A 61530-nucleotide genomic window follows, 5' to 3' on the forward strand; every position below is an offset into this window, starting at 1 on the left:
TTCATTTTCTCTTGTTAAGTTTAAAAAAACAACTAAATTCATTTTTTTAAAAAAATTATGAAAATATCTGACAAAACGCTACAGCAAATGCAGGATGAATTTTTGTCAAAAATCCTCCCTGATGTGGTCTTTTATCTACAAAATGCTGCAAAAGAATACATGTTGTACTCTATTTTTTCCCTATTTTTCTCTCTTTTTCTAACCCACAACTCCTGCACTCCTGCGTTATACCCCATAGCTCTAGCTTACTCTCTCTGTCTTTTTCTAAACCCATAGCTCCACCTCACTTTAACCCACAGCTCTTTGTCCTTCAGCTTTATGATGTCATTTTTAGCTCTTTTTTTACTCACAGCTGCTTGTCGTACTCCTTTCCCCATGTGTCCCCACCAATACATGTTTCCCTTTTCCTTCTTTGTTGACACCTCCTCCTTTTGTCTCCACCACAGTCCCCACCCCTACCCCTTTCCTATCCCAACTCCCACCCATAGTCCCTACCCACACCCACGGTTCCCACCTCCTTCCCATCCAAAATCTTTATTGTATTTTCCCCACTCCTTTTCCATACCCACTTTTTCAATCCATCCCCATTCTCATTCCCTTTGCCCTTACCCCTCTTCCCCCTCCCCATTTTCATTTAACATTTTTTTACAGAACTCTCAATATAATTCAAGTCAGTCTACAATACACTGTAAGTATTTTTTCAGCTAAATTATTTAAAAGCTTACAAATTTAAGTTTGTTAGTGATAAATATGTGAATTTGCTTAATATCTTTTATTTTTGTTGGCTAAATTTTGTAAAATTGTTCCTTGGTAAATTTTTTAAGATAAAAAACATTACTTAAACAACTATTTACATAGTTTTGTATGTGATTTGGTATTATGAGATATGGAAGTTAGAATGGTCTAAATATTTAATCTTTTAGCTTTTAATGCTGTTTATTTTAGATTTGATATATGTTAACAAATATGATATTTTCTTATTGTTGTTGTTGTTGTTGTTTATAGTTGTGAAAAATCATTGAGTTGTGTTGGATTAATTGGCTGATTATAGTTAAAAGAGATGGGTTAAACCCAGAAAACTTGCATTTTTAAGCCATTATGCTGTTGATTTTATTTTGAGATAAATTAAAAAAATTAAAAGTATTAATAGGTATAATAATAATTATGTACTTAACTATTTATTTATAATAGGTTGAAGACATGGATCGAAAATAGATGTCATCTAATTGGTGTTCAATGGAATATATAAACGGGGTGAAAGAGTTTACTAGTTTTGCAATGAAGCACGCAAAAGATCTTGAAAAAATTATTTATCTATGCTTAATTTGTTGGTATGGAAAGCGAATTAGTCCATTTGATTTGTTAGATCATTTGGTGCGTCATGAAATTGATCAATCTTATACACGATGGACAAGGCATAGTAAGACTTATGATACATGTAGTGATCAAGTTCATAGCGCAAGTGGTGCTTCAAATGAGTTTGGCACAAGCATATGTGATGAAGATGATGGTCTTGAAAAAATGCTAAATGCAGTTGAAGAGGATCCTCGTGATTATCCTAATTTATTTGAGAGGTTGAAAAGTGATGTAGAAAAACCATTATATGCTGGATCCACAAAATACACAAGATTGCTAGTAGTATTAAAATTGTATAACTTGAAAGCGCGTCATGGATGGAGTGATTTGAGTTTTACTGCATTGCTTACATTTTTACAAGATATGCTTCCAGAGATAAATGAACTTCCTGCCAAAATATATGAGGCTAAGCAAATTCTTTGCTCTACTTGGATGGGTTATGAAAAGATTCACACATGTCCTAATGACTGCATTTTATTTTGAAATCAGTATGCATCGTTGGAGAAGTGCCATATATGCAATGCATTACTATATGGGAAGAAAGGAAAAAATCTTTTGAAGGTCCTTTGGTATTTTCCCATTATTCCAAGATTTAGGCGCATGTACAAAAATACAAAAATTGCTAAGCAGTTGACATGGCATGCAAATAAGAGGATTGAAGACATAAAGCTTAGGCACCTTGCAGATTCTCTACAATAAAAAAAAATTGATTATAGGTATCCTAACTTTAGGAAAGAAGAAAGGAACCTACAACTTGTATTGGCAAGTAATGGAATTAATCCTCACGATGTTCAAAGTAGTACTCATAGCACATGGCCTATTTTATTGATGATATATAACCTTCCACCACACTTAATCATGAAACGTAAGTTTATGATGCTGTCCATGTTAATCTCTGGGCAGAGACAGCTGAGAATGATATAAATGTATACTTAGCTCCTTTGATTGATGACCTAAATTTGATGTAAGAGACTGGGGTGAATGTATATGATAGGTATAGGGAGGAAAGTTTTAATTTAAAAATCATGCTGTTTGGCACAATTAATGATTTTCCTGCTTATGGTAATCTATCCGGATTCAGTATTAAAGGATACTATGCATGCCCTATATGTGTAGATAACACTCATCCAATGCAATTAGATCATTGTAAGAAAAACGTCAATATGGGACATCGTAGATTCTTACCTGCAAAACATCATTAGAGAAAGTGGTAAAATCCTTTTCAACAGGGACTAAGAAGAAGGTAGTCTACCAAAGATGTTAACTGGTGAGTAGGTTTTTGAGAAGGTGAAAGACTTGGATAGCAATTTTGGCAAGTATTTTGCAAAACATGTTACCACAACTGGTTGGAAGAAAAAGTCAATTTTCTTTAGACTTTCATATTGGAAGTTTTTGCATGTAAGACATTTTCTTGATATGATGCACAAAGAAAAAAAATATTTGTGATAGTTTAATTGGCACATTGCTCCATATGCAAGAAAAAAGTAAGGATAGTGTCAATACAAGATTGGATTTGGTTACCTTGGGAATATGAGAAGAGTTAGCATCAGTTGAGAGCGGATATCGTACTTATTTACCTCCTACAACTTACACACTTTCAAGAAAAGGAAGAAAAAAGCCTTTTGTGAGTTTCTATATGAAACTAAAGTTCTAGAAGGCTACTCCTCAAATGTAAAGAATTTTATATCAATGAAGAGTTATAGTTAAAGAACCTTAAGTTGCATGATTGTCACAAGCTCATGCAGAATTTCTTACCAGTTGATATACAGTCTATTTTACCCAAAAAAGTGTGAAACACTATCACTAAACTCTGCATGTTCTTGAAGTTGATTTGTAGTAAAGTAATTGATTCAACAAAGTTACGAGATTTACAAAGGCAAATTATTTGTACTTTATGTGAATTGAAATGTATTTTCCACCTTTATTTTTTGACATTATGGTTCATCTAACCGTGCACTTGGTTAAAGAGGTTCAAATGTGTGGCATAGTTTATTTGAGATGGATGTATCCAATTGAGCGTTTTATGAAAATTTTAAAAGGGTATGTCAAAAATAGATATCAACCAAAGGGTTGTATTACATAACAGTATATGGTTGAGGAAGCAAGTGAGTTATGTGCTCATTATCTTTCCAATATTGAACCTGTAAGGATCTCGAAGTCTTGTCATGATGGGCAGAGATCAAGGAAAGGAATAAGTAGGAGTCATGTGATAATAAGTATATCAATGATTGAATGGAAGCAAGCTCACTTATATATATTACATAACATTGATGAGGTTGAACTATTTGTTGAAGAACACAAGAATATTTTTTGAAATATGTTTGATGATAGAAATGAAAATTTGATAACAAAAGAACACAATCAACATTTTGCCAATTGGTTGAAAAGATGCATCATTGTTGAGTTGAACAGAAATCCTAATTCAGTTTCTAAAAAATTGATATGGTTATCAAAAGGATCAAGCTTTCATGTATTATCTTACACTGGTTATGTAATTAATGGATACACATTCTATACACAAGACCAGGATGAACATAACACAACACAAAATAGTGGTGTAATACTTGTTGCTGGGTCATGGCATATATCCAGTGCTAAAGATATAAACCCTGTCTATGCACAAATGTCATATTTTGGTGTCATTGAACGCATATGGGAGTTAGATTACTCAATGTTTAGGATCCCTATTTTCATATGCAAGTGGGTTAATAACAACAATGGATTACAAATAGATGAGTTAGGGTTTATTCAGGTGGACTTTTCCAGAGTTGGGTATACAAATGATCCATTCATTTTAGCCTCTCAAGCAAAACAAGAGTTTTTCATTCCAGATCTTGCTAGGAAGAATTAGTTCATTGTACTTCTGTCAAATAAAAATCATAAAAAAGAAGATGGAACTGAGGGTAATGAATACATGAATATAGATGAGGATGAATCAAAAGATGAGGATGATTCTATGTTTGAGACATTAGGATCAGAAGATTTTGATGTTGATGAAGATGAAGATGAGAGTGAACCCTTATATATTATATATGATCATAAAAAGAAAAATTGGGTCAATATATCAATTCAAGGTACTAGAAGATTCAAGAGAAACATAGTTTTAAATCAAATAAGAAAAAGAAAAAAAATGAGTTTGTTAAATTTATTTATATGTTTCATTTTATTTTTAAATTATTTAACTTACTTTTCTCAATTTTCTCATTATTAACTAATGTTTTGTCTATTTCAATTATTTTGTAGGAAAATGGATTTTCCAATTGAAGATGATGTCGATATTCCTAAGGAGAATGAGGATAATGTCCCTGTTTCTTTGCATATTGAAAAAGAGAAATATGAGCATGATGTAGCCCCCGTGGTAGGACCATTATGGCTAAGTTGATCAAGTTGAAAAATAAAGGAATCAAGTCATCAATTAAGTGGAATTCCAAGGGGCAACCAATTAGAGTCAATTTACTAGTTTCATTGGTATTGCAGTTCCAGATAGAGTCCCTTGTACATTTGACAAGTGGAGAAGAGTGCTAAAACAATACTACTTCTAGTTCTAATTATAAGAGCTAGTTGACTAATTTGAGGAGATTAAGGAAAGAAGTTAAGTTAGTTATTTGTAACAAATAAGTGTTGTCTTTCTTAAAATATCCTTACTAATCAAGTGTATTGGCTAGAATTACCATTGTTAGAATGATTACTTTGGAAAAAAATGCATAAATATGAGAGACAAAGTGGATTGGGATCTTACATTTAGGGTCAGAATAAAAGTCAAACGAGATCTTATATTAAGGATCGGAGGTAGTATAAGAACTTAGTTTGTAACGAAGTAGCGGTAAAATATTAATTACTCTAACATTGTTATTATTTTTCTCATAAGATCACACTTCAACCAATTAAATATAGTTTTTTCTTGTAGTCCCGTTTTGTTATTGATGAGACTCGATAAAGGTATGTGCTAATGAAAGCTGGTACTCTTCTAAGAAAGTTTCGTGCTGATCTAGTCAAATACTGCATGAGAGATGATGATGAGAATATCATCCCAACACTACCAAGTTTATATGATGGTATCATTAATCAAGAACAATGAAATATCTTTTTGGAGTCACATACAACTGAGCAATTTCAGGTAATAATAGACTTTTTCAACTACAATTTATATGTAACTAACATATGTTAATATTAATAATTTTTATCTAAACAGGAATTAAGTGACAAAAATCAGTCCCGAGCGATAAACATGAAATATCGCTATAGGCAAGGACGAATAGCATATGAACAAATAGAGCAAAAACGGGTATATGCACTAATAATGCTTCATATGTATAACATTTGTTAGAATAATTTTTTTACTTCAAATAATTCTAATATTTAGATAAAGGAATCAAATTGAGATGCTACACAATTATCACGACATGTGTTTGTGACTAGTTGGTTGCACTAACAAGAAAGGTAAAATTGTTCATGACAAAATCAAAAAGGTTGCAGAGTACTGTGTAAGTACTACCTCTAGTCCTTAATATAAGACCTTGTTTGACTTTTATTTTGGTCCTAAATATAAGACCCCAATCCACTTTGTCTCTAATATTTATGCTTTTTTTTTTCAATATAATCCTTCTAACAATAGTAGTTCTAGCCAATACACTTGATTAGTAAGGATATTTTAGGAAAGACAACACTTATTTATTACAAATAACTAACTTTACTTATCTCCTTAATCTCCTCAAATTAGTCAACTAGCTCTTATAAATAGGACCAGAGGTAGTTTATATGCTCCATTAAGTAGTTTTTATTTAAATGATTATATTTTATAAGAAATAATTTTATTATTCTTTTTTGTGCTAGCAATCAATCACACAAGAATCGCCAGATAAAGCCCAATGTATTAGACGTGATGATTTGCCTAGTAGAGCATTAAATGTTCTTGAAGTACCTAGTCGTGTTCGGGGTGTTGGTTTTGGAATGACACTGACATCTTATTTTAGACCCTAAAAGCGCTGTAGCAGAAATGAGATTTTACATCTAAAAGAGGAAATGAAATTTTTTAAGCAACAAATACTAGAACAATTTTTTGAACAGAGTTGTGGATTGTAACAAAAAAATATGAAATAAATAGACCAGTTACAGAGCTACATACAACATGGGGTGGGATCAAGTATTCGTACATGTGATAGCCCAAGCGTAATGGACAGTTGTACTTTAGTTCCTAAAATCGCTCTTCCTCAAGTAAATTTTCTCAAGTTTTTTCTCTACTTAATTTTCAATTTCTTTATAATTTCTTCTTTATTAACTTTATTTTTATTTTTGTAGGGAAACTCAAATAACAAATTGTATTTAGATCAATCTTTTAAGCATGCAGTTGCTATGGGTGTTGTCTACAACAATGGTAATAAAATTCTGCACAATTCACCATTGCCTCATAGCACACTCTATGTAAGGATTGTTGTTTGCACCAATGAAGATGCTCAATCACCATTTCCTACTCCAAATGAGCAAACAATGGTGAAAGATGTTGTGGGTACTTATGTTGCATGGCCTATAGGTCTCATTGAGCCATTTTAAAAGGTAATAAATTTACCTTTTTTTTTTTTTTTTACTTTTTCATATATCTTATTAGAAATATTTGGTTTAGTTTGATTATTTTTACAGGTTACACAATAAAGGAGCAAACAAATTCAATTGGTTGGCAGTAACTTTAAGGATTCAACAAGTATATCAAAAAAGAAAAGCTCAGCAAGTCAAATAGGTCAAAAACAAATTACATCATATCATAATCAATTGGAATTAATTGCACCTAATTTTTTTGGAGAAGAAAATGGTATTCAAGTGGAGTTTGATAGACACATCAACAACATAAGTGATATATTTGTTAATATTGATTGGCATGTCACTACTACGAAAAATACATTTAATGGTGGTTAAAATAAGCTTTTACGGCGGTTTTGAGACCAACGTCTATGCCATCGACGTAAAATGTAGAGGGTTTCATGATGGTTTAAGAACTGCCATAGTATGTGACTTTTTTTGTTTTTTTAGGCTATATTTCACCATATTGATCAAGATGGAACAGGAGAATAAAGTCTCAAAGAAAGTCTCTCACCAGTTAAAAGCATTCTGATGGAGTAAATATAGATTCTTTCCCACCGTAATAGCGTCACTTCTTCAGCCACCAGATCGAAGCAACTAAGATTTAATAAAGATAAAATCAAAGACTCAGATCTGATAAAATCAAAGACTCAGATATGCTAAAAATCAGATCTCTTTAAACTCAGATTAAACACCATAATTTTTAACCAAAGAAAATAATTATATCAAATCACAAAACTATGAGATCCACGGAAAGAATGGAGGTGAAAAACTCAAAAATAAGAATGAAGAGGATGAGGCGACGGTGACAGCAACAGCAACAGCAACAAAGACGGTGATAGAAGAACACGATAGAAATGATAGAAGCAATGGATAAACGCCGACAAATGTAGGAGGAGGGAGAAAATAGAGTGAGGATGATATGGGGGACTATGAGCTCTAAGTCTGAAAAGTAAAAACTATCGCGCGATGGATTTTAAAATTCCGATAGACTTTTTACGGCAGTTATTTAAAAAACTATCGTAAAAGGTATTTTTTACGGCAGTTTTCTAAAAATGGCCGTAAAAATACTTTTAACTGCAGTTTTCTAAAAACCGCCGTAAAAAATAATTTTAACGGCGGTTTTCTTAATAACCTCCTTTAAAAGTCCGCCTATAATTACAAAAATATTGTCATAAAAACCGTCATAAAAAATACTTTTAACGGCGGTTTTTTAAATAACTGCCTTTAAAAGTTCGCCTATAATTACAGAAATATCACCGTCATATTTTTTACAATGTTTTTTTAATAACTGTCATAAATTAGCATCATGAAAACTCTTTTTTGTAGTAGTGTGTGCTGAATGACATACTTCATCGTAGATGGGTTAGTGCTACAACTATTAACATATGGATTAGGTATTTGATCATTCTTATTATTTATCATTTAATGTTATTAGTTTTAATCTAATTACTTGTTTTTACATGACGGCACTTGTACCATCACGTATTGATGGATATTGAGAGATCAATACAATTCTCATTTATCAATCCCTATATGATAGACCAACATACTAGAAAAAAAGACATTGATTTTCAATCTAACATGGTTAAAGAGTATTTCTCTACCAAAGCAACTCGTAATATGTTGTTTATAGCACTGTTCAATGCGGCATAAGTCATTGGTTGTACTCTTATGAGTTATGATATTTGTTAATCATTTTGCTACTTCTGATTTAATTAAACAATTTTTAAAAAATTTTAGGCAACATTGAATATTGATTGTGATCAATCCAGTGACACCTTTGGGTCCCCTTATTTACTATTTGGACCCTTTAGAGCATGGTCAACCAAGAGATCATCCTGATATGATGTGGTTGTTCAATAGGTAAGTGTCTGCCCATATTTGTGTACATATGTATATTTGTATGACTGAACAACCAATTTAATCTCAACTTCATTTTATTAGTGCGCTGATTAGCTATCGACATTCTACTAGATTGAGTTATTCTAAAGCTGCTAACACCTCAAAAAGTTATGTGTGGAAGAAAATTAAGGTATTTATTTCAATTCTTAAGTTTTTAAAATAAATTATTTACATTCATAAATTGATTTAACCATTTGACGATATTGTTGCAGTGCTCTTTCCAACCCAATAATAATGATTGTGGTTATTATATTATGAGATTCATGAAGGATATTATTACTCATGATCAAATTTTTATTCCTGACAATATAAATAGTTTTATTTTCACTTTATATTGTTTATTAACTTTAATTATTGTCTAATACTTAATTTTTAGTGATTTTAATTGGCTATATAAATTATTGAGCAGTATTATGAAGATGCAAGTTACAAAACTACATTGACAACCAAGTAAATGAAGTCATTGAAGAGTGGTGTAGATATGTGTTTGAACAATTTTTTATATGAAGTGGGTAGCCACTTCTCTTCTATGATTTGGCTTTAGTTGTAGAATTAGAATTAGATTCATTTTGTTTACAACTGTTGTCAATATATATAGTGGTAATATAAGTTTGTTAATTTAATTAGCTATGTTGTTTTGAAAATTTTATTATATGTATTTGATCTCTGAATTTTGCTAGCAATTAAGAAATTTCTATGTAAGTTCTATAAATGTGGTTTTGGAAACACTATATAATACTAATTATTTTTTTAAGATGAAAAGCACTTTTGTAGTGCTTTCCTGAGAAAGGGCTATAGCAAGTAGTACTTCTTGTAGTGCTTTCTGAAGGAAGCACTGTAGGAGAGAGCAACACTCCTGTAGTGCTTCGCAAGAAAGTGCTACAGGAGGGCCTCAAAAGGTCTGTCTACTATAGCGTTTTGAAAGCACTACAACTTATGCCTGCATTTTTCCGTAGCAGATGTTAATGCAACGTTTCGAAAATGCCACCAAAAAAAAAAAAGCCGCTACAGTTAGCATTTTTTGTAGTAGTATTTGTTAATGTAAAAATAACAATTAAAATAAGAAATATAATTTTAATTTTAATTTTTGCATTTGACTAATCAAAATGAAAGGTGATTAGGCTTAAAAAATTTTAATTAAAATATAGTAAGTATATTTTATGACTTTTTCAATAACACATCAAATTCCTTTATTTTTATAATTTTTTATTTTAGCATTTTTCTTAAAATTATCACATTATACACATATAATATGTATAAAATAAAACTCATGACCTTTTTAGTCATTTCATATCTAAATTTATTTTTCAATAAACTATCCAAATAAGTTTTATCTTGTCAAACTGATTTTTTTTTTGTTTTAAACATAAATCACATTATTTTGATTGACTTTTATCCAAATTTATGATTTTAAAAGTTGGATAAGATAAAAGTTACTTTTCTCATTGCCGATCAAATACACTCTTAGCAGGCATGACCATTATACTCGAATTTATGTACGTTGTTAAATTTCATGATGTTAGATAAAAATCGTGTTCAGTAGGCCGCTAACTATCCGTTGTAGTCTAGATGGTTAGGATACTCGGCTCTCACCCGAGAGACCCGGGTTCGAGTCCCGGCAACGGAATACTTTTTAATTTGTTTTGGGCCTCTTTGAGAGTTTGGCAGCGGGGCCATAGTTACCGTGCTTATGTAAAACCCCGGAGAATGAGTCAGAGATTCCTCAATTATTGAATGACGCGGAACCCAGGGTCAAGGCTTCATTTTTTTAAGATATTTAATTAATTTCTTTGTAACCGCAACTCTCAAGTCTCAACCTTATTTTCTGTCCTCAGTGCTCCAATAAAATTCCATTTTTTTCTTTTGTTAAAGGAATTGAACTTGGTATAATAAGTATAAAAATTTAAAAATCTGGAAGTTTAGTAAGGAGGGACTTTATTATTTAAACTGGGGTTAAGATCAGTAGACATTTTTATCATAAAAAACTTTTTAAAAAAAGTTGCAATTTTACCCTTACGCTGGGTATTTCAAAAGTATTGGATATTCTGAAAACCATTTTGATGCTGGACGGGACGAAAAATAACAAGCAAATCATTCACCACAAATTAAACTTCTTTGAGGAAGTTCTGATTTCTTTTCTTTTTTATTAGAGTAAAGGTGAAATTTTTTAACATATTTTATTATTCTAAAAAATTCATTCATGCTTGTTAAATTCGCAGCCTAGCTCTATACAATTGGAAAGCCACAAAAAATTTTATTTTTTCTATATCTTCATATGCAACTTCTTCTTTTTTCCGTAGTTCAAGTTTCTTCTTTATCTTCAGTTTCTGGTGAGTTTTAGCTTGAAGCTCGATTCTTCCTCGGATTAATTAAGGTCCCTTTTCTTAATTAATTTATCCTTCAGTTTTTATTTCTAGTTTTTTTTTCTTCAAAATGATATATAAGAGTTTATTATCAGGTCATCATCAATTTTTTTCATATGTTGAGTTTCTTTTTAGTAAAGTTGTGGTTAACTTGTTTTTCAATAGAATAATTAAGTCATATAGTGTAACCCATCAGTCTCTTAAAAATATTAAACAGGAAAAATCCCACAAAGAGAACATCAAAATTATTAAATCTTAAATTATAAACTTTTATAAAAATATATAAATCTTAAATTATAAATTTTTATGAAAATATATTGTTATTTACAAGTGTGGTGTAGTCAAAACCTACTAAATTGTATAAAACAAGTTTAATTTAAGATTTATTAATTTTCAAGTTCTTTTCTTATTAACTATAGAGAGGCCCTACAAATTTATTCTTTAAAAGACAAACAATTTGACTTATAAATCATGTAATTCGACTTGTAAATATGAAAGCTTTGCTTTTATATAAATATATATATATATATATATATATGAATTCTTAAATTTGACTTGTAACGTAATTTAACTTGTAAAATGTAAGGTTGACATGTAAAAATGGAAGTTTTGAACCCTTTTGTATTTAACCCTGAGTAATTTTTTTTAAGTGTGATTAAGTACAACTAATGCATTTTAATTTATTTGGAAAAACTAAAATTTGATTTTATGTTTAGTTTGATATTATTTGGTTTTATTTATAATTAAGTCACTTCTAACATGCTTTATTAGAATTAAGAAAAACCTTAAACTTTATTAACTCTATTTTAAAATTTAATAGTTTTTCAATTTTATTCTTATTTAATATCATTGTCTCTATGCAAACAAAATTTACACAATAATAAATAAAAGGTAAGATTGTACATTTATATAAAAATTTTAATAATGTGACTTATAAATAGAACTAACAAAAATCTTCTTTTTCTACCTAATAAATGGGACCCAAAAACTGAAAAAGTATAGGGACTAGAGAGGGTGAGTGAGAGAGAATATGTGGAAACATATTATAATTAATGTAGAAACAATAATTAATTAGAGATTAAATTAGAAAAATGTATTCATTTTTTTTTAATGCAAAACTGAATACCCTTAACATAAGCTTCTGCCTCCTAAAACAGAAGTGGAGGGTGATCTAGAGGTTTTTTTTTTAAAAAAAATCTCTTTTAAGCTATGGGAGAGTTTTGCTAACTGATCTGCAATTACTGGAAGTGCCTCCTTATGAACATGAATGAATATCACCTGACAATTTCTATGTATTAGCATCGAAATTTCATCCATTAGATCTCTTAAAAAGTGATCACGGTATTACAACCTGTAGTGATTAGGTTGATAACCTCTAGTAATTGACAATCGGAATGAGTTCTGAGGCTAAATGGACTAATGACTACTAAGAACTCATCAACTTTACATGCTCTCCAGGTTGAATTTTATTTTCAACTTTTATTCTTTTTAAAAAAATTAACTTTTGATTAATTTTTTTAAAAAAATTATTTTAATACATACAAAACTTAAAATAAAAATAATCTCTTAATTATCAATTTTTTAAAAAATAATTTTTTTATTTAAAAATTATTAATTGAAAAATTTACCTCTAGAATATTGGAATTATATTTGAAAAAGGTAAATAACCGGTTCCATTGACAGTTACATTGAATTTTACAAATTACATCGAATTTATTTAGTTTAGTGAATAGTAAGCTTTGAATTTGCTGGCCCGTTGGGGTTAAGTGAGAGAATCAGTTTTGGTGCTCATCTTTTTAATGAGCACTATAAGCTCATTAAGTCTAAATCATTAATATTTCATTTAAATGGTTCAGATTTGATTTTTTTTTTTTATCTAAAATCTAAAATAGTGATGATCTCTTAACTATCATTTTTTCAAAAAAAGTTTTATTTAAAAATAATTAATTAAATATTTTAAATATGAACAGTTCAAATTAAATATAAACGGTTCAGATCTCATGAGCTTATGGTACTCATCTCAAACTGATTGCATGTAACTTGTAGCTTTAAATTGAGTGACTTCTCAGTTCACCCCATATATTGAGCTGCTGCTGCTGCTGCTTCTTCTTCACTGAGCTGAATCTTTCTCACCTCTGCAACATTTCTCACATCATCCATGGAAGCTCCACCAACAGTGACCTGCCACGTGGTGGCTATGCCCTACCCAGGTCGAGGCCATGTCAACCCCATATCCTTAACTTCTGTGACTTGCTTCTTTCCAACGATCCAGACATCCCCGTCACCGTTGTTCTCGCTGAAGAATGGCTCGGCTTAATCGGATCCGAAGCCCAGACCCATAATCTCCGGTTCTGCGCTATACCCAATGTTATCCCCTGCGAGAAGGATGGCGCCGCCCACTTCCTTAGCTTCTTCGAAGCTATCATGACAGAGATGGAAGCGCCGTTTGAGGAGCTTCTCCGTCGGCTTCAGCCATCGCCTACACTCATCATATACGACACTTTTCTCTCCTCCGTCGCCATTCTATGTTGTTTTACTTTTATGTCCAGTCAACTCTAGCTTTATGTCATCTCTTACTTTACAATTTAATGTATGTTTTTGAAAATACATTTCCTTGTTTTTGACAAAACAATCAAGTTTAGAATTACAATCAGCTCTTTCTCAACACACATTTCTATCATAACTTAAGAATGTGTTTCTCGAAACACTATAAATCATCCCTGTTATACACACAAACACGCATTTGTTTAAGCTTGACTAAGACTAAAATGAAAAGCAAAATCTTCTGAGGTAGGAAAGTGAGAATAAGAGACAAATATCAATGATATAATAACTATCTGTAATCAGTAATATATCAAACGCTGAATCATTTATTCAGTCCTTCATGCATAAGGCATGAATGTACAAATCTGCCTTCAAAACTTAAATCTCACACACACACACACTCACACACACACATCACAGAAAATCTTTGTGTAGCACCTTCTTAATCATGAAAGAACACCCTCCTTGCCACCTAGGAGTATTGTGAAGATCCACATCATACAGGTCTTCTTCTTCCTCACTCTTCTTTGAGTATATCGCCGGCGAAGATGGCGCTGAAAAATAAGCCGGCGATGACAATGAGAACGAAGAAGAAGAAGTGGATGATGATGATGAAGGATGTGAAGGAAGAGGAGGCTGTTTTCTGGTGGCACGCCTAACGAACCAAGTTTGCAGAATATTATTAGGGTTAGAAGAGGAGCTTTTCTTATTGGGCTTATTGCTTTTCTTGGACTTATTAGAAGTTTTGTTGTAGTAGTAGTAGGAAGGAGGAGGAGTGAGAGGAGGAAGAGAAGGATCTCTAGATTTGAACTTAGGAGTACCTGGTTCAGATTCCCACTCAAAAGGCACAGAAGCAGCTTTGCCTCCATGATAATAAGCTTCCATAATGGATATGTTAGACAATTCCCTCCTCACTAATTTCTCAGGGCAAATCATTAAGGAAGATGAAGAAGAAGGTCTTGAGGGACTTGTCATGTTTTCTTCTATGCTAATTTGCTAGCAACCTCTAGATCTTCACAGTGTAAAGCTGAGATATATTTATATTAGCAAGAAGAAATGTTCAAAGGGTTTTGGTAAATGGAACGACTCGATCGGTTTCAGCACCTACTAATGGACAATATTAGGTTGTCGGTGAATATGAATAATATATTTTTTAAAACTTGGTATTTCACTTTCTATTGGAGCTTTTGGATCGTTGAAATAAGGGAAACGAGGTCAACGTAAGCACACGTTAGTGGGACAATGTTTTGATCGTTATTTAATGTATATTTAGTTGTTAGAGATAGTAATATAATTAGTTTCTAGACACAATGCAAGTGGGCATTTTTTATTTATATAATATTCAATTTAATGATGATATAAGGAATGTTCATAATATTAGTGACATATATGCATACAAGTAGAGATTGGGAATGGGTCATATATATTATTCGACTTGATTCCTTTTCTCCGGACTCAATTAACTAATTTAGAGAGATTAAAAAAATTACTAAATTATTTAATTATAGCATATGTTACATGAGCTTTCTAAAATAATTATGTAAATTATTAGATTAGATATCAATTTATAAGTGAGGCAAATTAGTTTTAAAAAAATGATAAATATAAATAGGTTAAAGTAATTTATTAATTTTCTTAATTTCTTTAATTGATCATTTGGGTCTTATATTAAAGATAGAAGGTAATAAATATGTACCGGTCTCTCACCGAAAAAATAAATAAATAAATAAATATGTACCGGTCAACATTAGGCTTCTCCGTCATACTGAAAAGCATAAAGGTCGAGTTGGGTAAATTTTTCAACGACACATGTTTAGGAAAGTATGGCTTTTTTACTGAACATATCGTGTACACATGTGTGTGTGTGTGTGTGTGTGTGTGTCTTTAAATAGATGAGAGAGAGTGCGTGCGAACACATGTTTTTGTTATTTTAATTTTAAATTTAAATCTAGAAAGGATGCTTTTAGTTTAATCTACTGAAGATTAAATTTGTACGCACAGAAAGATCTTTAGAGAAACTGTAATAATGAACATTGAAACACCGCTCTTTGACCAATCATTGAAGTTATAGTGACACAACCAGACCGATTGAAATGGATATGACTTAAGTTAGTAACAAATTTATGGATATATATATTTATATATAGAAGAAAGCCTTAAACATGTGAAGAGATATTCAATTTTTTTGGGCGAAAAGCAAATATTCAAATGTAAATAATTCCCAAGCGGGTGAGTAATCAAAAGGTTGTAAAGCAAATAAAGATGCAATAATATAACAGAAGAATTGGTTATTATTAAGAGATGTCAAAAAGAAGAAGAAAAACAAAAGACACAATTGAGATTAAAACTGAATTCAATCTGTCTTTTTGACTCAAATAACATCTTTAGAAAAATTAGCTCTATTTAAAAGTCAGTTTTGGTAATGCCTGAATTTTATTTCATAGTATTAACTACATATATGGAAGAAGAAAATTCAACGAAGACATAATTAGAAAATGTAATATAGATTCAAGGGTAATTAAGTATTATCCAGAAATCTAAAATATTTTTTCAAAAGTACTCAATATAAATTCAAGTCTTTGATTTTTTTTTTTTCCAGCGATGGAATTTGTGACGCATTAAAATTTTGTCACTATTTTTTTATTTTTTGTAGTGAACGAATAAGGGATCAAAAGTGTCATTTAGAAGATACGAGGTGGATTGTTTGGTTCTTTTTTTTTTTGGTGAGAGAAGAGGCCTCAGGCCCAAAAAATCAGAAATTAAGAAATAGCAGCAGCCTCATCAAAATCGAAACTGAAATTGAACGCCTTACTTCCGCCACCGACAGCACCCATCTTGTCCTTCTCGACCAGCTCTTTCAGTTGCACGTGAGTTTCTTGCCATAGACACTCTTCCTCTTTTAAATCAAAACCCAATTTTGCAAGAGCATCGGCATAGTAGTTGGCCTCCCTAGCAATCCTCCTAATGCGAACATTCCATTCTTTCCCCATTAAAGTCAGAATGCGTCGAAGAGTTGCTGGGATGAAAATCGACTCTTCTTTCTTCCCTTTAATAGCTTGAACGAGAGTTTCAGAGTCCAATTCAACAATTACCTTTCGGAAGCCACAAAGCCAAGCAAGCTCTAACCCTTTTATCATTCCCCAGCTTTCTGCCTCTACCACACCACAAAACCCAATCTTTTTAGCAAAGCCACAAATCCACTCTCCTTTGTCGTTCCATAACAACCCTCCGCAACTAGCCATCCCTAGATTTCCACGGCAAGAACCATCAGTATTTACTGTAATCCAACCAACTTCAGGTGGAATCCACTTGCAAGGAGCACCACTCTTCTCCCCTGCACTTGGAACTCGATCTAGCACTCCCTTAGCTCCAGCAAACTCCTCTGTCGCTAGCCATATCTTATGAACGGTTGTTCTACAACACGGGGCGTTACCTCGGAAGACATGTTCATTCCTCTGCCTCCACAACTGCCAACAACCAGTGCCAAAAATAATACGAGTATTCCAAGGTAAATTTCTAATTCTTTGACTTGAAGAAAGATTATGTTCCAGCCAGCACTTTAAATTGTCTGTATAGAACCTATTTTGAATCTGGCCTGTTGGTATGATTTCCCTCCAAACCTCCTTAGCAACAGGGCAATCCCAGACTACATGAAGTCCTGATTCTAGCCTTCCACAAGTATCACAGAGGCCACTTGCCCCCCATCTTTGTAACCTGAGACTATTAGTATGTAGCCTATCATGGCTTAGTAACCAAAGAAAGCATCTCCCTCTTTCAGGCCCCTTCCATTTCCATACTAGATCCCAAAATTTCTCCTCATCTCCCATCCTATCTCCCCTTATGCTTCTATAACCATCTTTCACAGAATAAACCCCTTTCCCTTCCTTCCAAAGAACCACATCACGACCCTCCCTAAAAGGGGGATGAACAGCCTTAATTCTGCCCAAAATATCATCATTAATTAGAGATTTAAACTTATTCCAGTCCCAATTACTTTCTCTGTCCACCATATCAGACACTGACCATTCCAATCGATCATCTTGGATTTCTTCAGTACAATGATCCAGTATGATGGTCTCCTTATCCACCCAAGGTTCCAGCCAAAAAGACGTGCTCTTCCCATCCACCAGACCCTTCCAAGAAAAGGTATTAAGAATTTCCCATACTTCTCCTAAGTCCTTCCATAAACTCGAAGCAACTCTAGGCATTTGTAGGATTGAAGAGAGCTCTAACCCATTATTATACTTAAACTTCAACACATCGCCCCATAAGCCAGCCAACCCATTTCGAAGGCCCCAGGCTAACTTCAGTATGCAAGCTTCATTCATACTTCACAAGTTCAAGAACCCCAATCCTTCATTCTTATTTGGTCTCTGCAGGGTATCCCACCCTATTAGGTGAACCTTACAGACATCTCCCCCATGGCCCCATATGAAGTCTCTTTGAGCTCGTTCAATTTCCTCAAAGAGACCTTTAGGAAGTAGAGTGACCATCATAGGATATATAGGGATAGAACCTATGACAGATTTAGCTAGAGTAACCCTTCCAGCCATACTAAGGCAGTTTGCTTTCCATCAGCTTAATCTTCTTTTAACCTTCTCCAATACAAACCCAAAACTTTTTGCTTTACTCCTTTCATAGATTAAAGGAATACCAAGACATCTCCCTGGATCCCTTGTCTCAGTAAAACCTGACATACTCAACAATCTGCTTCTAACATTATACGAGACATTTCTTGAAAAGTAAATAATTGATTTACCAGAGTTAATTTTCTGCCCTGCAAGGGAGCAAAAAGTCTCCAGACAGTCTAAAGTAGCTCTCATTTGTTCCTCTGTTGCCCCCCCAAACAACAACAAATCATCAGCAAACATTAAATGAGTTATCTCAGGACCATCCCTACCTACTTTAAAAGCTTTCCAGAGTCCCTCACCTTTTGGTTCTTGAATTAAATGTGTCAACCTTTCCATAGCGAGTACAAAAATATAGGGAGAAAGAGGATCCCCATGTCTAATTCCTCTTGATGGTTTAAATTTTTCGGTTTTCTCCCCATTCCACACCACCTGCATATTAACTAAAGTAATGTATCTCATAATACGTTTCCTGAAATCTTCTATCCCCAATTCTCTAACCACCCCTTCTATACACGACCAACTTAGCCTATCGTAGGCTTTTTTCCAAATCAATCTTCATAGCAAAGAAACCTTCCTTACCTTTCATATGCTGCATAGAGTGAAATAATTCCTGAGCCACTACTATATTATCTTGAATGTGTCGACCAGGAACAAAACTCGCTTGATTCGGGGCTATCGCCTTATTCAACCAAGGTTTCATTTTGCGAACAATAATTTTTGTGATACATTTATAAGCCACATTGCACAAAGCGATAGGATGCAACTGTTTCAAGTGTTTAGGTCTCTCTACTTTAGGTATTAAGACTAACAAGGTACTATTTACTTCCTCCATGTTTGCCTCCCCCTTCCAAAGCCTTCTAACGTATCTACAAAATTCCTCCCCCACAATCTCCCACTTCTTTTGGAAAAAGACTGCTGGAAAGCCATCCTCACCAGGAGCTTTAAAAGCTCCAATAGAAAAAATAGCATATATGATTTCTTCATCATCTATCGGTCGTTCCATAGCCCTTAAATCAACTAGTGGAATCTCAGGGAACCCAGTGTTTAAATGGCTAACTCCCACCCTATCACCTTCTTTAGAAAAAAGGTTCAAATAGAAACTTCGAGCCATGCATTTTAACTTGGTCAAATCTTCAACCCATTCACCTTCATCATTCTGCAACATCACAATCTTATTCCTCCATCTTCTAGAGACAGTACGGGTGTGATAAAATTTGGTATTTCTATCCCCATCATTAATCCATTCTCCCCTAGATTTTTGGTACCAAAGAACTTCTTCTTGTAAGAGCACTTCCTCTAACTCCTTTTGTAACTTGTTTTCCAGCTCTACCAAGTTCCTCACTGGTCTATTATAACACATCAATTTTTTCTGAATTCCATCAATCCTCCCTAGCAATTCCTTTTTCCTCTTCTGTATGTGTAAGAAGACTTCCTGATTCCAAACTAACAACTTTTCTCTCATAAAAGAGAGCCTCCTTCTCAAGCTATCCTCCTTCCCCCAGTTCTCCTTTAGCATTTCCTCAAAATTTTCATGAAACAGCCATGCAGCTTCAAACCTGAAGGGTCTTAAAACCCTATCTCCCTTCCCAAAGTTTCTACAAAGTAACAGAGGATTATTATCGGAACAGCCCAACCTCACAAGGGTTTTAATGGCTGTATTGGAAAATAGATCATTCCACAAACTGCTACATAGTCCACGATCTAGTCTTTCAAAAACTCTTTCATATCCTGGTACCAAGGGGCCCTTCCAAGTAAACTTGTTCCCCCAAGAAGCCACTTCCATCAGATTGCACAAATTAATTCTTTCATCAAATAGATCACATTTCCTTATATTAACCGGCGCTCCACCCTTCTTCTCGCTTTCTCTTCTAATGTTATTAAAGTCCCCCATCAACAACCACAGGGCCCTATTAGTTGCTACAAATTCTTCCATGTCATGCCAGAAATCTCGCTTCCCATAATCTCGTGGGGCTACATAAACAACCGTGAGGATCCACCCTATTTCTCCATCAATTTTCAAGTGAACATACTAAGGATTATCTTTTATAACCGAAACCCCCACCCATTCTTCCTTCCACGCAATCCAAATCCCTCCAGAGAAGCCAACTCCTGGCACCACTACCCATTTATTATAACCTAATCTTCTGAAAAGGTCACCTGCTTTAGATTGATTTACTCTTGTTTCCAAAACTCCAACAATCGCTGGTTTCCATTCTTGAACCAGTGCTCGTAAGCTTCTTTCAAATCTTCTACTACCAGCCCCCTACAATTCCAAACCAGAATATTATAGTCGTAAATCATCATATAATATTAAAGTTGAGAACAGGAATCCTGTAAAACTCAATCAATACTCATAATGGACTCATTCCACTGTTGGCTCTCAATCATACCCCTTCCTTCAATCTGCATCTCTGCCTTCTCCTGCCTCTCCGCATCAGGAGGCCTATCTGAGTAACCCTCCTTCATTACTGCCATCTCACGAGCAATTTCAGGAGTTTCTTGGACTACATTCACTTCACGCTCTTTAAAACTCTCTTTGCTGCTTCCTTTAGGCATCACCTCCTTATTCCTCACAGCTTCAACAAGATTTCTCATCCTGCCCGGACCTCCACCCCTTTGAGGAACAAACAATCTCTTCTGATTTTTCGACACAGAAGCTAAAACCAGAGTATTAGACACATTTTCTACTCCTTTTTCTACCTGCTCTTCCTCCCCTCTGCTATGTTTCTTTTTGTACCACACCTTTTCTACAGCGATTTCAGGCGCCAATTTCTGCTCTACTTCTTTTTCAAGATTATCTTCCTGTTCTTCCTCCATATACTCCAAACCAGCAAAGCAGGAGCCTCCATTCATTCTCCCTTTTAATTGAAACCCATTCCCTTTATTCTCTCCTTGAAAGAATTTCCTCCTTCCCCTCCCGTTTTGCACTTTTGACCATTCTCCAAAGACATATCTCCCCTTATTCCCCTCAATTTCTCTGCCCTTCTCTTCACTTCCATCCCCCTTGCAAACACGGTCTTTGCATTCCTTTTCAGTATGCCCGTACATGCCACAACAGAAACACAATAGGTTTAAGCCTTCATAAACAATCAGTCTCTCCTTTCCCCCAATAATATAAAGAGGTAAAAGAGGCTTTCTCAGGTCAACTTGCACCCCCACCCTAGTGTAGCCACCTCTAGACTGTAATGAAGTAGTCATATCTACCTTCACCATTCGTCCGATCTCATTTCCCATTGCTTCCAAGATGTTCTCATCATAGTACTCTAATGGAAGATCGGGGAAGCGAATCCAGATTAGGACTTCCTCAATAGCTTCAGTTTTAGGATCAAAATCAGGTTTCCATTCTCTAACAGTAAGATAACTATCAGTAATCATCCATGGGCCACCCAATAAAGCCAGTTCATAATCTTCAACCGAGGTAAAATTAACCACAAAAAAATCATTCGATAAATCCACAACATTTACTACTCCTGACCTTGTCCACATTCTCTGAACTCTCTGTTCCATCCTAGTTAATCCTGGCTTTTTACCCAGCAATTTCACAATTAAGCTCTTCTTAAAAGGCTTTCTAATCCTTTACAGCACCACGTCTGAGAGAACAAACTCAGGGATTGAGAAATTACCTCTTTGATGTTTCAAAATCTGAATACGAAACGATCCCTGCTCCAGAATGTCTTCCTCCAAATCTTCCCCTTGACCTCCTCCACCCTTATCAGCATTAGATCCTTTTAGTGTATCGCAGAAACTTCATTTCGAAATTGCATTTCCTTCATCTAATGAAATAGCCTTGACTTTTTTCTTGCTTCGCTGCAACAGCTCCACCTCCTCCGCCATGCGCCATTCAGCCTCGCCAAGCATAGGGAACTCCGCTTGAGAGAAACCCGCCATGGGATTGTTTGGTTCTAGTAACTATTTTAAGTAAATTAACCAAAAGCTGCTCTGCCAAGAGGGTCACATGGAATATAATTTATGATTATACCATCAAGCTTTACATTTAGAGAAAATTGTAATAAAAGACCTTGAAAATTATGAAATTGCAATCTGAGTTCTAGAACTAACAATAACAAAAAACCAAATCCTAAATATGAATTATGAAATATTGCCTAAAAGAGTAAAAAAAAAAAACCTTTTTGTGAATTTGAAAAAGAAAACAAGTTTGAAATAGGAAATTACAAGTTTATAATAAGAAATTATAAGTTTAAAATAAGAAATTACAAGTTTGAAATAGAGAATTAAAAGTTTACAATAGAAATAATAAGTTTGAAATAGGAAATTACAAGTCCACAATAGAAAATAATAAGCCTGAAATAAGAAATTGCAAGTTTCAAATAAGGATTACATGTCTATAGTGGAAAATAACAAGTCTAAAATAGAAAATTATAAATCTGTAATAAAAAATAATAAGTCTCAAACATGGATTTACATGTTAGCAGTAGAAAATAATAAGTTTGAACTAGGAAATCACAAATCTAAAATAGAAAATTACAAGTCTGTAATAAAAAATAACAAGTCTGAAATAAGAAGTAACAAATCTAAAATAAGGAATTACAAGTCTGCAATAGGAAATAACAAACTTGAAATAGGAAATTGCAAATATAAAATAGGAAATTATAAGTATGTAATAAGAAATAGAATATATATACACACATCAGCACAAACGTGAGAAAAGAGCAAGAAAAAGCAAGATGAAGAGGGGAAAAAATCAAGTAAAGAAGCCCAAGTCTGGTCTCTTTAGAGCTCCAAAATCTACCTCACTATACATTAAAAAAAAAAAAGATAAGTGTTTTGTAGCGGTTGTCTTGTAGTGGACCCAAATAACCACTATTAAATTATACATTTGTAACAGTTATTGTAAAACCACTCCTAATGTGCAATGGTTTGATCACATGGACATCATTTGTAGCGATTTTTTATGCATTATCAGCTGTTTTTGTAAAAACCGCTAGTTCTTTATTTTTTTGTTGTTGTGAGTTTTATTTTGGTCATGTGCAACTAGTTCTTTTCTTTAATCCAGAGTAACTCTGAACTTACTTATTGATTAGACTTTGTCTATTTAATTCATTATGCTTGATGTTAATTTTGGTTACTTAGCCCTGTTTTGGTATATTTATTTAATATTTGACCATCATTAAATATGAGTTTGAGTATTGAGGTTAGTTTTGAAAAAAGGAAATCCTGATTAGCCTGCAGGATTGAAATATACCTAGGAGCCCCCATATAATTGATGAAGAGTGAAATTGATTTATTTATCCTCTTAAGTATTTAAGTTAGATTTAACCTTATATAATTGAATCGAAAGACACTTTTAGCTACTAATGTTCTAGATTAACTAAATTAACATTGAGACTATAATTAGTTAACTAAAAGAAAAAGTCTATCTAACTAGTAAGGAATTAGTGACTCTAGGTTTCTTTTAATATTGAATTTTTCTATCTTTATTTTATTTCTTTTTAATTAATTAATCATAATTGAACTTGCTTGACTTGAATAAAAATAGAAATTTTAATGCCTAAATACTATTTTGTCTTATTCTCCTTGCACGAAACAATAATCTACTAACTCTTTATTGCTCGATCAACACGTGCACTTGCATTATTTACATTTAGTGTGCATCACAAACCCTAACATAATAAAATACTCCCAAGAATTACGCAGAAGTGAAAAATGATAGCGAAGGTCAAATTTGGGGCTTTAAAACCTAAAATTTTCTACTCAGTATTGATGTGCGTTTTGCTGTTAGTGACTACACCTTGGCCAAATTGTTTTGTGCCGTGGCTTAGTTTCCCTCTATTTGAGTTTAATTGCAGCTAGGTCAAGGTATATCCTTAAGCTTAATTGTGCATATTTTAGCTTTTATTCTTGTTATTTATGAACTTATAAAATCTATCACTTTGCAAGGTATATTTTGGTCTAAAGGCTAATTTTTTTAAGCCACTTGGAAAGACTTTGAAAGCATTTAAGGATCAACATTGCTCTAGAAATACATTATACAGGGTGTGACAAATGTACTTGTTTGGGCGGGTTATTCTATAAGAAAACCTACCAAAAGACTGGTGTTAATTTTAGTGGATATTGTGGTGGCGATGAAAATCATGGAATCAACCATTGTTATTTTTAGTGTTATTCCTAGTTTCTGGTTTTTGAAGGTCCCAGGGTTTGACTTAAATCATAATAACACTGGTGGCTTCATTAAGCGCGTGGATTGGGGAGAAATGGGATATCACATAGTTTGCACTCAACCCTGCTTGATGTCTTTAGTTGCAGTTATTGTAACACCTTAAGTTTATACCAAATAACTTGCCTTGCGGAAGCATTTGGAATCTCTTTTGAAGACTACAAGTTATGAAAAATCAAGTTTGAAAATTTTCTTTTACGGATTACTATTCATTGTAACCCAAAAATGTGGTAAACTTCGAAAATTCATAACTAATTGTAGAAAAATCAAAATCGAGTGATTCTAAGTTCTATGAAAAGCTCTTCGGATAAAATTTTAAGAGAAAATAGTTTCTAGACTGTTTGCCTTAAAATTCGAGCCCAATTTTTCTTGAAAAAGTTACTGTCCATATGGTTATTTTTCCATTTTCCACTTATTTTAGCTCAACTTTGGAAGGGCATAACTTCTTGTGTGGTTATTAGATTCAGGTGAACCAACTCTCATCTTAAAGAGAAAAATCCCATCTATTTGCTCACCAAATCTCATGGCCATACTCACTCGATTACTTAATTTGACTTTAGTCAAAATTTAGGTCCATAATGTTGACTTTTATCTCCCTTGGAAGGATAAATTGTCTTACTTGACCAATTATTTGCACACTAATTCTCCTACCATATAATCATGCATATTGGACAACACTAGCATGCTTTCACATATGAACACATAAGCTAACATACATCCATAACTTAAAACATTAAAGCATACTCTTAATTACATTCATCCAACATAAGGTTTTTCTTCATTCTTCTTTTTCTTCTTGAGGCAAACTTAACTCTCCACTATAGCTACTTCTTTTCCTTTGCTCTTGGAGGTTGAAGGCCCTAGGTTTGTTAAGTATGGGGGTAAGATTCTTGAGGAATCTTAGTAGCACATTACATACATTACTATGGTTACACATCACAATGTAATTCAAGCTACATGCATACATACATACTTGAGTATTATGTACTTGCCATGGAAAAACATAACATCATAACATAACATATCATATCAACCTTGCATAAATCAAGGTATACATGCATGGAGGCATCATGGCATAACATCATAACACATAGTAATGAACATACAATGTATAGTAACTCTAACAAGCAATGGAATGCAAAAGCTACCTTGTTGGCTTTCCTTCCTCTTGAACTCTTTTCTCTTGACTAGATCTTTGTCCCTTTGTTGTGTATAGCCTATTAGGCAACCAATGACACAACATTAAGCATTACTTCAACTCCATAACTTAACGTAACCCCTTAAACCCCTTTTTTCTCGATTTTTAGGGTTTATTTTTCTAGCTTTGATTCTTGAACTTTCTTGGGCCTTTTCTACATAATTTTTCATGTAGAATCCATTTATCATATTAGTTTTATGAAAATCCAATCCCTTCCCATTAAATTTGACTTGGCCGAACCATAGGGATAAATAGGTTCAAAATTTTCATTTCAATTTTTAATGCTTCCAACATCCCTTTCTTGGTATATACCTACACTAAATCATCATTTAAACTCATTGGAAGATCAAATTGAATTGAAACATCTTCCCTCCTACATTTCTCAATTTGGCCAAACCATATATATAATTATAGGGAAAAGGATTCTTAACAAAACTAACATGTAATCACTTAATCCTTAACCTTTAACCATGCTTAATCTTAACCATACTTCATCTAAACCATTTTCTATCATTTTGATAAAATTTAGGCAGCACTTCCCCTTAGGAAAATGACTTTCCATCATCATTAAAATAGCACAAAACCCACATGTCATTATTATACTTGAAATAGGAGAGTTGTAGAAGCTTACCTTGCTTCCAAATGACTTTCTCTCACTAGAAATCTTCTCTTTCTCTCTCTAAATGAAAATTTGCAAGAGGTTTCCTACTTGAAAGGCTTCACACAAAATGAACATGTGGGAGGGGGTATTTATAGGCTTCCTTTTTCATTAATTCCACATTTGCCCTTATTGCATAAGATTTAATCTTAGCCCTTCAATTTTTACCTCTTTCCACATGTACAAATCTTAGGCTATGTGACTTAATATGTTCACACTTGGATGGTGAGTCATTAGGGCTTATGTCATCTTCTTATCCATTAAGATTAATTGGGCTTTAATCAAGGTTAACTCTCTTAATTCCTTGATTAACTTGGTTAATTACCCTTCTAGAAACTTTTGACTTTTCAAAGATAGATGGTTAAATCCTAGCCATCCAATGAACCATGTTTGCCACGTGTCACGATCCTACGGAAGATGACTTAACCATAATCATTTTACTTATCCCTAATTAAATTTTAATCTAACTTGATTTAGTATTTTTTTTTCCTTTTTCTTTTTATCTTCTTTTTCCCTTTCTTAGCCAATTTGGGCGTGACATGTGTCCTTGACATTCTGTCAGAAATTTTACCACCCCGGTTGTCCTGACAGTTTACTGAATCGTAATATAATATTGGTTTATTTTATCTGATAGCTGAAAAATTCTAGTATCTCAAAATTCTTATATCAAATCACCATTAATTATATCTCAGTAAAAGGAACTTTTTGATTAATTTCATAATTTTTCTCCCCATATAACTCTTGAAATTGCTGTTTCCGTAAAAACAGACAATCTACCGATATTAATTTAGCTTTAAATTCAACTAAAGCTAACCTCCTCATCATTTAGGGTTGGAAATAATTTTATAAATCTCCATGATTCCTAAATGAATTTCCTTTAGTTTCTCATAATTTTCTGAGATCTCTAGGTATTTTTAATAATTGATATTGGCCAATAAAAGGCACATAGTAGAAATTTTGCTCTACCGGGTAGATAGGGAACTGTCTAACACTTACCCGTATTGCATTCTAATTTTTCTACTGCCCCATAAAATATCTTCTGGTGACTCATATGATGACTCATCACCCTCATAAATGAAGCACATGGGAAAGAAGAAGAGAATTCAAGTTGAACTTGTTTTCCTCAAAATATCTGAGATATTCTCTAACTTTGTCTCCTAATTAAGGGACATTAATTATTTAATATTTGATTGGAGTATTTTATCCAATCCTGAACCCCAAAAATTCATCTATTTATACCGTAAAATTTTTTTAATTCTGTAGAAAATCTATGAATTTTCTCAGATCATAACTCAGAACATAAGTATTTCTTTTTAAATTTCCCATAACAAACCCATAAACTGTAGTTTTGGCCTTAAAAAAATATTAAAGCCATTCTACTGGCCTTCAAGGGTTGAGACTAATTTTATAAATTCTATAGCCTCTTAGATCATACATCCCCATTTTATCATAATTTTCTGAGGTTTTCTTATGACTCAAACAATTAAATCTATCTCTACATCTCAAACTGAGCCATAAACTAATTATAAATTCCTTTTAAGTCAACTCAAGGGCATTTTTGTCATTTCTCCTCATATATAGGCCTTAAAATGTCATTTTCTATTTTCTGAAATTTTCTAGAATTTTTGGGTATTACTTCCATTTTTACCCATTTTTAGCTCGAAACTTTTCAAAAATTACGGTTTTGCCCCTGGTCAAGTAAACCTCATAAATCATCCTATTATGGCCTCTATCATAACCTTTGGTCTGAACTAACCTCTTTTCTCATTTCTGGGCCTTGAGACTTCATTGGAGCTTCTAACTTTCTTTACATTTTAGTTCCTAGAACCTTCTCTATTTACAGTTTAGTCCCTAAAACCCTTCAACATTCTTTTTACATTTATGGGACTCCTGCTCATAGGGATTTAGTAGCCTACCTATCTTAGGCTAACCCATGTATTCTTAGGTCCAAAACCTAGGGTGTGACGGTTATCTGGTTCAATCAATCCAAAGTTTTGTTTGGAAGATGCTGGTCTTTGCCCTCCTTAGATTTAGTACCTACAACATACCTTCTCGCCTTGCTTTGTAACTAATGTCTTTTTTTCATGCTATTGGAAACCAATTGTTACTCCTCTTATCCTATTTATAAGGTAGAGAAAGATATTTTTTTTTGTCCGTTTTATTAGTCACTAATTTTTTTTTATGAATGTATTATTTATACTTCATTCATAGTAGTGAAGATAGTTAATTTTTTTAAAAGGTGTATATATTAAATAAAAGTTAAATTAAAAAGTTATTATATTTTAATAGACAGTTAATGCAGTTTAAGATTTTTCTTGATTTGTGTGAAATATATTGAAAATATCTTATAAATAGAACTAAGTGAATATATCTTTCTATCTCCCATTTTATTGAAGATTCTAATTTAGCCATCGATTTGGGTGCTTCTCATAGTGGTTATGGTGGCTTTGTAACTTCACTGTTCTATTATGTTTGCCCAATTTTATATAATTTTCTCTTTCATATGTAATATAATTAATATGTTATATAACTTAGAGTTTTAATAGTGAGAAAGTTTCTATTATAAGTACTCCCATGGTCATATTTAAAGGGTAGAGAAGGAAGATGTGTTTTGCTCCTATTTATAAGATACTAAGAGAAATTTTTTATATAGATATACGATTTCATTTTTTATTTGCTATTTTGTTGGTTCTGTTTACATGAGTTATAATACATATTAAATAGGGATAGAATTGAAAGGTTGGTGAGTTTTAACTGAAGGTTAATAAAGTTTAAAATTTTTCTTAATTTGTGTGAAATATATTACAAATAATTTATAAATAAGACTAAAAGAGTATTTTAATAATGTTTCGCCACTCTGTCTCTCTCCCCCTTCCATCTTTTTACTGGTATGCTCAAACTTCAAAGCCATCTTGCCTTTTTGCGCTAAGGAGAATGCACGTGCATTGCACAGAAATAAAAGATTTGAAAGATATCGGTGGTAAATGGTAATGACAAATTAAGAGCCTGTTTGGTTGGGCTTATTTGGGGTGAAAAGTAGCTTATTTTTGCTACAAACCCGATTACAAGGTGGTCACCCGTTTGGTTGGGCTTAACTTCAAAAGGAGCTTATCTGTTTTAAGCTATTAAACCAGCGTTGGGGGAGAAGCTGCATTTTGTAGCTTATTTTGGAGTTTATTCTGCTTTTTCACTGTTGCACGTGTCAGAGCTTCCCCCACCCCCACCCCCACCCCCACCCCCTTACTTCGGCTATATTAACACATTTCCTGAGTTTTTTTTTTTCACCTCAAATTCTCAGACCTCTCCCATATCCTCTATTGTTTTTTTTTCACTTTTATTTATTTTTTCATGTTTTACTTTATATTTAAATTACTCATCCGGTCCTAAATATAAGACTCTTTTTATAGTGTAAATCCTGTCCTAAATATAAGACCTTTTTTTAAGGTATTATATTTAGGACCAAAGGAATATTTTTTATGATTTCTTTAAAGTTTTAAAATTTAATTCATTTATTAAATTTGACTTCTTCATAATAAATTATTTTAATTTTATTGTATTATGTTAAATCATTTTTTTATCATGTTTCATTATTTATTAAAATTTATATCCATTTTGGTCATTTTACAACCAAACTTACTTTTACTCAACTATAATCCAAACAAGCTTTTACCAATCTTACTTTTGCAAACTAGCTTTTCTGAATTTCAATCCAAACATAATTCAGCTTATCTAATTTAACTTTTACCAACTTCACTTCTCCATAAGCTACTTTTTCAATAAGCTACTTTTCTAATCGCTGATCCAAACGGACCCTAAAAAAGAAGAAGAAACAAATCGTAATCCATACTTCCGTAAATTACTCCAAAGAGAAGAAGAATGCGCGTGCATGATTAGTGGTCATTGGATTGGGACCCAACGAGAGACATAACTAAGGAAGCCAAAAACCATTCGCCCGCCAACCAACACCTCATCGCGAAGAGCTTCTTCTCCTTCTTCATCGTCTTCACTTGGATAACTTCCTGCTTCTGCAACATTTCTCTCTCCCATGGAAGTCCCACCAATAGCGGCCTGCCACGTGGTGGCCATGCCCTACCCAGGTCGAGGCCACATCAATCCCGTACTCAACTTCTGTAACTGCCTTCTCTCCAAAAGCCCTGACATTCTCGTCACCTTTGTCGTCACTGAAGAATGGCTCGGCTTCATCGGCTCAGAAGCCCAGTCCATCAATTTTCGGTTCAGCACTGTACCCAACGTAATCCCCTCCGAACTGGACCGTGCAGCCGACCTTCTCGGCTTCGTCGAAGCTGTCATGACAAGGATGGAGTCTCCGTTTGAGAAGCTCCTCGATCGGCTTGAGCCGCCGCCTACACTCATTATATACGATACTCTTCTCTTCTGGGTCGTCGGAGTCGGAAATCGAAGGGACATCCCTGTTGCGTCGTTTTGGACTATGTCTGCGTCGTTTTTCTCTGTGTATCAACACCATCATCTCTTAGAGCAACATGGCCATTATCCCGTCAACGCGTTAGGTCGGTATCTGTTTTCTGCTTTGGTTTACTCTTATGATTGAGAATTTTTAAGTGGTGGCTAAAATTCTTATCATTACTTCAGGGGAAAATCATTACCTTTTTAAAATGAAAATGATGCAACGCCATCAACCTTGACTTTTCATCCTTCGGAAAAAAATAAATAGATGGAAAGTGTTTTAAAGGTTTGAAATATGTATTCCATTCGGTTCTGGATATAAAAACTATATACCTAATTTATAAATATTTAAAAAAAATATTTAAATTATTTATTTATAATAAACATATGTTATTTTTTGTAAAAAATAATATTTAATCATTGTTCCCATATAATGGAACCCCTATGCAAGCAATAAGGATAATTTGACAAATAATTTATAAATTGGGGAAGTAAAGGAGATTGAAATCTCATACTCCCTTTTTTCCTTATTATAAAACCCTATGACAGTTTCAACAAACACTAAATATTTTCTTTAATTTCATATACGCCCATATTTAATAAAAATGGTGAAAGAATAAAAATTAGTATGATATTGAAATTTAGTATAATTAATGAGAGTCATATTAAAAATTACTCGAATTTTATGAAAACTTTAATTTTTTTTACTGTTTTTATGTTAGGTGTGAAGTAGTTAGTAGTCTCTTATAATTAATTAATAGGTGTGAATTAGTTAGAGCAGTTAATGAAAGTAATATTAAAAATTAGTTGAATTTTATAACAAGTTTAATTTTTAATAATTTCTATTGCTACCTGGGATTTAATAAGTAAGTATTAATAAACTAAGTTTTGAACTACTAAACTAAAATCATGTTTGTTTCGCTTGAAAATGTTTGCAACAGAAGTAGGCCACAAACGTGTGGATTATTTTCCCGGAATTTCCTCAACCCGTCTAGTGGATTTTCCCCTTAGCGACGGAAGCTCTCCTAGCCGAAGAATGCTGCAATTGGGCTCAAAAGCTCTTTCTTGTATACCAAAACTACAATATCTGTTATTCCCCACAATTTACGAGCTTGAAACTGAAGCCATTCATGTGTTAAAATCTGAGTTCTCTTTGCCCATTTACACTATCGGCCCTACAATACCAAACCCAAATCTCTTTTCTTCAACCTCTGAAGAAACCTACTTTCAATGGCTGGGCAAACAACCCTCTTGTTCTGTGCTGTACATCTCACAAGGAAGCTTTCTCTCAGTATCAAACCCTCAGATTGAAGAAGTCGCAGCTGGTTTACGTCTAAGCGGTGTTCGATTCTTGTGGGTAGCACGAGGAGAGACTCGAAGGCTAAGAGAGATTTGTGGAGATAAGGGCTTAGTTTTGGAATGGTGTGAGCAATTGACAGTGTTAATGCATGATTCTATAGGTGGTTTCTGGTCTCATTGTGGCTGGAATTCTACTAGAGAAGGTGTTTTTACTGGTGTTCCTTTCCTTACTTTTCCCATTGTGATGGATCAACAATTCAACAGCAAGATGATAGTGGAAGATTGGAAAGTTGGGTGGAGGGTGAAGAAAGATGTTGATCCTCAAAGATTGATAACTAGAGATGAAATTTCTGGTTTGTTGCAGAAGTTTATGGATTTGGATGATGAAGAAGGAAGAGAAATGAGAAAGAGAGCTAAAGAGCTTAAGCGGATATGTCAGCTTTCAATAGCAAAAGGTGGCTCTTCTGAAATTAATATCAATGCATTTGTCAAAGATATTACAAAGAGGGGTTGATATAATTAAGTTCTGTCTTTTTTAATATGCTGTTTAAATAAGGAAAATAACTTGAATTTGGTTTGTTTTTTAGTTATGGTTTTAATTTTTTTACTTTAATTCTAAGTTATCTAACCAATAAAGTAATTAAAACTTATTTAAATTATTCATAGCTTTTTTTTTCAATGAGTTTCATGATATTGCAAAGTACCCAATTTATTACTCTCGCGTTTTAGTTGCTCTGCTTTCCAATCTTTACATGGTTAATCAAGCCCTAGTTGGTACACAACATTAAATTTCAAAGCAAAGATAATGAAATTGAGAAATAAGTTTTTTTTTTTCAAAAAACCTAAGATATCTTATAATTTAGGAATTGTTTTAGGCTGTGTTTGGGATCAGATCAGGTTTGGCATCCCAAACTGACTTCTCACCGGTAAAAGTAACTTCCAATCAAAATTTTTCATTTGCATCACAGTGAAATAAAAGAGCTTCATGAGGGAAAAAAAAAAGTACTCTTTTGGTCATATTTATAAGTAACTTTCAGTATATTTTATACAGACTAAGAAAAACCTTAAACTTCATTAACTCTCATTTAAAATTTAGTAATTTTTTAACTTTATCCCTATTTATTATACGTTATACCTTATCTAAACAAAGTCAACATAATAATAAATAAAGGGTAAAATTGTACATCCATTCAAAAAGTTTCTCTCAGTATCCTATAAATAGGATCAAAAAAATATTTTCTCTTTCTGCCCTATAAATAGGACAAAAAAAGTAACTTTTAACTTGAAGTCATTATTATATGTAGCTTCTCTAATGAATCACGTTGTAATGATAATTTGCAAAGAAAATGACAATTTTACCGAGATTTATTTATTATTATTTTTATTTGTTAATGTAAAATAATAATTAAACAAGAAATATATTTTTCATTTAAAATTTAATTTTTATGTTTGGCTAATCAAAATCAAAGGTTATTAATATTAAAAATTTTAATTAAAATATAGTAAGTATATTTTACAACATTTTCAATAATACATCAAATCCTTTTATTTTTATAATTTTGATTTTAGCATTTTTATTAAAATTATCACATTATACACATATAATATATATAAAATAAAACTCATGTTATTTTCAGTCATTTTATATCTAAATTTATTTTTCAATTAACTATCTAAATAAGTTTCATCTTGTCAAATTGGTTTTTTTTTTTTTGGCTTCAAGCATAAATCATATTATTCTAAGTGACTTTTATGATTGTAGAAGTTAGATAAAATAAAAAGGGAAAATTTCATTTAAAGACCGCAGAAGAGAATTTATATCAGTCAACCCCCAAAACATTCTGAAATATCACTGCAAGACCGAGGGTTCAAGCTAAAATTAAATATTTTTTTATAATACATGAGCGCCGGTTGCCGAACCCCCGGTGGTTGTTATTGTAGTTTCAGTGGCCGGAATTTTTTTTTTAAAACAAGATGGTTAAGGGAAGGTTTGAACCCATGACCTCTTGGCTCACCAAAAGCGGTGTAACCACCAAGACAAGCAAACCATTCAATCATATAATGCAAATAAAAATATATATAACAAAATAAACACAAATGTCCAAGTATAAGTAAACAAGTGAAATTCAGCAATTTACAATAAAAATTAGGCAATTTACAAATAACATAATAAAATTCACAATCCCAAATGCAAGTGTTTAAGTGCAAATAAGCAAGTGAAATTTAAAGATTTACAACAAAAGTTTATGGATTTACAACCCAAATTTAACTATTTACAAAAAATACAAGAGAGTTGACAACCCACAATGTAAGTATTTGAGTGTAAGTGAACAATTAAAATTAGACAATTTACAAGTGAAATTCAGCAGTTTACAACAAAAATTAGACAATTTACAAATAACATAATAAAATTTACAACCGCAAATACAAGTGTTTAAATATAAACGAGCAAGTGAAATTTGAAGATTTACAACAAAAGTTTATGGATTTACAACCCAAATTTGGCTATTCACAAGAAATACAAGAGAATTCACAACCCAAAATGTAAGTGTTTGAGTGTAAGTAAACAATTGAAATTAGACAACTTACAAGTGAAATTCAAGAATTTACAACAAAAATTAGGTAATTTACAAATAACATAATAAAATTCACAACCCTAAATATATAAGTGTTTAAGTGTAAATAAGCAAGTGAAATTTGAAGATTTATAACAAAAGTTTATGGATTTATAACCCAAATTTGGCTATTCACAAGAAACACAAGAGAATTCACAACCTAAAATGTAAGTGTTTGAGTGTAAGTGAACAAGTAAAATTCAGTAATTTACAACAAAAATTTGACAATTTACAAATAACATAATGGAATTCACAACACCAAATGCAAGTGTTTAAGTGTAAATGAGCAAGTGAACATAATAATAAATGAAAGGTAAAATTATACATCCATACAAAAAGTTTCTCTCAGTACCCTATAGATAGGACCAAAAAAAATATTTTCTCTATATGTCCTATAAATAGGACTAGAAAAGTAACTTTTAACTTTTTCCAATGATACGTAAGCAAGGCATTTCCGGTCCTTTATAGAGAATATGAATCATAGATATTTGGAATCAATCATTTATCATTTGGGGGAGGAGAACAATAGTATTTCATTGCTACTAATATGTCTAGAAGTCATTATTATATGTAGCTTCTCTAATGAATCACGTTGTAATGATAATTATGCCCTCTCACTTGTCCCCAAAAAAAAAGTGCCCTTTGCAAAGAAAATGACAATTTTACTGAGATTTATTTATTATTATTTTTATTTGTTAATGTAAAATAATAATTAAACAAGAAATATATTTTTCAAATTTAATTTTTATGTTTGGCTAATCAAAATCAAAGGTTATTAATATTAAAAATTTTAATTAAAATATAGTAAGTATATTTTACAACATTTTCAATAATACATCAAATCCTTTTATTTTTATAATTTTGATTTTAGCATTTTTATTAAAATTATCACATTATACACATATAATATATATAAAATAAAACTCATGTTATTTTCAGTCATTTTATATCTAAATTTATTTTTCAATTAACTATCTAAATAAGTTTCATCTTGTCAAATTGGTTTTTTTTTTTTTTGCTTCAAGCATAAATCAAATTATTCTAAGCGACTTTTATGGTTGTAGAAGTTAGATAAAATAAAAATTACTTTTCCTTGTACCTATCCAAATACACCATTAATGAGGATGGGCATGATAATCAAATTGACGTGCATAGTTAAAGTTCAATAAGTGTTGATCCCATGATCAACCGTCCGTTGTAGTCTAGTTGGTTAGGACACTCGGCTCTCACCCGAGAGACCCGGGTTCGAGTCCCGGCAACGGAACGTTTTTTGGTCTCTCGAGAGTTTGGCTGTGGGCCATAGTTAATGTGCCTCAGTGCCTATACAAAACCCCAAAAAATGGGGCAGAAATTCCTGAATTATTCAGTTGCGTGGAATTCAAGGTCAAGGCTTCATTTTTTTAAGACATTTAATTAATTTAATTGTGATTGTAACTCTCAGGTCTCAACCTTATCTTCTGTCTTCAGTGCTCCACTAGAATTCCACTTTTTTTCTTTTATTAAAGGAATGAAGCTTGGCATAATAAGTTAAAAATCTGATATTTATTAAGGAGAGACTTTATTATTTAAACTATTAAGATTAGTAGACATTTTTATTATAAAAATTTTTTTAAAAAAAGTTGCAATTTTACCCTTACGCTGGGTATTTCAAAAGCATTGGATATTCTGAAAACCATTTTGATGCTGGACGGGACGAAAAATAACAAGCAAATTATTCACCACAAATTAAACTTCTTTGAGGAAGTTCTGATTTCTTATTTTTTATTTTTTTCTTAAAAAAAGTGAAATTTTTTAAAAATATATGAATGATTTTACTGCTCTAAAAATTCATGGACGCTTGTTAAATTCGCAGCCTAGCTATATACAATTGCAAAGCCACAAAAAATTTTATTTTCTCTACATATTCAGGTGCAACCTCTTATTTTTTTCGTAGTTCAGGTTTCTTCTTTATGGTGAGTTTTAGCTTTATTTATTTATTTTTCCGACCAGCATGGTGAGTTTTACCTTGAAGCTCGATTCTCCCTCGGATTAATTAAGGTCCATTTTTTTTAATTAATTTATCCTTCAGTTTTTATTTCTAGTTTTTTTTTTTTTTGCTTCAAAATGATATAAGAGTTTATTATCTGGCCATCATCAATTTCTTTTTTCATATGTCAAGTTTCTTTTTAGTATAGCTGTAGTTAACTTGTTTTTCAACAGAATAGATAAATTATATAGTGCAACCCATCAGCCTCTGGTAAAATTATTAAATAGGAAAAATCTCACAAAAAATATCAAAATAATTAAATCTTAAATTATAAAATTTTATAAAAATATATTGTTATTTATAAGTGCAGTGTAGTCAAAACCTACTAAATCGTATAAAACAAGTTTAATTTAAGATTTAGTAATTTTCAGGTTTTTTTATTACTTATAGAGAGGTCCTACAAAATTTATTATTTAAAAGACAAATAATTTGACTTATAAATCATGTAATTCGACTTGTAAATATGAAAGCTTTGCTTTTATATATATATATATATATATATATATATATATATGAATCGTTAAATTTAACTTGTAACGTAATTTAACTTGTAAATATGTAAGGTTGACATGTAAATATGGAAGTTTTGAACCCTTTTGTATTTAACTCTGAGCAATTTTCTTTTTTTCTTTTAGTGTGATTAAGTACAAATAATGCATTTTAATTTATTTGGAAAAACTAAAATTTGAATTTACATTTGATATTATTTGCTTTTATTTATAATTAAGTCACTTCTAATATTTTTCATTAGAATTAAAAAAATTTAAATTTTATTAACTCTATTTTAAAATTTAATAGCTTTTCAACTTTATTCTTATTTAATATATATTGTACTCTATGAGAACAAAATTTACACCATAATAAATAAAAAGTAAAGTTGTATATTTATATAAAGATTTTTAATGATATGACTTATAAATAGAACCAATAAAAATCTTCTTTTTCTACCTAATAATAAATGGGACCAGAAAAATATAGAGACTAGAGAGGGTGAGTGAGAGAGAATATGTGGAAACCTATTATGATTAACATAGAAACAATAATTAATTAGAGATGAAATTAGAAAAATGTATTAATTTTTTTTAATGTAAAACTGAATACCATTAACATAAGCTTCTGCCTCCTCAAACAGAAGTAGAGGGTGATCTAGAATTTTTTTTTTAAAAAAATCTTTTAAGTAATGGGAGAGTTTTGCTAACTGATCTGCAATTATTGGAAGTGCCTCCTTATGAACATGAATGAATATCACCTGCTAATTTCTATGTATTAGCATCGAAATTTCATCTATTAGATCTCTAAAAAGGTGATCACGCTATTATAACCTCTGGTGATTGGGTTGATAACCTCAATGCAATTTGAGTACAAGTAGATTTTTTTTATAACTCCAATACCAACATAAACATATTAAAATTTTAAATACGAGTATATTCGTCAAAGTGTAATTTATAAAAAATACTAAATCTATTTAAAATATTATCACTTGATATAAAAAGAACTGGAGGATCACTAGTTCATTGTGATCTACCCATCTTAACTTTCCCCGAATGTTGAATTTGGCGACACGGTCGTTGATTGAAGGTGGTGGGACCCATAAAGAGACGTAAAGGAGTTTGGTCATTACTGGCGTGCTGAGAATTAACCAAGGTACTGAAAACCGGACCGGCAATTGAACCGGTCAAGGTGATGGGTCAAGGGTCACTGGGTCAGACCGGAGTTAAACCGGGGGTTAAACCGGTAAGAAATAAAAAAATAAAAAATAATTTAAATATTCACTAAGAATTAGATATCAATTTAATATCTTGAATTACTAGTAAAATAATTACATTCTCACAGTTTCTTATAATATCATACTACTAAAATCACTAAATATTCATCCCAACAAAATATCAAAATGGATATATGATAATAAAATATTTTTTCTTATAATTACTCAATCACTAAGTCCTAATTATCAACAGCTTTTTTAAAAAAATCATCAAAATATTTTTTTTTTAAAAAAAAAGAGAAGACCGGGTTGATCCACCAAACCGGACGGGTCACCCCGGTTCAGTCCGAGTCACCCCGGTTCAAGCCGGGTCACACCGGGTTACACAGTAACCCGGTTCACAACTTAACCGGACCGGTTTTCTGGCCGGTTCACCGGTTTCCGGTCTGAACCGGCCGGTCCGGTCCGGTTTTCAATACAATGGAATTAACACACAAAGTCACAGGACTGGTCGGTTTGATGGAATCAGTGGTCATAACAGTTACATACTCATATGCACTATAATGCTTATTAAATTTTAACATGGACGGCTAAGATCCAGTAGGTAGATAATCAAAAATAAATGTACCCCCTGCTTGGATTGAGGGAAAATTAGGGAGGAAAGAAAACAATAGAAGAAAACACGGGGGGAAAACAACTTTTCTCTTGTTTGGGTAGGAGAGAAAATGTGGGGAGAAAATAAAGTGGGCCCCATGTCTCATTTTCTCTCCATATATGGAGAAATTTGGGAAGGAAAATAAGATTTTCATAACTACCCCTACTATCTCTTACTTTCCATATTTATTTTCTTTTATTATATTTAAATTTATTCATTTTTTATTTTTTTAATCTTAAAACATTATTTTTATTAAATAATTTGGCTTTAAGATATAATAATCTGAAAATATATATCAACCAAATAACTTGATTTTAATCATTTGATGATGCCAATGTTAGTATAATCTTTCTATCACAATATTTAATTTAATTTAATTTTAAATATGATATATTTAATAAGAACATTTTAGTCATTTGGATATTTATTAATTTTCTTTCTTCTCTATTTTCTCTCATCTATCTAAGCAAGAGGGATGATAATATTTTCCTTCTAGTTTTTCCTTCTCTCTATTTTCTCTCCTCCAATTTTCTCTTCTCCTAACTTTTCTTCCCCTCCAAGCAGAGCAGTAATCTTTTCATTATAAGCTTTTTAAAAAATCATTTTTATTTAAAAATTATTGGTTAAAAATTTTAAATCTAAACTATTAAAATTGAATTTGAATGGTATAGATTTCATCGTAATGATAAGTATCATAGTGCTTATCACTATGATAAATACTAAAATTAGTTCCAGTTTGATGCATGATCATTGATGAGTATTATAATGCTGATAATTACAGTGCTTATATATATAAAGACAATTTCAATGTCTAATATAAATTTTTAATTAATAATTTTTAAATAAAAATTATTTTTTTTTGAAAAATTGATAATTATGGAATTATCTTTATTTTAAATTCTGCATATTAAAATAATTTTTTAACAAAAATTTTAAAAATAAAAAATAAAATAAAATCCAATCTTAGCCATCTAAGTAGTGAGCGCATAGGAATGATAAATTCTTGGTAGGACTTATTACTCTATTTAACACCGAAACTCATTTCATAAAATCACAAGCATCAAAGCCAGGAAAGTCAAAACAGAAGAGCTTCTTGTTCCTACAGGTTATAGAGCCAGAAGGAGGATTTTAGTCACATAACTCTGCGTTTTTTGGCGTTCTTAGATTTTTAAAATAAAAAAACAAAGAAACAAAGAGATCGAAGAACTTGTGGCCAAAAACGTAGTTAAAGGAGCATCTTCATCAGTCTTCCTCACCTCTGCAACACTATTTCATTTCCATGGAAGTCCCACCAACCGCCACCTGCCACGTGGTAGCCTTGCCCTTCCCTGGTCGAGGACACGTCAACCCCCTCCTCAATTTCTGTGACTTGCTTCTCTCCAACAATCCCGACATCCTCGTCACCATCGTCCTCACTGAAGAATGGCTCGGCTTCATCGGCTCACAAGCCCAGCCCCGTAGTTTCCGGTTCAGCACTATACCCAACGTCATCCCCTCCGAGGTGGACCGCGCAGCCGACCGTTTCGGCTTCATAACAGCAGTCATGACAAAGATGGAAGCTCCGTTTGAGCAGCTCCTCGATCGGCTTGAGCCGCCGCCTACACTTCTCATATATGACGCTTGTCTCTATTGGGCCGTTGAAGTCGGAAATCGGAGGAATATGGCAGTTGCGTCGTTTTGGCCGATGTCTGCGTCGTATCTCTCTCTCATCAAACATCTTCATCTCTTCGAGCAACATGGACATTATCCCATCAATGCATTAGGTCGGTACTTTGTTTTACGATCTGTGTGAGAAATTTGCAAGTAGTGGATGCTAGAAATTTTAATCGTTACTTGTTTAGCTGCAACAACGACTTGTGGTGAAATTTACGCTTTTTAAATTTCTTCTTGATTTTGTTGAGTAAACGACAACCAAAATGGAGAAAATTCAGCCAATAGAAGTTCACAAAATTGAGTTTTACTATGTTGTTCCGAGATTTATTAACATATTCATCTTTACAGTAGGATATGATAGTAAATTTGTATGATAACGATATCCCAAATATTTTGTTGTTATTGTTTACCAAATTTGTATGATAACGATATCCCAAATATTTTGTTGTTACTGTTTACCTTTTTTCCCCCCAAAATTTATAAAATCGTTTGGTTTGTTTAGGTTTGGACAAATCTGAATTTTAAAAAATGGGTTGACAGAGATTTCATAACGATTTGATTTATGTTATATGTGTTAATATTTTTTTATTAGAAAATATTTTTATACTTATATAACTATATATATTATGATTTGAATTAGGAATTTATAATTTTTAATACTTTATTATTTGAAAAAATATTTGTATGTAAGTAAATATGTATGTATGTATGTACATTTATAAAAGGAAGCCTATAGTGCTGGGGTGCTGGCCTTGGATCCGCGAGGTTGAGGTTGGGTTTTGCCAATAAGGTCCATTTTGTATATCCAGGCTTTTTAGATTCCAATTTGATCCTTTTAGAACCTATCACAACCCAATCCAATGTAATTGGGTCAGCTCATTTTCCTAATTCTAAAATGTTTTCCGATCTTCTGAAATACCTAATTCAACATCTTTATGTTCAAACTTGTACTGTGTTATGATTTGTTTGCAACAGAAGTGGGAGACAAACGTGTGGATTATGTTCCTGGAATTTCCTCAACTCGTTTGGCGGATTTCCCTCTTATTGATGGAAGCCTTCCCAGACAGAGAATTTTGCAATGGCGGCTAAACCTCCTTTCTTCTATGTCTAAGGGTCTGTTTGGGTAGCACCCCAAACCATGGTTTGGGGAAAATGCTACCCAAACAGCCTCCAATATTTTGAAACCATGGTTTCATCTGAAACCATGGTTTTAACCTCTAAAACCTTGGTTCTGTGGAAAGCAAAATTATCTTGCTTCTGGTGCTGAAGCTTTCGCTGTTGGGTTGTCAGAAATTATTTGGACAAAAAATGCCCCTTGACTCGCTTGCGTTGTTGGCATGGAGAAATTGTTTACAGTCATTTGGTCCTGACGCAGCAAGAGAGTGAGCCTGAAAGAATCATAAAGCGGAAAAGATAATTACTATAATAAGTAATAAATTGTTTTAATGTGTGCTTATTTATTTTGTCAAAAAATATCATGATATTTCATATTTATAATCTTTAAAATAAAATAATATTTTTCTGTTGGTAAAAAATATTTATTTTTTCCAGAAACATTTTTAATCTTATATTTTATAAATATATATACACATGTTAATTATTTATTAATTATGTTGGTAAAAAAATATATTATTAACAATTTTGTTCCTTCAAATTAAAATATATTATAAAATCTATATTTTATGTAATTATCATATTAACTTATACCCTTTTTAGTAATTTGCACATATAAAAAGTACTTCTGGTAATAACTATCCAAACACTCTCACTTCTCAGAATCACTTTTCACAAAATCTATTCTTCACAAAATCTATTCTCCTCAGAATCTATTCTCCAGAAGCTATTCTCCAAACCATGGTTTGGTTTTATCCAAACACTCCCTAAATCACAGTATCTATTATTCCCTACAACCTACGACCTTGAACCTCTAGCCATTCATGTCCTAAAATCTTCATTCACTTTGCCCATTTACCTTATTGGCCCTGCAATCCCATATCCAAACCTCTCTTCTTCTTCAACCTCTGATAACCACACTGAAAAAGCCTACTTTCAATGGCTGGACAAGCAACCTTCTTGCTCTGTCCTGTACATCTCACAAGGAAGCTTCCTCTCAGTTTCACAAGCTCAGATTGACGAAATCGCAGCAGGTTTACGCTTAAGCGGAGTTCGATTCCTTTGGGTAGCACGAAAAGAGACTCATAAGCTAAGAGAGATTTGTGGAGATAAGGGTTTAGTTATAGAATGGTGTGAGCAATTTAGAGTGTTACTGCATGATGCTATAGGTGGTTTCTGGTCTCACTGTGGCTGGAACTCTACTAAAGAAGGTGTTTTTGCCGGCGTTCCTTTCCTTACTGTTCCAATAATGGGGGATCAACATCTCAATTCTAAGATGATAATGGAGGATTGGAAGGTTGGGTGGCGAGTGAGGAAAGATTTTGATCCTCAAAGATTGATAAGCAGAGAGGAGATTTCTGGGTTGTTGCAGAAGTTTATGGATTTGGATGATGAAGGAGGAAAAGAAATGAGAAAGAGAGCCAAAGATCTTCAACGTGTATATCAGCTTTCAATAGCAAATGGTGGCTCTTCTCAAACTAATATCAATGCCTTCATCAGAGATATCACCAAGAGAGGCTAGCAAATACAAAGACAAACATGAAGCATACATGTGCGTTGCTGATATATGTTTAATATACTGGCCAATATATGCACGGTCACTTGTTATTAATATTAGTTTGAAAAATGATGTGGAGGTTTCAACAGTTATCTTCCTGCAATATAATATTTATGTTCCAGATCTCTTGTTCTTTTACATTTGACCGTGGGATGCGTTACTCCATAAAGATACTCTTTTCACATGCATGCATTGTTTCTTTTTTTTTGGGGATTTTTTTGCATTAGTTTAATGAGTATGCAAAGCTTTATACATAGTTCTTTAATAGGTTATTTGGCCATCTAAACTGTCATAAATGGTATTAAATTGGTAATATGAACTCATCCGACAACACTTAACTACTCCCTCCGTTTTTTATTATAAGAGACATTTGATTTTTTTTTTTGCCAATATAAGAGACATTTGATACTTATAGCATGTTCCCATATATAAGAGACACTTAAAAGTTGTCTCTATTTTTTGTATTGATTTCCTATTTTACCCCTATTTATTTTGTCTCCAACTCATGCTCTCTCTCCCTCCCACTTCTCTTTCTTTTAATAATTTAATTGTTCTCTCTCATACTTTCTCTCCTTATTAATGGGGGCATTGTTGGAAAAAAATATTATACTTTTTACATATTAATTGTCCTCAACTAATTTTAACTGTTTTTTTTATCAACGTAATTTGATTATTTATCTCTTATAATAAGGAACGGAGGGAGTAAATTTTATGTGGATAATAAATTATAAATTATACAGAGGAGGTTGAGTCCTTAAAATGCAGCGCATTGAATAGCTCAACAAACGAGCAATGTGAAAAATGGTCCAGATTTAAAAAATGCAAGTGGAAGGAATATCTACAAGCAAGAGATCTTACCCAAAAAAATAAGTCAGAAAAAGCCAGCAGCCAACATAAATAAACAGGTACCGGTCTTTAATATAAGACCTTGTTTGACTTTCATTTTTGTCCTAAATATAAGATCTTAATCCACTTTGTCTCTCATATTTATTCATTTTTTTCTCAAGGTAGTCCTTCTAATAATGATAATTTTAGTCAATACACTTAATTAGCAAGGATATTTAAGGAAATACAACATCTATTTATAACAAATAACTAACTTAACTTATTTTCTTAATCTACTTAAATTAGTTAACTAACTCTTATATTTAGGACCAGAGGTAGTATAATATAGCATACAAACTAGATAAGAAAACTAAGCATGATGAACATAAAACAAACCAAACATTAAAAAGTTAATACAATTTTGGGCTCCCCAAGTTAAAATAAATTTTGGTTTTAGTCTCTCAAGTTTCAACTTATAGATTTTGGTATTTTAAGAAGCAAAATGGTCCACTAAATTATAGGCACCAATATTCCAGATGAAAAGAAATTTAAAGAACCGAAACCTATAATTTAAAACTTGAGGAACTAAAATCAAAAGGCAAATTTGAGGTACCAAAAATTATATTACCCTAAAATAAAATGATTTTATCACAAATAGAGATGTTAGAGGATTCTCGGATTTTACAGTTAAGGGGGGAAGACATTGTCTTTTGGATGAACCTTTTGATCTTATTCTAAGTTCTTGCGGAGCTTCTACCAAAAAGCTCCGCAAATACTTATGATATTGCTGGGGCCTATAAGTTGGTTAGCAGCCACTTAGAGGCCTATCTCACAGTATTGCTTCTATTTGTCTTTTAGTGTTTTAGTGTCTGGTTGTTACAAAAGCGATGCATCACTGGCTTCTTTTAGGAGTGGTACCATCCTTTCAGCTTCAGAGAATCATGGGCCAAGATCTATCACCATTTAGATTCCATGTTCATCTTTGTTGCAGTTATGAGGCGTTGGGTTGCTTCAATGCCTCGTAGTGACATTATCTCTCGGAAGCATATCTGTGAGTTTCTTTGTATGATATAGCTTCATGGAACTAAATACGTGCTTCTAAGCATTTGTGCGTGGGAGAAAAATGGTTCGTGTAGCAAGGTTTCTCAACTTTAGGCTAAATCATATCTACTGGCAAAAATTGGGGATTACAATCAGAGGTAGGACTGCTTTAGTTTCTATGATGTTGTTTGCCTTTTTTCTGTTCTTGTTATGTTAGTTTCTTCAGTCTTTTTGTTTGTTTGTTTTGCTTTCTTGTTTCTGTCTGAGCCAGTCCTTCTTTTTTGTTTTTTTTCCCGTTCATTTTAGCTTTGCTCAAATTGACAGAATGAGACAGACCAGCCATTTTATGTAATTTTTTATTTGATGTTTGAATAAAATTGACGGTCATCAAAAAAGTTAAAGATTTTTTCGGATTAAATATTATTTTTTTAATTATCAAATGTAAAAATTTTAATATATTTAAATTAAATTAAATTAATTATTACCAATCTGACCACGAATTGATTCCAGACTAGTCTACTGATTTTTAATCCCCTATCTCAACCACTATCTCAACCAATTTAAAAATCGGTCCGGTAAAACCAATTAGGGAGTATTTGGATAGAAACCAAACCATGGTTTCAGAAGTGCTTTTACGGATTACGAAGTAAATATGTGGAGGGGGTTACCTCATTTTGTGAAAAAGTGTTTCTGAAACACCGGTTTTGAGAATGCGAAACACCCCTTAGCATGAAGTAAACGAACCCAGTCTATGACTAGTAGGGGGGCCTTTTTGGCAGATGGCTGGTGGGCAGCCAGGGTATGTCCATTTCCTGCTAGTTGTGAATGGCTGTACTTGAGATGACACATCCGAAGGAGAAGAGCTTGGATGATCATGTTCATAATAGGCTTCTTAGCATCAGCTTCCTTGTGCCCAAGTGAGCTAAACGTATCGCATCCGAAATTTATTACACTCAAAAAGTTGATGCCCATTAAATGCGGATCCTTCAGACTTAGGCCCAAGATTCCGCAATAGCCCAGTAACTTTACGCTATTGTTCACAAATATTTCATTAAATTTTTTAATAATCGTAATGATGCTGCCTTACCATTCGTAGTATAATAAATCCTTTCACATGATGCTGCCTTACTAGTTTTATAATAATTATAATTTATTCGTTATAAATAGGTCTGAAGGAAGTATAAACTAAAAAAAATAATTGAAAAAATAAAGAATTCACAATTGAAGAAGACAGATAATCTGGCAACTTGTTCTTCTAAATTGATTAGGGTTTTTTATTTTTTAGAAAATTGATTAGAGTCTGAATGAGGAGTGACCAGAAGCGTACAGTACACATTTTAGGGATAGTGTGAGATTTTTTTTTCCTTCAATAAATTTAAAGATATTATTTTTTAAGGAGAAAATTCCAAAAAAAAAATGATAATTGAATTTTCAAAACCTAAGAAGGCCACTGAATTTGCAAAATCCCAAATCATTCAGCATGACTAAATTGACATTTTAAAATGTTGGTAGATTTACAATGTTACCCCTTATTTAAAAACAAAACAAACAAAAACTCAAAGTCACCCCTCTCTCCTTCTATGCTCCTTTTCCTGAACAAAAGCACTGATGGTGGCCATGATAAGAAAGGATTCCTCTTTGAATGTAATACAAGAGCCTTAAACTTAACAAGATAGCTAATAATCTGCTTAATGGAGCATCACCCTAGTCTGGACTTGGAAAGAGAGTACAAAACCACACTGACTATTGGGAAAAAAAAATTGGAGAATTCACAACACAATGAGCCAATATTTCATGAACATAAAATTTATTACTAATAATGCATTCTTGATTTTAACACTGGGGCAGATCTGCTGGTGGTGGTATTACTGTCTGTGATGGTCCAACTCCATTCTGTACCAGCAACGCCATTGCAAAACCCCAATTAAGATGTGAGTCTATGTGACAATGTATGAACCAAATTCCTGTTTTGCACCAGTGAACAAAAGTCACATAAATAATATGTTTTCTAACAAAAGGGTTAAAGTGAAAAATTGTCCTGGAAGTTACCCTGAGCACCCGGAAGGTTTGTTTAGAGGACATTTGCTCTGAAAGTTTAAAATCGCAACAAATTTGCCTCTTACTATTAAAAAACTAATGTTGACTGTTGAAATAATGATATTAACAGTTAACATTTTTAATAGGTAAATTTGCTACGATTTTAAACTTATGGGGCAAATTTAAATTAAAAAAAAAAATTTTTAGATGTTCAACACTCCTGGGTAAAAACTTCCAAGGCAAACCTTAACCCACAAGACTAATAATTTTTTCAGTAGCATGTTACCTGGATTATCAGCTACAAATCGAATGGCTACCCATCCTCCTGGAGGTGTTCCTATAGTGTTCCTTTGAGGTGGATCAACAAGGTTAAAATTAGCAGGATCCGTTGCTGGGTTGAAATTGCCAAAACCTGAACCGACTACGTAGAAGTCGTATCCATGAATATGCATTGGATGGTCCTCAGGTGATACTATGCTTGTATCCTGGAAAACTATTTGCACCCTGGAACCATACCTCAACCTGTACAGCTTAGTTCCTCGAGAAGGCGTCCACAGGCCACGTGGCACATTCCCAGTATAATTGAATTGCAGAGGAGGAACAGGAGGAAAATCTGTGGTAAAAACACCAGGTATACCCTGATAGTATGCTTGCATTAAGGAAGTGGTTCTTGGGAGTACCAAAGAAACATTGTTCATGCTGGCTGAGAAGCGAGTTCCATTAGGTCCTTGGCAGCGTGGGCTGTTAGGATTTGTGCAATTGATTAATCCTAGCCCAACTACAAAGTATAGACTCACATCGACACTTGTAAACACATTATTCTGGGAAAGGCTTCTGATTCCATTGGTGAATGTGGTTGCAGTTGTGGTATCATTAAAGCGTGGAAGAACTGGTAAGATTGGTCTTAACAATCTATTGTTGCAGCAGCTAGCAGATTTGTATTCAAGGATGGCAGTGGTGGTGGTATTGTCAAAAGGAGCATTTTGGGCTGTTTCATAAGCTCGTGCTGCCATGTAGTAATGACCTGGGATTTGATCAGCTGTGAGGAGAACATCATATGTTTGGCCTGGTCCTATCATGACCACTCTTGTGGTGGAAGGTTTGGTGTAACTTGCATCAGTGCCAACAACTGTCATTCTATGGTTGGCTACTGTAAAGAAGAGTTCTTGTTCAAGTGCACTGTTGATTATTCTTAAGAGAATTGTCTCACCGGGTTCTACTGGAACTCGTACTGTATCTGCATAATTCATTTGACATAAGTTGCCTGTCATTTCTTAATCCTTTTTTCCCCCCGTTTTGTAGGGGTTGGGGGAGTCAGCTTGCCTTTAATTTTGGGGCTCTTCCTAAATTTTTTTAGGTTTTTTTAATCATTAGATTCTACATAATATGCGTGACATTTTGATATATTATTTGCAAAAAAAATGGTCTAGTGTTTAATTTTTTATGATTTTTCAAAGATGCAATACATTAGATTCAACACTCTAAATGTATTGCATCTTTGAAAAATCATAAAAATTTGAAAACTAAACATTTTTTTGTGAATAATATATCAAATGTCACACATATTATGTAAAATCTAATGATTAAAAAAAGCTCAAGAAAAACAAAAAACATTAATGAAGGGTTCCAAAATTAAAGGGCAGCTAGGGGCGCAGCTGACAAGAGGCAGACACTCCCAACTCATTTTGTGGTTGTGATTGAAAATGATTATCATCTCCTCTTATAGATAGACTAATTATCTTTCTATGATTTCTATTCTTTATTGATTTTTTTATTAATCATTAATCTATTATTATTATCTAATATTAATATAAATCTAATGTAATAATTTAGAATTCGATTTCTATATTCATTATTCATTCTATTTGAATTTTTCATTTTTTAATATATTAATATTATTAATTTTTCAATATATTAATAGAAATATTCAAACCTGGACTTGAGCATCTGTAGAAATCTCCAGGTTGACCGTTAATTGTGTATGCAATAGATACATTTGGAGGTGCTCCAGTAAAATCTGTCATCCTTAAGAGACTCACAGGATCCCTGTCAAACCATTCCCCTGTTCCATCACCAGAAATAGTCTGTCATGAACGCTATCTGATTCATGAAACTGCAGTTTCTCATTAACAGCAATTGAACTCTTCATTGTTGATCATAAACTTCAATTACATTGCAAAGGCAATAGGTGACATTATTAGAGCATAGCTCTCTAAGAAAACTTACCAAGATGAACGAGAGATTCTCGCCTTGGCACTGGGAATGGATAGCGAGAGCCTAATCTTGGATAGATTATGATAGCTCCATAGACAGTGGCTCTGAGGAATCCCACATGAGCATGCCACCATAGTGTGCCTTCCTGGTTAGTGATAGTAAAGCGGTATGTGTAGCTGGCCCCTGGTTGGATGGGACACTGAGTCACATAACCAGGTCCATCTGCCCAAGGATTTCGCAGCATTCGAAGGCCATGCCTAGGAAAACATATCAGATTGTGAGGAAAATGGATATCAAACCATGATGAACCGGCATTTTTCTCTTATATTGAATATTACCAGTGGATAGTAATATTGTATCTGCCTGCATTTACCACTCTGATAGCAAGTGAATCTCCATTTCTAGCTCTCACTGTTGGCCCCGGAAACTGCCCGTTCACAGTGGGAATGTTGAGGGTTTTGCACGCCCTCGTCACCGGTGTGGTTTGAATCTATTTCAATCAATTTTCAAAGTTTTAGTAATCAGTAAGTAACTAGATTCATCACAGTATCTTACTCCTCGGTTCTAAATTGGTTCTAAATATAAAACCTATTTTATACACTATAACATGGGTCTTATATTTAGTACACGAGGTGTATATGATCTAGAACTACTACTCACAGCTAACACTTACAACAAATTCGTGGTAGTGGGTCTCTGCAGCCGCAAAAGAATCAAGGCAAGCAATGATGGCAGTAAGGAGGTTGAAGAAGAGGCAGAAGCAACGTGACTTTCCATGGAGGTTGGGAATCTCCATTGTTGTCTCTGACTTTGTGGAATGGAGTACCTTGCGTTATGTGGATCAACACTGGTGTTTTTAAGCTATATATAAAGCCTAATAGCCCGATAGTAACATCATTTTTCTTCTTCTTCTTCTTCTTTTTAAATTTTTGGAATAGATATATTATATTTGGCCTTTTACACGAGGTAACAGTTCTTAGTATTTAAATGCAGTTAGTCTAACCAGAAAGAGGATCTGGTGTACCCACTAGCACAATCAACTGTGCAGCAAATGTATAGTCTTAGATTTTGTTGTACAAAATCATCTAACAATGAAGATTGGATAAAAAAAAATTTGTTGCAGACTCTGTTTTTCCCATAGTTGTTACGGTAAAACTTGGTTGAGAATCATGAGAGGAATGAAATTGAGGTTTGGGTTTTTTCATGTTATTATCTGAGATATTCTCTTTTTTGAAATCAACCATCAACCATGATCACTAAGCCGTGTCCGTGTGGACTTGTTAGACCGGTCATCAACCTAATTTTTCTTGCCAGTCCAGGGTCAGTCACTCATAAGCTTAATTAGTTCTCAAATAATAAAACTCAATAGAAAATATAAAAATTCTAACAATACACTATTTATTGGCCATGAATAAAGAAAAATTTGGGATAAATCCCTCATTAAAAATTAATTGGCAAATAAAACTTAAGAACTTTGTGCAATTTAACTTCTATTGGGTGCAACTTAACTTTCTTTGTATGCAATTTATTTTTTCTTATGTGTAATAATCTTCTTTTGTGTGATGTGCAATTCAATTTCTCTTTGTGCAAATGAAATTCCCTTATATGCAAGTCATCTTCCTTTTATGTAAACTAATATCTTATATTCAAATAATGTTTGTGCAAACTATCTTTTCTTTGTGCAACTTACCTTCTTTTGTATGCAACTAATCTTCCCTTATGCAATCAATCATCCTAGGGACTATTTGCCAATTAAATTTGTAATGAGGGATATATCCCCAATTTTCTCCATGAATAATACATTTTATATTTTATTTGTATACATCGGTGCAATGCATAGAATTTATTTTCAGTTATTTTAGTTTATGTACAGCATGATGCTTTTCTTCTATGTTTTTTGGTGACTTTTTTTTTTGGGTTATACTCACATGTATCCTGTTATTGGAAAGAGTTTTGTTTGAAGTATTATTAGACATTAAATATAGGAACCTTTTCCTGCAAAAATTCAAATATTGGTTCGTTGCATTATGAGAAACTAATTCCCTTCTGTTAGACTCAATTCCCATTGATTTATATTGTTTGGTGACTTGTTTTTTTAAAAGGGACCTATATTATTTTTATAAAAGACAAATTTTGAGTACATATTCAGCATAGAAAAATAAAATTAAAATATATTCAACTTTAAAGGATCGTATTTGGAAATTGGAATCTTGAAGGGATAAAAAAACGAAAATGTGAATTTTAAATATTTTTAGAGATAGAGAACAAGTAGTTTATTAGAGTTGTGAAGCTTTTTTTTAATATAATTTATTTTTCTCCTTTATTTCTCAACGCCTTAATTTCTTGTAATATGTGATTTACGATTGTAGACTGTAAAATTGTTTTATTTTTTTATTTTTATAATTATATGTTTTTTATTTTCTTAATTGAGACCTCCTTAAGTTGATACTAGTGTTTAAAATAACTTTTCAGAAATAATTTTTCAAATTTTGAGGGAAGTATATAAAATGAATTTTATTTCAACTTACATGAAAGTTTTTTTTTTAAAGTGCTTTTTAAGATTTTCAGTCACCCCATATTCTAATCTAAATCTAACTCTTATATGACAACTTGGTTAAAAGTAGTTTATGGGTGACCCGCCTGCATCTCCTATTGATAAAGAGTAACTTAAATATGAATAAATAGGTATAAATAATTAAATTAGGGATAATTTTAGATATTTGATTTGAGTTAAAATTATAACTTCATAATTTAATTAGTTACTATGTGGAATTTGGATATCGTGTGAAGCAATTCAATATGCAATAAGTAAAAGGTGACTAATAAATTGTTAGATTATTACTAAATTTTAAAAATAATTGTCATCATAATTATTTAAGAGTCAATTTAAATAATAAATTAATGTCATCATAATTATTTAAGAGTCAATTTCAATAATAAATTATTGTCATCATAATTATTTAAAAGTCAATTTAAATAATAAATATACTGTCCCTTCGGGGACATCCGATAAATAATAAATATACTAATAATTCAGTGTGAATCTTAAAACCCCAACGATTCTTTTGATGATATTCTCTCAAAAATCAATCTTCTTGCCATGTTTATTTTATAGTTTGTTTTTCTCACTCATTACAATATATTTAAACTAATAATTAATTGGGTTGGTCAAAGTGCAAATTCCATGTATGTTAATTTTATTACAATCTCGTACAATTGCAAAACTGTTATCATCTACCTTTAGATTTTTAATATTTTTATGAAAGTATTAAATTTGCAGCATCTAATTTTTTTATTGTAGACATCTAGTTTTTTTTTTTTAATATAGACATCAAATAGCATTGCTTTTTATTTTTCTGAATTCGAAACGTCATCTAAGCATAATAAATGATCTTCACGTTGGGGTAGCCTCATTTAGGGAGTGTTTGGATAGAAACCAAACCATGGTTTCAGAAGTGTTTTTACGGATTACGAAGTAAATATGTAGAGGAGGTTATCTCGTTTTGCGGAAAAATACTTCTGAAACCACGGTTTTAGAGCATCCAAACATGCCCTTAAACGTGGCAAGTGACTTTGTGACTGAGATAACTAGCCATAGAGGCAAAATATATAACATCTCTGCATGAAAGCTTTTATATCAGATGTTGTAGGAACAATGAAAAAATGGATAACTGGTAGTTTTTTTATGAAGAAAAATCACTACACGGTTACACACATAAGCAATTTAATTATTAAAATGCCCCATCCCAAGTGAGTAATATTTATCAGTTATCATTTCCTACACTAAAATTTGTTTTTACATTACATTCACTTATTGTGAAATTTTTTATAATTAAATTATTTATATGGGACTGCACAATAATTTATCCATTTCGTAAATGTGAGACTATTAATTTTCCAACCAGTTGCTAATGGAAAGGAACTGATATAAATAATTATTTAATTAAGTTATTTTGAGTCGAGCATCTTGACAATACTATATTCTAAGATAGTATATTAGTTTATTTGGTAGGAGTTTTCTGCTTACCTATAAATTGGATCCTCTCAACTATAAGATTCACAGTTTTGACCACATGTGAATGTTATCATCCAACCAATTTAGGCTCTTTTTTTCTTCTGCCAACAACCAATTTAGGCTAATTTTGATTATTATGTAAAGTAGCGCTTTGTCAACTTCGTCAAAATTATTAATTAAGATAATTAATAATTATGAAGGATCAAATAGCCAAAAGGAATCAAAGTAACTTTATAAAGTATACGAGGACGTAAAACCAACTGGGTTTGAACTTTGAAAGCACTTAACATTATAATTTTGAGTTGTCAAGTGGCTGTTCTCCTCAAAACAAATCAACCTAGCTATAGGTACCAATACAATAATCACATCACTTTCACGTTAAGTATATATAATATTTTTTCAAAAGAAGCAGGTTTCATAGGTTACATCCATATTAATTAATTAATTAGATTAAAACAATACATTTCTTATTTAAGCACATTTATTCAGACAAAGACGTTAGCTAAAAATAAAAAATCTTAATATAATTTTAGGCACGTACATACATATGCAAGGAAACTTACTGAATTAAAACTTTAATGCACATACAAGGAAACCTAATATAATTTTTAGACTTTTTAGGACTATTCTTAAATATGTTAATAGATTGAATTAAAGTAGCGTAAGTTTTTGAAATAGAGAAGAGATAATTAAAAAGCAAAAATTAAACTACGGTGAATACAATTATTGGGAATGGACATAGTACTAGGCAGTAAGTAGAACACTATGAGTGTATGTAACTATTGGAACTAACTTGGCTTCTGATGCATTAGGTGGGCAGCTACAACTGAATTCGAACTAATGCCATTAATTTGTTTGTTAAGCCTAACCATGCTAAGATTTGGAAAACCCTATGATTCACATTATAAAAATACATATACCAAGTGAAAACTCATAAATCTTGCAGCTGGATTCTAGACTTTAGGAGTTTAAGACCAATATAAATTGAGAAGTCAAACGTAGTAGGATGATCGATGAGTTGCATACCCTATGGATCCTAGTCTTCATATATTACATCCATGTGTTTATATGTTATATTATAATAAATAAAAATTATATTCCCTATAGTTCTTTTTATAAAATCATATCTATGGGTCTTTATTCTAAGGTTATTTTCCATTTATCAAATTTAATGAAACATTTATAATACAACACAACGAAGAAGATGGAGAAGGAGCATGGAGACGGTGAGATGAGAAAGGAAGAATTTTGTGGCCAAGGCCGTAATCCTCCTTTGGCTTTTATTTTTTCCTCAATGTGGTTCCCTATCTAAGGTAGCACTTAAGGGTGGGTTTGGTTGGAGGGGAGGGGAGGGGAGGGGAGGGGAGCCCCTCCCTTTATTTGGTTAAAAATTTTGGAGGGGAGGGGAGCTAAATGTCCCCTCCCTCCCCTCCCTCCCCCCATTTTGGCTCCCCTCCAAATTGGGGGTTTTTGGAGGGGAGCCAAAATTTTGAACCATTATACCCTTATAGACTTTTTAATATTCCACTTCTACCTATAAAATATATTATTATAATATTTATTTCAAATAAAAAATATATTATCCTAAGTAAAAAAATAAAAAATATATACATTATTATAATTAAAAATATATTATAAAAATTATTTAAAAAAAATTATTTAAATAAAAATTATAATATTATAAAATTAATTTTTTTTAAATATATTATTTATTAAATATATTTTAAAGCTGGAAAAAAAGATAGCCTAAAGAAAATAAAATTTCATTTTTCTTAGAGCATATAAAATTTGTTAATTTGATTATTTTAAATATATTATTATATTAATTAGAATAAAAAATTACTGTACCAATTTTTTAATACATATATTAACATGATAAGACTGAATTTTTATTAAATTATATGATTTAAATTAAGATGTAAATTAATTTATATAATATATCAATAAAAAACATAAACTAATATGTAAGGGTAAAATGGTAAATTGATTATTACTATCCCTCCCCTCCCTTCCTTGAACCAAACAAGGGATCATTAAATACCCTCCCCTCCCCTTTTTAATCAAACCAAACAAAGTGAGGATGAAACCTCCCCTCCCTCTCCCTCCCCTCAAACCAAACAGGCCCTAAGAGTTAAGGTCTGATGTGGAGCTTGCATGGAATGGGAGATCTGTTGGAGAAAGACAATTTTTTTTTTATTGTGAAAAAATAAAGGACTGAGTCATAAGCGAATCAAACATGTAACAACTGAATTATACTAAATTATACTACCTTCAGTCCTTAATATAAGACCTCGTTTGAATTTTATTTTGGTTCTAAATATAAGACCTCAATCCACTTTGACTCTAATATTTATATATTTTTTCTCAAGGTAGTCCATCTAATAATAATAGTTCTAGCCAACACATTTGATTAGTAAGGATATTTTAGGAAAGACAATACATATTTATTACAAATAACTAACTTAACTTATTTTCTTAATCTCCTCAAATTAGTCAACTAGCTCTAATAATTAGGATCAAAGGTAGTAGTTGAATAGTTGAATTATGAATGAGTTAAAAATTAAATGATTAAAAAATAATTTTTCCTCTTTGAAAATGCCCTTGTTTCTTTATCATTGGCTTCATCTTTTCTGTCTCTCTTCCTCAATTAACCGTAAAAATCAACTGGAGAATTTACACGCGAAACGCTAAGATTCGAAGACATATCTCTTATATTGTGACAATTTTTCTGGGCTGTGAAGAAATACGAACTTTCATATCAGTGAAGTTTTTTTTTTTTTGGTCAAACATATCAGTGAAGTTTCAGTCTTCATATTCCCATCTGTTTTGCTTTTTGTGTCCAAGATTGATGTTGCATTGGGTTACTCAAGTTGCGCCAAATTTTTTCAGTATTCTTGAATGATATTCTTCTAGTTCTTAATATAAAACCTATTTAACTAATTTGATTTGATTGGGGAAGTTAGATAAATTAGTTAATTATAAGAAATATGATATATTTTTTCTAAAATATCATAATCATCCTTCTTAATATCTAATCTCCCTCTTCTACTTGATTATGGTTGAGAAAGTATCTATAGGAGTAATTTAAGAAAAAGTGATAAATATGAAAAATAGGTCTTATATTTAGGATCAAAATCAACTCAACAATTAAGTCTCATATTAAGAACCGGAGAAGGATTAACGTCATCACATACAAAAAGAATTTGCTCAGTGGTCCCCTTATCAATTCATTCAAATTTCAGTGGCATTTTACAAAAAGGCTTCAAACTTTTTGGAGTCATTCTTTTTTTTTTTTTTTAATTGATGTTGTGTTAACTCTACGTTCCCTAATTTCTGCTATTCAAATTTTAGTTGTATATTTTTCTTTTTAATAAAATTGATCTTTTTATTCGGAAAAACTATAACGATCAAAGGGTTGTTTTGGAAATTACAGTTGTTGAAATTGCTGACATTTAAACTAATTTAACTAATTTTTTAATCCCATAAAAGTTGTTAACATAGGGTCTTATAAAAGGACGATGGAGGGAGCATGTTGACGACATGTGCTTGAATCATGTTTTTGGAAAAGTAATAGGTAAGTGTCGGGAAAAATATTACTACCTTCAGTCTTTAATATAAGAATTTGTTTGATTTTTATTTTGATTCTAAATATACGATCTCAATCTACTTTGTCTATCATATTTATATATTTTTTTCCTAATATAGTCATTTTAACAATAGTAGTTCTAATCAATATATTTGATTAGTAGAGATATTTTAAAAAAAACAATACATATTTATTACAAATAACTAACTTAATTTATTTTTTAATCTTCTCAAATTAGTTGACTAATTGTTATAATTAAGACCGAAAGTAATAATTACTAGGGTACTCAAAATTTGACTTGGTACTTCATTGGGAACACGATGGATGAGAATCTCTTTCAAAGGTCATCTCCAAGTGAGTGAAAGTGGCCGACGTTTGTCTAGTTCTATGTAATGGGCTAAGACATTTGAATTAATTAAAGCCCAATTCAATCTTAAAACGGCAAGTTCATTATGCCATTGTTTATTTTATGTTGTATTATTATCTCCCATCTTTAATATAAAAACTAATTAATTAATTAATTATATTTAAAAAATTAATTAATTTAATTATTTATAATAACTAGGTATTATTTTTTTTTAAATATCATTATTAATCATGTGTATTAATTAGAACTATCATTTGATAAAATATTTAATATATACAACTACTACAAGAACTATCTTAGAAAAAAATTGGTAAATATAAAAAGTAAAATGGATCTAAATCTTATATTCAGAACCAAATTAAATATCAAACTAACTTTTAAATTAAAACTTAGATGTAGTATTTTTTATTTTAATTAATTATGCGTGTCTTTTGTTCTCAGCCCACCCTATCTCCAAGTGTACACGTTCTTTTTTAGATTGAATTTGTATATTTCTTTGGCAGGTCTAGATACTTGGTTTTCTTTGTAGTCCCCTTATTAAAGAGCTAATCATCTGTTAATGGTGCGTTAAAATAAAGGTTATGAAATGTGACAATCAAATGTACTACCTCTGACGTTTTTAATATAAGAGCTAGTTTGACTTTTAATTTAGTCATAAACATAAGACCATAATTCACCTTATCTTTTATATTTATTTTTTTTAAAGTACTACATCCGGTCCTATTCATAAGACCCCGTTTGTAAATAATAAATAAAATCTTATAATTAAGACCGAAGGTAGAAGTTCTTATAGTATTGGCGGTTGCATGTGTTAAAAATTTCATCAAATGGTAGTTCTAACTAATACACATGATTAGCAAAAGTATTTTTAAAAAAATAACACATATTTATTATAAATGACTAACTTAACAATTTTTTTAAGCTATTCAAATTAGTCAACTAGTTTCTGAATTAAGGACATTATTTTCTAGATTTCTAAAATAAGTCATCTAACAAATCTAAATCATTTTCTTTTGGCTCTTCATAATTCATCTTCCTAATTTTATTTTTTTTCATCTTCACTCTTCCTTTAATGTTTGCGTTGTTGGCATTTGATTGATTTTTTTCTTTATCATTTTGGTTTTATTAAAGAATTGTTTACTCTAACTTGATATCATTCCTTGTAAGACTTTAATTTTTCTTGATATATAACATGTCTTCAACACCAGATTTGGTATTATAAATTTAGACCCGACGGTGAATGGAGTCAAATTTCAGACTAGTTCATTCTCTAACCTAGGCACCGATTGGATGCACTTGCAAACCATGGTTTGGAAGCCTAAACCATGGTTTGCACAAAATGCTATCCAAACACCCCCCTCAAAAACCAAAACCATGGTTTTGGGCCAAAAAAAAAAAAGCAAAATTTTTTGCTTTTAGAGAAAAAAGGGAGAGTGTGAGAGCCTATAAGATATATATCTTGTTATTTTTTTTATAAACATATTTTTTTATAAACATATTTAATCTTATATTTTATAAATATATATACATATTAATTATTTATTAATTATATTATCTTATGTATTATTAATTATGTTAATAAAAAATATATTATTAACAATTTTATTCCTCTAAATTAAAATATATCATAAAATCTATTTTTTCTGTAATTATTATATTAACTTATTTCTTTTTTTTAGTAATTTGTATATATAAAAAGTGCTTCTGATAACAACTATCCAAACACTCTCACTTCTCAAAATCACTTTTTCATAAAATCTATTCTTTTCAGAATCTATTCTCCAGAATCACTTTTTCAAACCACGGTTTGATTTCATCCAAACACACCCTTAATCTAATCCATATACGTAGCTCTATACAAACTGTTTGCCATATTAGGCAGCAATTTGGGGATGATATTGATGGTTTAAAATTGCAGGATTTGTTTGGTTTAATAATAGAGAGGGAGAGGGATGATGGGATTATAGAAGAGGAGCGAGGAGGGAAGAAGAGGGGAAAAATTTTAATATTTCCTCCTTTGGTTTCGAATGGAAAGGGAAGGGGAAGAATAATAAATTTATTCTCTCTCTCAAATAAAATTAAGAGAATTAGAGAGAAGGACTAATGAGGAGTGATATTTATGGAAAAGAATTATAAAAATTAAAATTATTTAAAAAGACTAAATATTTAAATATAAATTTAAAAATATCATATTGTCTCTGTCGGCCTATCCACACCTCCAACATTTTCTCCTATATTTCTTCTACATTTTATTTTTAAAAGTAATACAAGTTAATAAAATTTACTAAATTAAACCTTATTTCTTTTAAAATTTACAACCTGCTTAAAAATTAATTAAAAAAAAATATGCAAACTTTGTTCAGTTAAGTAAAAATTAAAGTTATATTTTCTTTATAAAAATAAAATTTCTTTTTGAAACCATCACAAATTTTGATTAAAATTAAAAATTATATAATTTTATTAAAATTTATATTACTGTATAATCTATTATACACACAATTCTAAAAAAATTCAAAAAAATTTGTATAATTTTTTTTTATAAGAAATTTATATCAGATTTTAAAATAAAAAAATTCATGCAATACTAAAAAATTTAAGGAATTTAGATAATGTCTTATAATTTTATGCAAAATTTGTAACCACGGTTGTCTTTATTCGACAATACTTAACCGTGATCCAAAAAATATTTCCAATGCAAATGATAATAAGGTTTTTCTTTTTTCTGGGCCAAAGATGATGCTTCTTTAATATCTTAATCTACTATTACTAAAAGAGGAGGTAGAAAATTTAACATATTTAAAATTAGTTTATTTTACAAAAAATTACTTTTTAAGGATATATCCCCTTGTTGTAATTCATTTAAGTGAAATAAAATTCCTTTTATATTTTATTTTTTTATATTAATACATAATATAATTAGGTGGCTTTGGTTAAATGATGTTGAGGAGAGGTCTTATAAAATTATGATAATTATCTGGATTCTTTAAATTTCCTATTATCACATGAATTTTTTGTTTTAAATCTGTTATAAATTTCTTATAAAATAAAAAAAGTTTTACAATTTTTTTATTTTTTTAAAGTTGTGTATATAATAAATTATACCATAGTAGCAACGTGAATCAGAGGAAAAATAAAGATAGGCCCATTCATAGCATCCGTTAACCATACATGAAATGAGAACTAGACAGACTTGGCAACTTAACCGCCAAAAATAGTAAAAATTGAATACACAATCCCCAGACTACATATTCTTTATCAAAAAAAAAATTGTAATATAAGTTTTGATAAAATTAAATAACTTTTATTTTCAATTAGAATCTGTTATGGTTTTAAAAACAACATTTTAATTTTTATAAAGAAAATAAAAATTTAATTTTTACATCACTGAACAATGTTTGCATGTTTTTTTAATTAATATTTACGCAGGTTGCAAATTTTAAGAGAAATTAGGTTTAATTTAGTAAAATTTATTAATTCGCATTAGTTTTAAAATAAAATGTAGGAGGGAATATAGAAGAAAATGTAGGATGTCTGGATAGGAACAATATAGTATTTTTAAATTTATATTGGAATATTTGGTCCTTTTAAATAATTTTAATTTTTATGATTCTCTCTCATAAATATCACTCTTTATTGGTCCTTCTCTCTAATTTTCCCAATAAAATTGTGTTGCAATTTATCTTTCTCGCAGCAACTTTCCCTTTAACTCAAGTACTGCCTTCAGTCTTAATTATAAGATTTAGTTGACTAATTTGAGAAGATTAAGGAAGTAAGTTGAGTTAGTTATTTGTCCTAAATAAGTATTTTCTTTCTTAAAATATCCTTACTAATCAAGTGTATTAACTAGAACTATAATTATTAGAAAGATTATCTTGAAAAAAATTGAGTAAATATAAGAGATAAAGTGGATTGAGGTCTTATATTTAGGACCAAAATAAAAGTCAAACAGGGTTTTATATTAAGAACGGAAGTAGTATTATTTACTATTTACT

General features: G+C 31.7%; 4 protein-coding genes, 1 long non-coding RNA gene and 2 other non-coding genes across 7 annotated transcripts; 4 read left to right on the forward strand and 3 right to left on the reverse strand.

Moving 5' to 3' along the window:
* Nucleotides 1–10389: 10389 nt before the first annotated feature.
* TRNAE-CUC (transfer RNA glutamic acid (anticodon CUC)) lies at nt 10390–10462 on the forward strand. Its single transcript has one exon. It is a non-coding gene; the product is annotated as a tRNA-Glu (tRNA).
* Nucleotides 10463–14050: 3588 nt separating this feature from the next.
* LOC114759777 (uncharacterized) lies at nt 14051–14694 on the reverse strand. Its single transcript, XM_028949029.1, has one exon. It carries the CDS (start codon nt 14676–14678, stop codon nt 14157–14159), a length of 522 nt encoding a protein of 173 aa, XP_028804862.1. The 5' UTR covers nt 14679–14694; the 3' UTR covers nt 14051–14156.
* A 997-nt stretch (nt 14695–15691) lies between these two features.
* On the reverse strand, nt 15692–38872 carry LOC114759819 (uncharacterized). The gene is made up of 3 exons (XR_003741967.1): nt 38410–38872; nt 32039–32050; nt 15692–15702 (listed from the first exon to the last, which is right to left on the reverse strand). It is a non-coding gene; the product is annotated as an uncharacterized LOC114759819 (long non-coding RNA).
* Nucleotides 30256–32700, forward strand: LOC114759818 (UDP-glycosyltransferase 87A1-like). The gene is made up of 2 exons (XM_028949065.1): nt 30256–30933; nt 31771–32700. Exons 1-2 carry the CDS (start codon nt 30450–30452, stop codon nt 32640–32642), a joined length of 1356 nt encoding a protein of 451 aa, XP_028804898.1. The 5' UTR covers nt 30256–30449; the 3' UTR covers nt 32643–32700.
* On the forward strand, nt 35935–36007 carry TRNAE-CUC (transfer RNA glutamic acid (anticodon CUC)). The gene has a single exon. It is a non-coding gene; the product is annotated as a tRNA-Glu (tRNA).
* A 1338-nt stretch (nt 38873–40210) lies between the features above and the next one.
* On the forward strand, nt 40211–43627 carry LOC114759824 (UDP-glycosyltransferase 87A1-like). Its single transcript, XM_028949071.1, has 3 exons — nt 40211–40892; nt 41758–41889; nt 42663–43627. Exons 1-3 carry the CDS (start codon nt 40409–40411, stop codon nt 43415–43417), a joined length of 1371 nt encoding a protein of 456 aa, XP_028804904.1. The 5' UTR covers nt 40211–40408; the 3' UTR covers nt 43418–43627.
* A 3313-nt stretch (nt 43628–46940) lies between these two features.
* On the reverse strand, nt 46941–50370 carry LOC114759815 (laccase-3-like). The gene is made up of 6 exons (XM_028949063.1): nt 50244–50370; nt 49909–50060; nt 49583–49827; nt 49290–49418; nt 47643–48593; nt 46941–47283 (listed from the first exon to the last, which is right to left on the reverse strand). The coding sequence occupies exons 1-6, from the start codon at nt 50364–50366 to the stop codon at nt 47153–47155; spliced, it is 1731 nt and encodes a 576-aa protein (XP_028804896.1). The 5' UTR covers nt 50367–50370; the 3' UTR covers nt 46941–47152.
* Between the last annotated feature and the right edge of the window lie 11160 nt (nt 50371–61530).

This window comes from Neltuma alba, unplaced genomic scaffold (genome assembly GCF_004799145.2).
Source record: "Neltuma alba isolate B1F8T4 unplaced genomic scaffold, ASM479914v2 tig00010901_pilon, whole genome shotgun sequence".
NCBI classification, from domain to species: Eukaryota; Viridiplantae; Streptophyta; class Magnoliopsida; order Fabales; family Fabaceae; genus Neltuma; species Neltuma alba.

Excerpts from the sequence above, each read along its gene's own strand:
- LOC114759777 (XM_028949029.1), bottom strand. The coding sequence starts at position 14,678 with ATGATTTGCCCTGAGAAATTAGTGAGGAGGGAATTGTCTAACATATCC.
- LOC114759815 (XM_028949063.1), bottom strand. The coding sequence starts at position 50,366 with ATGGAGATTCCCAACCTCCATGGAAAGTCACGTTGCTTCTGCCTCTTC. Across the intron at positions 49,419-49,582 it reads AGAATCTCTCGTTCATCTTG|GGGAATGGTTTGACAGGGAT; the intron begins GTAAGTTTTCTT and ends GTGATGGAACAG. Across the intron at positions 48,594-49,289 it reads CTACAGATGCTCAAGTCCAG|ATACAGTACGAGTTCCAGTA; the intron begins GTTTGAATATTT and ends TGAATTATGCAG.
- LOC114759824 (XM_028949071.1), top strand. The coding sequence starts at position 40,409 with ATGGAAGTCCCACCAACCGCCACCTGCCACGTGGTAGCCTTGCCCTTC. Across the intron at positions 40,893-41,757 it reads TTATCCCATCAATGCATTAG|AAGTGGGAGACAAACGTGTG; the intron begins GTCGGTACTTTG and ends TGTTTGCAACAG. Across the intron at positions 41,890-42,662 it reads AAACCTCCTTTCTTCTATGT|CTAAATCACAGTATCTATTA; the intron begins CTAAGGGTCTGT and ends TCCAAACACTCC.
- LOC114759818 (XM_028949065.1), top strand. The coding sequence starts at position 30,450 with ATGGAAGTCCCACCAATAGCGGCCTGCCACGTGGTGGCCATGCCCTAC. Across the intron at positions 30,934-31,770 it reads TTATCCCGTCAACGCGTTAG|AAGTAGGCCACAAACGTGTG; the intron begins GTCGGTATCTGT and ends TGTTTGCAACAG.